The sequence below is a fragment of the Mus musculus genome, chromosome 14 (genome assembly GCF_000001635.26).
Source record: "Mus musculus strain C57BL/6J chromosome 14, GRCm38.p6 C57BL/6J".
Lineage (NCBI taxonomy): Eukaryota > Metazoa > Chordata > Mammalia > Rodentia > Muridae > Mus > Mus musculus.
The window spans coordinates 62112292-62184380 of record NC_000080.6 but is presented as its reverse complement, the minus strand read 5'-3'; the positions used below and the strand labels follow the sequence as shown (position 1 = coordinate 62184380).

General features: G+C 44.4%; 2 long non-coding RNA genes across 2 annotated transcripts; one reads left to right on the top strand and one right to left on the bottom strand.

Annotated features, from left to right (window-relative positions):
* Window positions 1–13367: 13367 nt before the first annotated feature.
* Gm35419 lies at window positions 13368–65073 on the top strand. Its single transcript, XR_383483.2, has 3 exons — window positions 13368–13477; window positions 41998–42073; window positions 63931–65073. It is a non-coding gene; the product is annotated as a predicted gene, 35419 (long non-coding RNA).
* Window positions 36842–37570, bottom strand: Gm35361. Its single transcript, XR_383482.1, has 2 exons — window positions 37487–37570; window positions 36842–37346 (listed from the first exon to the last, which is right to left on the bottom strand). It is a non-coding gene; the product is annotated as a predicted gene, 35361 (long non-coding RNA).
* Window positions 65074–72089: the final 7016 nt, after the last annotated feature.

Here is a 72089-nt window from a genome sequence, read left to right as displayed (position 1 = left end):
CAGTCATCTCCGTCCTCAGAGCAAACAACAGAACTTCAAAAGATTAGTGGGAGCATCCCTAATAAGTCTATGACTTTATCATTTGAAAACCAGGCACCCATTTTGAGTACACTTAGTCTGAAGCACTTACAGACTGTTTCCAGCGATTGTCTCCAGTGCACTTACTCGGAGCTCTGTAGCAGAGCACACAGGAACCTCTCCTCCATGTGCCTACTGGCTTGCTGCTACAGCATCACCAACCAGAGCCTCATTGTTTAGTTCCTTTACAGGAACCAGAGTCATTATAAGCTCACACAAGCTGAAACAACCACTTGGCAGAACTGTAGTGTTTGAACTTAAGAACAATACTGTATGGGGGCAAGTACCAGATAATTGGAAGAATCCACCAAGACTGGAGCCAAAGTAACTGATGGCAAACCACAATTGTTCACATATTTTATAATCCTCTGAAACCAATCTGAGCTCCAGTTGTCCTGTACTGCTTACAAGGCAAGGAGAACATAAGCATAAAGTGTGTGTGTGTGTGTGTGTGTGTGTGTGTGTGTGTGTGTGTGTGTGTGTGTGCACGCTCGTGTGCTTGTGCATGTGTGTGTGTGTGAGACCATGTCACAGGAATACCCTTCAGCTCACTAAAGAGGCCACTTGAAAGATGCAGCACCCCCAAGAGTGTATGTTCTGAGGTATTTGTTTAAACAATAAATCCTCATGTGTCTATTGTAGTTTTAGACATCATGGAAACAGATGCCCCAAATGTGTGATAACAGGCTAGTAAGCTTGCACTTAGCAAGAGGCTTATAGACAGGGGGAGAGGTCAGGAGGCTCCCTGGTGAGAAAGAGGAAGTCTTCCAGAGTGTCCCGGGTTGGAGATCAACGGCATGAGGTGGCTTGAAGTGGGCAATATAGATGGAGTGCATTCTACATGATCTGGGTATCTTATTGACACTCTGAATGTGCCCCAGTCCCTAACCTATATTACTGACCAGATCTTAGTTATTCTAGTTCACTTTCTGCAGATAGTGAAGCTCAGAGATCTTCAGTATATCTGCTGTTATTGTTTTAAGTGTTGTGTGTCCTGAAAATTCATGTTTTGAAAAATCTGTCCCTTAGCTTGGTGTAGCCTTTATGGGATGGAACCCAGATGGAAATCCTTGAGTCCCTGGATGTGTTGACTTCAAAAAGGAAAGCTGGAGTAAGATATCATGAGAAAGAGTTCTTACAGGAGCAGACATAACCTTGACTGGCTCTCGGCTCCCCTTTGGCTATATGGCCTCTTCCACACAAGGACAGAAAACAAAGGACTCTCACCGGAGATAAACTGATGTCAGACCTTCCCAATGAAAACAAGATAAACGTTATTTCATCATAAAGTTAGACTGCCTCAGAAGTGCGGTTAGTAAGGAGAAGAGACTGCCATGTAGGTTGGCCCATTGTCTGTTTGTATGTTTCCCTAGGCTTGGGCAGGTCCTCAAGACTGGTATTGGGGGTCTGCAGAATCAGTTTTTTTCTTGCACCAAGTCATCCATTCAAGACCAAGGCAATGGGAAGCAGATATACGTCTTTCTGAGGACACCCAAGGTCCAGTGATTTTCTCCAGGTCTCAGTTAGACCTTTCGTTCTACTACTTTCCTCCTGCGTTGACTCTTGATTATCTGTTCTGAACTGGTCTGCTGGTGCTGCCTCCTGATTGAAATGGTAGCACCTCAGGAAATGTCATCTGATAGATCCTTGCAACCCTAACATCTCACAATACTCAGTGGCCACTCTGATCTCATCACCTAGGTTTCCCAATGTATCCTTCCAGGAGGAATATCACATAGCACGAACTTATGAATCTGAAGGAGCATCAGTTGGCAACCTGAGTTAGTACTTAAGATATAGTGCATGCCTACAAATCAACTCCCAAAGTGCAGAATCCACATACTTGGTACTAGGGGCCCTAGTTTCAAAGAGGAAGAGAAAATGGGCCAGTAACTATGAGCACCCTCTTGTCATGACATAATCAGAAATACCAACTTCAATCTTGATCCTATAAGGGGAAAAATAATTATTGAGTCTTTGTTGGGAGAAACCCTTAACAGATATGTATAAGCATTCTCTCTCTCTCTCTCTCTCTCTCTCTCTCTCTCTCTCTCTCTCTCTCTCTCTCTCTCTGTGTGTGTGTGTGTGTGTATACCAAGTCTAACCACAGAATAAGATAGATGTTTTAATATATTATTTAACTAATTAGTTGAGAGTTTTACACAATCACACACACAATGTATTTTATGTTAACCATCTTCACTGACTCATTTACCCCTCCAATTCTTCCAGGATGCTCAGCCCCAAAGCTGGCCCCTCCAACTTCATATCTTCTTTCTTTCTTTCTTTCTTTCTTTCTTTCTTTCTTTCTTTCTTTCTTTCTTTCTTTCTTTCTTTCTTTCTTTCTTTCTTCCCTTCCTTCCTTCCTTCCTTCCTTCCTTCCTTCCTTCCTTCTTTCTTTCTTTCTTTCTTTCTTTCTTTCTTTCTTTCTTTCTTTCTAAATTAACCAACTGAGTTCTATTTGTGCTGCCCATATATGCATGGATGTGGGATCATCCACTGGAGCATGGTCGACCAACCAGGGACCAACTGCTAAAGAAAACTGTTTCCCTCTCCCTTAGCATCTATCAACTGTCAGCAGCTCCTCAGCTAGGGGTGGGGCCTTGTGCATCCCTCTCAAATCCATGCTGGAATGATGATTGGTTTGATCTTGTTCGACAGCCTAGGTAGCCGTGAATTCATGAACGCAGCAGTGGTGTTATCTGATGGCACCAAACCCAGACCTCCATGACCTACAAGTCTACCCCTCTTCCCTGATATTCTTAAAAGAGTCTTTGGATTTCAGCTTTAGGTGACATCTTCATCAAGGAACAGCACAGATTTAGACAAAGGAAGAGTTTCTAGTTCAGCAACTTGGGGGAGTTAACTGGTAAAGCTTGCCAAGACAGATTGCTGGGCCAGTAAGGGTTCAAAAGTGTCCTTGGTGCCGGCTGTGTCCCTCAGATTTCAAGTGTTAGACACTTAATCCCCAAAGCCACATGTTTGTGGTATTTGAGACGTAGAACTCTTGAAAAGTGACCAAACTCTCAAAGATAGAGGCCAATGGGTTAATGGGTATGCTGAGATTACATGGTGATAAAAAAAGTCTCTCTAGAAATACACATGGGGGTTTGATCATGGTATGATGGAGTAGGAAGGCCCTCCCCAGATGACAGCACAATGCTTTTAGACTTCACAGCTTGTAGATCTGTGGGCAAAATAAACCCCTGAATTTTGTAAATTCTCCCCACATGTGGTGTTTGGTTTTAAGAACAGAAAATGAAGCAAGGTGTAACATTGGGCTGTTCTACCTGTTCCCAAATTCCAAGTGGGGAGTCACAGAGTCACAGGACAGTGTGTGTACAGAGGCTAGGAAGCTTCCACAGAAGTCTGCTAAGTGATGAAAATGAGGACTGGGCACTGGTGGGGGCTGGAGGAGATGGCTCAATGTAACTGCTCACTCCTCACTCCACTACTCACAGACAGTGATAACTAAATTGTCTCTGATTGAAAGAAGAAGCAAAAGGAAGGCTCTGGGAAGGAAGGCCATGGGAAGGAAGGCCATGGGAAGGAAGGCCATGGGAAGGAAGGCCATGGGAAGGAAGGCTCTGGGAAGGAAGGCCATGGGAAGGAAGGCCATGGGAAGGAAGGCCATGGTAAGGAAGGCCATGGGAAGGAAGGCCATGGAAGGAAGGCTCTGGGAAGGAAGGCCATGGGAAGGAAGGTCATGGGGAGGAAGGCCATGGGGAGGAAGGGCATGGGAAGGAAGGCCATGGGGAGGAAGGGCATGGGAAGGAAGGCCATGGGGAGGAAGGGCATGGGAAGGAAGGCCATGGGGAGGAAGGCCATGGGGAGGAAGGGCATGGGAAGGACCATGAGGAGGAAGGCTCTGGGAAGGAAGGCCCTGGGAAGGAAGACTCTGGGAAGCTCAGCACAAAGCTGCTGGTCACTGTAAAGACCACCAACTGCTACAGCGATCAGGTGATCCTTCCGGACCATCTGCCATGTGTCCTGAAGAAGCTTTGGGGCCCTAGCTTTCGAGCTCTGGGATAGGTAACCAAATGCTCAGAAAGCATCTCCATTCTTTAGCCCTCTTTTCTAAGAAGCTGGAGCAGCAGGTGAGGGCAGTGGGACAGGGTCTCCTTCCTTCCCTCTCCTTTCTCTCTCTCTTTCTTTCTCTTTTCATGTTTGTCTTCCTTCATCCTGTTCCCTACCCTCTCCCTCCCACCACCCCATATGACTGACAGTCAAGAAGTCTGTGGACTGATCTGTCAGCCTCCCTCAGTTCTGTATTCTTTGCTCATAGCTCATCTTCCAGTTGTGCCACACACTGGTGAGCAGAGCCTTGAATCAATTATTTCACTATGGGGTGAAAATTGGTGCTTCCCGAATCCTTCCATTCCTTCAACATAATGGGCTAGCATTCTACTGCAAAGAGAAGTTCCCCTTTTGAAAAATAAAAACACACAAAACCCATCTCAACAAATGTTTATACATACCAAGTGTTCCCTGGGTAGCAGCAAGCCTCTTGATGGTCTTGCTGGCATTTGGCACTGTGGGTGGAGTAAGATGCTAGATGTGTACATTCTCCAGGCAGTATAGGTGTTTGACCATGTTGTATTCAATACTCAACACACGTATTTAGTGTCCACCGTGTGTCAGACACTCTTCTGGGAGTTTGAGATACAAGACTGAAGAGAAAAGCCATCACTCTCTTTATAAATACTTCTTCAGAGGCAGCAAGGCAGGAGGCAAGCATTGCAAAGAGACAAACAGAGCTATGCCAGAAAAGAAGGGGGAAAGACCTCAGAAAGAAGGTTGCAGTTTTGGTTGATAGGATTCCTGAGAAGGAAAGGCCAGCAAAGGCTCTCAGAGTTAGGGGTCCAGGTCACACAGATGTTGAAAGAGTGATGGTGTGCCCCCTGCGGGAGAGCTCAAGCTCAGAGTGGGAAGGCTCAGCTGGGAGGATCGGTAGCAGGCCCTGTAGTGTCTGTCCTGGGAGCCACCATCAGGATTATAACTTATACTCTGAATGGCATGGTCACCCACTGGAGGCTTCCAAACATTCTCTCCATCATCAAACCACATCACCAACCCCCCCTCTCCCTGACAATTCTCAGTAAAGGAGTGACTTTGTGTGACTTAACAGGAATTGTTTAGTGGCTGATTATTCCAGTTTCCAGGGAGTAGGTTCACATAAGAAGAAGGACCAAGGGTTTGCAGAGATTAATAAGTGGTGTGTCCCAAGTCGCTGTCTATTAAGGAGTAAAGCCTTCATCCAACTGAGCCCATTAACTATCAGTTTACAAAAGAGCAGACGCACAGACCTCGATAAGAAATGAAGTGGGGTTGGGGGTTATCTATGTTGATGGATGGTGCAGCTCCCTGGCTCCTGGCTTCAGAAGATTTCATCTCCATTTTCTCCTCTGTTTGGCAACGTAAATGCGATCATGCTTAGTGTTGGGCAAGGCTCTGCTATTAATCTTGTCTTTTCTCATTGAGGTGTCTCATCTCTCCAAAAGACGACATTTCTAAGGTTGTAAGTGCAATAAACTCAAAATCCTGGAACACGGCTCTTAAGAAGACAGTTTCACGAGCTGTAAAAAGTCGTCACAGTTTGTCAAGTCAGCAGATCTCCCTTTCGGCCATCTGACGGCACTAATGCCTTTCTTGGAGAGAACACACTATTGTTCCCGTCTTTTGCAAAGGGCTTGGTGGGAAGAACTCTTACACAGAGGACCTTGTGTAGCAACCATTTGCAATCCAGAGAAGAATTTTTTTGATAGTTTTGCATATTTGTTTGGCTTCTTTGTTGTGGGGATAGACCACCTAGAGAATTCCAATGGCAGCTAAAAAATTTTTTTAAAAAAATTTAAAAAGGTAAATTTTAGGGAATAAGGTGAGAAAAGCCAATTTTTCTTTGTTTTTTTTTTTTTTCTGGTGAAATAACTGCAGCAAAAGACAAATGATTTGTGATGTTCTCTGTGTTACACTCAATATCATAATTCATACAGGAGTAACCATGGTTCACTGTAGAAAAGATCTGGTGAAACAACGAATGAGGCCATAGCTGATGGTGTGGAGGAAACGGGAGAGTGCTTTTTGTATTTTAACCATGGGAAATTGAACAGTGTATCTACTATTAAATTCTTAATGTGGAATGCTTTGGCTGAAGTAGGACACTTTCACATACAGTGGAAAGGCCGTATTCTACTCCTAGATACAGTAGGATAGTGTGGGTCCCAGCTCCTTCCAATGGCTAAAACATCCACTTGATGAGTGGTGTGGTCAGAGTGACTTGTTATGCAGATAAGAGCCCAGATACAAACTGTAAGATTAAAGCTGAGACTCATTACAAGGCACCTGGAAAGGAGGCATTCTTTTATATAGCCTGGACTATTAATTTTAGCAAACGTGGCCAATAGTCATAGAGTGTAGCGTCTAACACCCAAGAACCGTGAGTACTTCAAAGTATTGGCTCAGTCTTGCTCCAGCTGATATCAGAAAACAACCTCATTCCACCCTGTCCTTCCCATTGATCATCTCCAGATGTCCTTTGGTCACTGAGGTTGACTAAGCACCAGCTGTACATCTGGTAGGATGCCCGATGATGTCACATGCCCTGAATAGTGTCCAGTGTTGGATCCCTCCCGCCCTGTCACACTAGTGAGTGCCAAGTGAGAGATGAGCATCATCCAGCAGTCAAGATTTCCACCAGGTCTAAGCTACTTTCTTCAAGCCTTGCACAACTCATGGGGTTCTATGGGAGGTCGAATGAGTTCCACTGCTGTGTTTACAATGCATACTACTAACTGCATTTCCATTGTCCACTATATTCATGTCTTGGAAACTCCTGACAAAACGTGGCATTTTAAAAACAATGGTGATCCATCAGCATTGAACAACAAGATTTTAATTTTGCGAAGCACACAGTTTTCAAACCTCTGGGTGCCTGCATAATCTACAGTGGTATTCCAGCTGACCCCAGCTCTGTGCTTTGGGACATTTGCCCGAGTCTCTGTAGAGCATATGCTTTCTCTGTTGCTGAGTTATACACTTACACATGAGGGATGGTGACAGAAAAAATGAAAAGGCTCTCTGTTCTGTAAGCAAACCACTATGTTCTGTAAGAGTAGAAAACTTTGTTACGTTCAGGGAAAGTCCCATAGTTCATAAAACATGGTAATCATACATCTGAACCTGGGTGTTTTGTGCAGCATCAGTTGCCAATGTGTGATAGTACTTTGATCAAAAACTAGCATACACTCTACAATACTCAAATCAGTGAACCTTACTGAATTCTTAGTTCAGAATTAGTAGCATTTTTGAGTTTGAGAGCATAGTAGGTCACTGGGTGATATAAACAGACAACATTGTAGAATCAACTTCCTGGGTCATACAGCTGGCACTAAAGGCACAGGGCTGCCTTCAAGCCCTTCTGTCTCTGAGGCTGCCTTTCACCACCCAGGGCCTTCCAGTGCCACTCCCAGGGATCAGAGAAGTCTGTGATACGAGAACCTCAGAAGTGGGATGGCCTTAGAGAGGCTGTGGTTTTGCTTCCTCATCTCTCAGGTTAGGACAGCAAAATGGCCAAGAGGTAAGTGAAGAGTTCAAGGCTCTTTAGTGCTTTTTTGGTAGTACCAAGTACTACCTATGCCAGTAGAAACCTGTATTGTGATGGTTATCGGATGCTTGTCTTGAAGATTGTGTGACTGAAGAACTGAGTATTCAACTGAAACGTAGCTAGCCAGTAGGGTGGCACTGCTGCTCATCGCATCTGAACATTCTTCCCATCCTATGTTCCGCTTTCTTCTGTTAAGAGGTGGCACATCCAAACCTCCGATATGTCTACTTGCCATAGGGTTGTGTTACATAGCATTAAACACACCAGGAAGTCCAAATAAGAAATGGAAATGCCTCCTGCATCCATGGTTATACAAGTGACATGAGATACATCATGGAAACCAAGTTGTCTGACCTATCTGACACGCTTTGTGAAACCACCATCTCCACAGTCTTTGACACGTCTTTGCATTATTTATCCCCGTGGAGGTGGCATATAGGACAACTTGAGGAAGTCAGTGTTTTCCTTCCACTACGAGGGTTCTAGGGACTGAACTCAGGTTACTGAGTTTGGTAACACGGACCTTTATCCATGGAGACTTCTCCAGGTTTTTAATTTTAAATCTAATTTTCACCTTGCTATCCTGAAATGGATTTGAGTGGCAACAGCAAAAGCCCCTGGCTGCTGAGCCACCTCACTAGCTCTGCTTTCTGTAGTCTCGGTAAGGAGGTTAAAACTGGACTGGATGGCAGCATGCAGCCCTCTGCGTCTTTCTCATTTTAAAAACAATTCCAAACGATCTATAAAATGAAAAGTCACTATTTCTTTCTAAGTCTAACACCTTCATAGTCTACAGAGGTCTGTCGTTGCTGAGGTGTGAGCAGACCTCACTGCTGTGAAACAGGCCAGGCACTGTACTCTCTGCAGGCCCTCGTCACCTCAGAAGCTCACTGAAACGTCTTGACTTGCCTCCTCTGCTCAGTTAGTTTCCACAAATTATTGGGGGGGGGGGAGCCACTGCTGAGTGGAGCTGGGTATGAAGGTGGAGATCTGCCAGCTAGTACACCATCAAGGCTTCCCAGGAAGCTAGCGTGATTCTGAAAGAGCCACTGCTCTCCAGACCACACCACCGACTCCCCACATCAGACAGTCTGCCATGAGGAAGTCAGACGAGACCTTCAGAGAAGCTATTCAAAGGGGAGGGACCGGCTGGCTTCATAGTTTGCTACTGCTCAGTGGCTTCAAAGGCCAACGGTCTCCCTTCACATGATTCGGGAGACAAATGGCCTTTCTTGTCTCTGTAATGTCTGGTCCAGAAGTCTTGTTTTTCATCCTCTGCCTCCTGGGGGTGGGGTGGGGGGGGGAAGGGAGTTTAATTAGACAAAATTATCGTCAGTGAATATCCACTCCCCCCTTTTATTGGCCAAATGACCTCTTCTTAAAATATGTTTGGTGTTCTTTTCTGAACTGAGAATCATCCACCCACAGGGTTATCTGTTCCATATTTTCATCAGAAAGTCAAGGAGGTTTGGCAGTGGAACAGTAAGGTCGGCTCCATTATCTAATTTTGTCTGAGATACTTGGCTTACCAGTGGGGAAGGTGGATGGCTGGGAATCTGTAGGGGAAGCTGTAGCCTTTCTCTCTCTCTTGGGAATCTGTGGTGGGAACGGCAGAGCCTCCAAGGAGCCCCAAGGCTTTCCCTGGGGCCAGAACAGAGAAAGCTGCTGCTCTGGGCCTTTTCTTGGATGCACATAAAAGAGGTCAAAGGAAATTATAACAAAGCTTCTTTAAAAAAAAGCTAGACACTTTGATGTAATGCATTAATTCAAAGGAATGGCAAAAACATACACAAACTGGCGGGGGGGGGGGGAGAAATTCTTGTGAATATTTTTTGATCAAGTCAGGATTACTGATATTAAAGTAAATAGTGACTGGTTTTGGTATTCGGTCTGTATTTTAAATCAGTCAGTGAATACAAATATCTAAAAGCTGGCATGTGACGCTATCCCAACCCTCACAGCAGGAAGCATTAGTTCAGAGCAGTAGGGAAAATGCATATTTGAGTCCTTTAGTGACTTGTGACTGCAGAGAGCCACATCTAGCAATCAGGCAGATAGATAATGTCATCTGGGGTCATTGTGATGCCTTGTAGAATCTTTGGACAAGCTGCTTTGAGATGAGATTACTTTTGTAGAAGTACAATCCCTTTGCACTCGGTTTTGTTGACAAACAGATCAAGCAGCTGACAGAGAAGTGGCAGCGCAATGTGTTTCTTCGAAGCAGATGCTGCACTTTAGCCAAGAAAGAAAGAAAGAAAGAAAGAAAAAATCGATTCATCAGCTTGTACGTGCACATCACGAAGCGCTTAATCAGAAAGTCATGTGGGACTTTCTTTGCCATGATCATGAGACCTGGGGTTCTCAAGGGAAATGTTCCAACACGAGAAAGAAAATACACAGCCCAGAAAGCCCATGTTTTCAATTTGCTGCCGCACGGTTTAAATGATCTAAATAGGCAGCTTAATGTAGGGAGAAGGGGTCATTCAAGGTGAGAAAAATCATGTTTAATACCCCCAGCTCACGTTGGGTTGATTGTACTTTTGAAATGCGAATGACCTCAGCTGACAGCGTTCCTCTTGATAAGAGGATCCCCTGTCTGTTTCTAAATCTGTCATCTGCCAGTGACAATGGAAGCATGTCTCAGCTCCTGGCACCAGGCCCAGCTCCTCTGGGCATCATGCAGAATTCGGGGTTTGTTGGTTACTTTCTCTGTATATTGCCAATGTGCTTGCCTCCTCTAGGTGCCACCCTTTCTGTTTCCCATATGTATGCTGCATCACTACAGAGAAAAACTCGACGGCGAGGGTGTGGACTGCATCTTTCCTGGGGAACCTGCTTCAGTTTTCTCTCTATGTGGGATGGGGGGGGGGGAGGGTAGAGTTCTACAGAAACCACAGTCCTCCGATGGAAAGGGTTGCAAAGTTGAGCACTTACTTGATGCTTGCCAGCACTACAGGCAATAGAAAAGAAGTCTGGTTAAAGGCTTGTTTTGATATTCAGTTTATTTTTAGTTCTATGTTTGGGTATGTTTGGGTATACACAACATACATGTGTGTACAGGTGCTCTTGGAGACTTTGGATCCTGGGAGCTGGAGTCACAGGCTATAGTGAGTTGCTTGATGTGTGTGCTTGAAACTGCCCTTGGGTTCTCTGTAAGAGCAGTGTGTGCTCTTAAGGGCTGAGCCATCTCTCTAGCCCAAACAGTATTTATGCTTTAGAAATGCAGCATGGACTATTTTAGATGAAATTATGTAATGCCTGTAAGAAAGACTGTGGATTTATAGTTGTTGAAAATAGTTGATAGGTACAAAGGGGTCTATTAGATTAGTGTGTTTATTTTTGTGCATAGTTTATAGTCTCTATAATACACAACTTAAAAGATGGCAGGAAAGGGAGCCTTATCCTCAAATACACAAGCCCCAGTGAGGCCAGAGATGCAGCCCTTCAGACAGTAGCCAGCAGGCAGCAGGCAGCACTGCTCAGAGCTCTCTGGTGTTTGACCTCACAGTGTGGTGTCGTGTCCCTTACAGTTCTCTGTCTGTCAGACTGCTGGGATGCACCCTCTCCTTGAATTCTTCTCCCACTGACTGGGAGTCCAGTCAGGATCTGCAGAGTTCCAGCTTCACAAAACTCAAATGCCCCGAGTCACTTCTCCAAGGCCCCTAAGTCATTTTCCAAGGCCCTTAAACACAGATAGTGCATTCTCTCATAAGTCTGACTTGGGCTGTACACATGTTTCAATTTCCACCTAGTTTTATTTTCAGCCAGATCCCTATGGCCAGCAATGGCTGGAGGTCTTTCTCTTGCTGATCCTAAAGTGGCCTTTTTTCTTCCTGTGCCTCTTTCTATCCCTTTAGTTGCCCTGTGCCACGCCCCCCCCGCCCCCGCCCCCGCCCCCGGCATACTCCCCTGTGTCTTGAAAACAGTTCCCTGTTCTGTGTGATCATTTTGACTCTTGGACTCTAATCTCTATTCTGAAGCAAGTTAGGCTGAAGTACGCAGAGACAATAGTTCCAGCCTTTGGTTACCTCATGCCTAACTTAGATGCACAAGGCTCTCTGTCTGCTGTGGAACAGCAGCTGGGATTTCAGGATCAGACAGCAAACATCTCAACCTTCATCCGAGAATTGTACGCTGCACAGTGGTCAGAACTTCTGAGAAATGTTCTTAGTCCCCTTACTCATCTTTCTCCTCTGCTGGGCTGAGACTTCTCTGCAAAGCCACCAGAGGCAGGGTTCCTTGAAGGACAAGGAAGAGTAGCATGCTCACAGCACCATTATTAAAAATTAAGGAACGGAACAAGGGGAGCAAAAAAGGATGTCATGAGAATGAGCTCACATCCCTGGTACTATCTATCATCTCACTTAATACCACTTTTCACTCTTAAACTTGAGAGAAAGCAAAGGCCATATACAAAGGAGGACAGATCTTTGAGTAAAGAAATCCAGATTTCTGCCCAGCCTCGGCAGAGAGCATCCATCAAACGCTGGGTTTACTCTTGTGGTTTTTACTTTTTTTTCAGTGTCAAGAGCCTAGGACAATCCTAGCGTGGGAGTGGATGCTGACCAGACAAGTTAAAGAGATAGGAAATGGACTCCGATTTCAGTAAGAGATCCCACAGGGAAGCAGACCCACCCACCAGGAAAATTTTAGCTGTCAAATATTGTGAGATCTAAAGTAGGGGCACCAGAATCCAGGGCCGAGTGTTACAGAAGTGAAGGTCTGCTCCGCAGGTCCATTGGAGGGCAAGACCAGCCCCCTCTGTGCGGTCAGAACAAAGGCAGACTAGAGAGCCTGTAGTAGTCATGCTGAAAGTGGGAGCCCCTGAAGTTTTAAGTAATTGGGGTCCAGAGTATATTGGTGTTGGCCATTTGCCCACAGTCCTACAAAGAGTTTGTGGCAAGGCTGAGATTCGGGAAAAGCTCCTCCCACTGGGCTCTAACAGCCTCAGTGCTGCTGAGTTGCCCTCAAACATGGCTGCTTCTTTCATCCCCAGACAGGCTTGAGAGTCACTTGCGCTTCTCAGCGGGACTCTTACTTTTTGAGCCCAGGGAAAGAAGCATTCTGCAAACACTTTTCATTCCCCTCACAGCACATGCTGAGCGAAAGGCACTCTGCAAAAGTCCCTTATGGCCAAAACAAAACAAAATGTAGCATTCATTCCAACAAACTTGCAGTCAACCCTAGCCCAGAAGCAAAATCCCACGCAGAGAATATGGTCCCTCGCCGCTCACAAATCCACTCGGGAGGGACTGTGAGCGGGGGCTTGCAGCTGTGTGGAGACCAGTCAACGTTCAGCGTGGCGCTCACTGGAAATTCTACCATAAGACTTGTTTTTAATTCCACTGACACTTTGAATGTTTTCCTTGTGTACCTATTAATGGCAAGAAGGAAAGTTAAAAAACAAATAAAACAAAATAGAAAAAGAAATGTAGTGTGGGAAGAGCAAGAGAGGGAACTGTGGTGGAGGGCCAGTGAACTTGTAGGCTAGGATGTCTCTGTTTTAGGCTCATTCTAGCTTGGCCATACTCTATTAAAAAAAAAAGAAAGAAAGAAAGAAAAAAAAACCACGCTGCATTTAAGAGTTCAATGAACCTTGATTCCTTGTCAGATTAGCAAACTCCTCACCATCGGGCTGTAAAATTTCTCAGGCTTTTGTCTCAGAGTCTCCAGGTTGAGAGAGGCCAGAGAAACTTCAGCCAGACCCAGTCTCAGTCAATTACCTTCTTAATTCTAAGACTATGGATGGAGGCTAGAGGAGCCTGTCTTCCAGCTTAGCTGAACACTCAGCCACAGGTAAGATTTATCCCCTCTTCTCTTCAGCTACGGAAACCCAGAGCCAGGCTCTGAGAGGACATGTGGCTCTTTAGGGCATTTTTTGTCGTTTAAAACAGTTGGACATATACTTCCTGGATCATGTCCCACACAAACAGGAGTAGTTGGTTACCCTGAACCTGGAAATGAAAGCCACCTGTAGCGAATGTCAATACCTCCCCCAAACCTCTGAGTTACTCACATCTAAGCAGCAAAGTGAAAGTCAGTCAGGGAGGAGAAGCTGCCCCGCGGGCTCTGTTAGGATAGCCTCACCTCTGCTTCAGTTACTGCCCAATGGTTGCTGGTCAGAGCAAGGCCAGGAGACGCATGAGTGGTTTGACAGTGACATACACAGTTAGTTATTCATCACCACAGTGATAAGAGTGGATAAAGCAGGACTATGCCAGCTTTCACAGCAGTGGCCACGTGAAGTATTTGTGCTTACATGCCTGGCCTAAGGAAATGCTGAGGTAAGAAAACACACACACACACACACACACACACACACACGATATGATATGCTTCATAAAACAAATTTCAACCTAATTTGAACAATAGAGAATTAATTAAAACATGGGCTATTCTCTCTCTCTCTCTCTGTGTGTGTGTGTGTGTGTTTGTCTTTCTTTCTGTCTTTATTTAGCACTATTTTGGTCTTTGATCATTTGATAAGATCTAGGCATCATTATTCCATGATGAACATCTGAAACTATGACTATACATTGCTGTCAGGAGGCCATCAGACACAAACAAGGCACTCGAGGCTATTATGCGAGGCTATTATGTTAGCACTGACAAAAACATCTACTCAATCCCTCTGGTTACTCCCCCCCCCCCGACTTTTTTATTTGATAGTTTTCTAAGTATTGAAAACATCTTTAGTTTCAAATTTTAGCCATGATGTTAAGAGTAACTCACTTTTGTTCTTCCTCTTTGCTTTCTTTTCTTTTGAGTGTTTGTTTTTTGTTTTTACTTGCCTATGCTGAGGATTGAACCCAGGACCTTCAAATGCTAGGCAATCACTCCCCCATTGAGATTTACCTCCAGCCTGTGATCTTTGTAGATAGTCTCAGCATGTAGACTAGCTTGGCTTAGAACTGACTCTGCAGCTGGCCCCAAACTCATAATCCTCCTGACTCTACCTCCTAAGCACTAGGATGTCAGGTGTGAGCCACCGTAGTGCAAACCCCCACGGCACCTTTCTACGTCAGCACACCAGTAATTCTATTTGGAAGTGTGACTCCAGCTATATCTAGTTTGTGGAACCTGGCCAGAACCAGTGTGGTCTGGAGATGCACTATGCATGCCTTTAAATCACGAAGATGACAATCCATTTATTTCAACCAAACTACGATCTGTGCAGCTCATGCTTCATTCTAAATAGCTATCTCACTCTCCTTCAGATATTTTTGAGAGGCTCTTGGTAGGGACTGTGGTGCAGGACAGACACCCTTGAGATGGCCCTCCTAACATCTCTACTCCCTGCCTCCAGCATGTTCCGGGTTCTATAAGAGAACACTGGAATCTTACTGCCTTAGAAAGAATGTGGTTTTTATCTTGACTCATGCTCTGGAGAACAGGCAATCTAAGAGCATGAGATGTCTGCTCAGCTTCTGGGGGGAGTGGGGGGGGGGTTGTGCTGCTTCAGCTGACAACGGTGGATACAAAAGGCAGAAGAAAACATTAGCATCAATACTGCTTTTAAAGGACCCCTTTCCTACAGGAACTTATCCATTCCCAAAAGAACCAACCAGCTCTGTAGGGAAGGCTCCACTCGCAATGATCTCACTGTGTTCCACCATAGGCTGCTTAGTTTTTGCAAACTTGACAAAAGGTCAGGTCATTCAGGGAGAGGGGACCTCGACTGAGAAAACGTCTCTACCACATACATTGGCTTGTAGGTAAGTCCATAGGACATTTTCCTGATTAATGACTGATGTGGGAGGGACACGTGGTCCTGTTGCATGATAAGGCAGGCTGAGCAAGCCATGTGGAGCAAGCCAGTAATCAGCTCTCCTCCACGACCTCTGTCTCAGTTTCTGCTTACATATAGGTTGTCTCCTTGAGCTCCTGCCCTGACTTCCTTGGATGATGGGCTGTACGCTGAAAGATGAAAGAAACACTTTCCATCCAGGCTGCTTTTGGTCATAATGTTTATCACAGCAAACTAGGGCAGAAAGCAGCACCAGGGAATGGGCTGTGGCTGTGACAGACTGGACCGTGTTATTTTGGTAGGACTGTGGAGGTCTTTGGAACTTTGGGCTAGAAGAGCTGTACTTAGAGTGTAATGGGCTGTTCTGTAGGATCTGGGAAGATAATGCTGAGAGCAATACAGATGATGGAGGCTGAGTTCGTGATGTTCTGGTGGGAAGCAAAGGCGCTCTCAGGGCTGTTTACATGATGGTCGTAAATGGGAGTCTGTGGCGCTCATCAGCTGGGGCTGAAGGACAGCTCTGATTAACAAGAGAGCAGCACCACTGGACAGAAACCTTTGCTCTACTGGACAGTTGATGCTGGTTAGCTGGAGGCAGGTGGCATTGCGAGTCTGTAATTGGTTCTACCTAAGATGAAGTCACGTGCTCAAACCGGTCACCACAATTCTATGTTTTCCTCAATAAAGTTCTGCTCATTTGGTGTTTTGCTGTTCAGAGAGTATTTCCTCTAGGAGAATGTTTGACAGTGCTTGTGAGGCATTGGTGAGGGGCGGTCCAATTGTCTCAGCCTCCCCATTGCCACAGTGTCATGTTTCAGTCTTAAAGATCATAGGCAATAGGCTTCTGTAGCCTCCACATGTGTCTGCTTGGTCCATTCTGGGTATCTAAGGTATCCAGTGTGAGCCGGATAAACGCCAGCTCTAGAGGAAGCAAAGCCAGCAGGGATAATGCTATGGTTTGAGTATAGGTTGTTTCCTTGAAAACTCACAATGAAGTTTGAGTGAACTCTGGCAAGACTGGGAGGAGACGGGGGACTTTGAAAGATTTTTAGGTAGTCAAGAGAGAGCAGTGCCTTTCTTTGGGACTGAGGTTCGTTCCTCTGAACCTTCCCCAGTGGCTGATGTTGATCATGCAGGACCCCACCTGTCTTATTCAAGCCATCTTAACTCTGACCTGGTGATGTCTCACCTCCGTGTGAGCTCCCGCTGCCTGTCCAGCACCATGCCTCCCTCCCTGGCACCATACACCCCACCATGATAATAATAGGCTAACTGGAAGCAAGCCCCTCAATTAAATGTTTTCCTTATAAGTTGCCTTGGCTATAGTCTCTCCTCAGAGCTATAGACCAGTAACCAAGACTTTAAATAAGCAGGAATCTAGATATTTGTAGAGCTGAATGAACAAATTTCTGCGTTGTCTGTAGATTCTTGTCTCCTAGATGATTCCATTTCCCTGGGCTTATAACCTTGTCTTTTATTCATTAAAGGGGACAACCACACCAACACTCTTGCAATACTCAATGAACCTCACCTGCCCCTGGCTGGTTGAGGAGTCACCAAAGACATCAGCTGTGGGAACTAAAAAGGGGCCGGGGAAGAGGGGGAAGGGAGGATAGCCCACGTCCGGCCAGAGTTCCTCCTATGCTCTGGGCAGGCGGATGTGGGAGGGCTGCCAGAAGCTTTCCACTTGGCCCTGGGTGAGCATCTAAGCCTCTGACTCCACTCTACTGGGGGTGGACAAGGGGCAGCCCCCCGAAACCAAGGGGGCCCAGGGCAACACCCTGTGCCCCGGGGTTATGGGAGGGAGGGCTTAGGGAGAGAAGTTCCCACACAGGTGAGAGTCTGTGCAGCAGGCCTTGATGAGCAGCGACTGTCTATGATTTTAGACCTTTGTTATAGAAAGGCAGGGGGAAAGAGAAGGTAGAAAGAGAGAGACCAGCCATGGCCAAGAGGAAAGAAGGGGGAAAGGAGAGAGAAAAAAGAAAGGCTAGAGAATAAGAGGGAGAAAGAGGAAGAGAGAGGAGAGGAGAAGACAAAGAGAGCGAGAGAGTGAGAGGAGGGGCCAAACAGCCCCTTTTAAAGTATGCTGCTATCTTTTCTGTTGCTAGGTAACTGGGAAGGAATCTAGCCTGAAGGTCAGAAGCTTGAGGCATTGCCTACGTGACTGCTAGCCATGCTTCTTTTGTGGAGGTTCAGGGGGGCAGTAACTTCGACAAGAGCCAGAGTTTCAGGAGCATGAGGTAACGCCTACCATGCCATGTAGGTGAATTATCACCATTCCGGGGTTCAGACCTCAGCTTAACTGGAGACCAGACTGTCTGTGCATAGACCAATGCCCCACAGTCAGCCACTGTTCACAACGCCTAGGCTGCCAGAATTTGAAGGTACCTCACCGTGTCTCATGTCCCTTGACTCTAGATGCAAGAAGGGGAACATATCCCAGACATGGGGGTAGCAGAGGGCTGAGGCTCTTGTGCCAGAAGTCTCTCTTTCTGCCACTCACTGCATTCAGTGTGGGCACTCACTGTTCCCAGTCATGAGGGGACTGTCCTACTCAGTCACCAATCATTGTAGCTGCCTAGCTATGTTTCCACACAAACCATTCCAACTGACAGAATAAAAAATACCACTGGTGGTTGTCATGACAGTTGTCTCCATAGCATATTGGTTTCAAGGTAGTCGTGGGTTTTACATAAAAGCAAAACAAAATGTAAGTGAGCAATTTTAGCAAAACTTTTTGGCATCATAGTTGGCAGTCTGTGCAAGGGACATTCACTCTAAAACTAGCAAACAGGCCAGAGGAAAACCAGGACAGTATGAGTGGGGGTGTGAGCTCTCTGCACAAGGCCATATGACTTTGAAGAGACACAGAGAAAGTAGTAACACTCAGTGCTCAACTCTGTCCACTTTAGAGCCCCACTCCCTACTCTGCTGGCCTCATTGCCTTATCCCAAGCAATCATCGTTGAAATTGATTACGATCTTTTGCCTAAACATATTCCTTCCTCCTTCTCTTCTCCCTCCTCCCTCCTCTCTTCTCCTCCTTCATTCCATCCTTCCCATTCTATCCTTTCCACACCCTCCTCTATCCTTCCCACTCCATCCTCCCCACTCCATCCTCCCCATTTCATCCTCTCCATACCCTGCTCCACCATCCCCACTCCACCCTCCCCACTCTATCCTCTCCATATCCTCCTCCATCATCTCCACTCCATCTTCCCTATTCCATCCTCCCCACTCCATCTTTTCTATATCCTCCCCCATCTTCCACAATCCATCTTCCCCACTCCATCCTCTTCTTATTCTCCTCCATCATCTCCACTCCACCCTCCCCACTCCACCCTCCCCACTCCACCCTCTTCATATCCTCCTCCACCCTCCCCACTCCATCCTCTCCATATCCTCCTCCATCATCCCCACTCCATCTTCCCTACTCCATCCTCCCCACTCCATCCTCCCTATTCCATCCTCTCCATGTCCTCCTCCATCATCCCCACTCCATCCATCCACCCCTACCCCACATCCTTCCACCATCCCCACTCCTTCTACCATCCCTACTCTCTCCTGTTCCCCTTTCTCTATTCCCTTATCCTTTTTCTCCCTTTCTTCTCCTCGCTCTCCTTTCTGCTCCTCTCCACCCATTCCATCTCCCTCTCCTGGTTTCACACCTTTTTCCCTCCCCCATTCCTTCACTCCCTGAGTACAGAACACAAGACTGGTTCCTCGTTCTGAGCTAGATGCAGGAAGCCCCAAGAAAGGCACGCCTGTCTCTGGAGGAACTAGAGGATGATGGGAGCTGGAAGGAAGGAGAAGACACAAATATACAGTAAAGTATACAAATCAGATCCAAATCCCACGTGTCTTCACTTACATAAGCAGAGTTGAGAAGAACTTAGTCATCCTTATAGAGGACATACAAGTCTATGTAATGACTCATGGGTGAGCTTTCGAGATGGAGATTAAAACCCTTCTTCCCAGTGACTCCTTGGGGATCTGGTTGAAGTAAATCTTAAGAAAGTGTTCTAAATCCTGGTTACCAGAATCACCTGGGAGCGTCCCGGGGGCCTCCTGAATCTTCAGTGTGTCAGAGGCCTTGAGAGTCTGGTGAGAGCTAGGGAGCTTGTCTTGAAGCCAACCTGCCTAGTAGCCACACCAGCCTGCTGAGTCTGCACTGACTCCAGAGCTGAATGAAAGAGCAGGGCCAGCTTCTCTTCCCACCACTGTGACAGGAGGATGTCTCTTCAGGCCTTCACACTCTGGTGACAAGCGTCTGTTCCTTCCAGAGGACTTGATAAAGAGAAGACTCCATCTACAGCCACCCAGAGTGGTGGAACCACTCAGGCATCCAGACCAGGCCAAGGAGTCCCAGAACTGGAAGAAGCCATGGGGCTTTTATCTCATTTAGCAACACACGGCTGCAGGCAGCCTCATCTTCAGAGGTAGCTGTCTATTAGCCTTTGACAGTTGATGCCACACAAAAGGAAGAAAATGGAAGAAAGGATACTTGAGACTTCTGGGGGTACCCTCACCCTTCTTGTTCTGGTAGGAATACATCCTCTTTTCCCTTTCAATACTTGAGATCCTTTATCAACATCTGAAGTCTTTGCTCTCTAGTAAATTCTCTGGCCTCTATCAAACATCAAGCATAAAAATCTTTCCCAAGCTGCATAACTGTTACAGAGCTTTTGATCACAATGTGGTGATTCTTGTCACCACACCAAAGCCAACCCCCCCCCCCACACACATACAACATAACACACACGCACATGTACATGCACACACACACTTCATTAGGCTTTTCTAGGCTATAAACAGCTCATGGTGACAAAGACAAGGAACCCCTCAGGGCCACCTGAACTGTACAGTGGTCTCTTAGAAAGCAAAGTCTGGGGTCCTATCCTCCATTCTCAGAGCCATGAGGATACTTTGAGGAACATGGCTGCTTGTTGTCCCAATCCTAGTATTTATTAACCTTCCGACAGAAGGTCAGCTGCCTCCTTGGAACCTTGGTTAGAATTCCTGGACAGTCATTATAAAAGGAATCACCGAGTAATGAGTCCAGGAATGTTTTCCCAGCATATGCTCTGGTGGACATCTGTGTATAGGCCCCTTCCAGTAGTACATTCTGCCTCGGGTGGGCTGTCCTCCCTATGTTGTCCCAAGCTGGAAGTGGGGCCCAGCAGTAAGCAGGCTATCTGTCTTTGAGTTTGAATTAGATGGTGAGATGGTGACCAGGAGTATAAGGAAAGAAACGGTCCCAGCATAAGCCACACTCACTGTCCTGAAGCTGATAAAACAGCCTTTTTCCCTCCCCTCTCTTCAGTCTTCTAACCACAATGCAGAAACAGCTCACACAACCCCAAACAGTTTGTCACACGGGGAACTTATGTGGTTCTAGGAGCAGCGACTCCATTTGACTGTTCATTGCTGTCACCCTTTCTCCTATATTGAACCTTCTGCTCGAGGTGTCAAGCCAAAAGGACCCCTAATCAGAGGGCTGAGTGTCAGGATCATGGTGGGGAGACATCTGGAAACATCCTGAGGCCGAGGAAGGAGAGTATCTGCTCCAGAGATGCCCTGGGCTCTCTATGTGTTACTGTGGGAGCGGGAAGGTTGCCACATCTCCCAGCTCGCTCAGGCTTGTTGAGAAACACTGGTTTAGGCAAGGCAAAGAGCCAAGTGTAAACTTAACTGTCCCTCACGGGTGTCAAGGCGCACAATAAAAGTCTCCCATCACGAAGCTACCAAAGCTGGCAGCGAGGCCTTCCTGACAGCTGGAAGCAAGGACTTTAAAGGCTGTTGGGAGGGAGGATCTATCTCCCTTACCTCGTGGGGCTTTCTAGACATTTGCATCAGACTTTTGGGCATGGCTACTTCCCTAAGCTGGAAACATGACTCTTGAAGCTCTAAAGTGGAGCCTTTGCCATTTCAGACTGAACACTTCTCACAGGGACAGTTCCATCTCTGGCTGGAGGGTGAGCAGTGGCCCACACCAGTCCTTCTCCCTTTCATCCGTACCAATGAAACCTTGTTTTTATTTTTGGTATTTGTTTTGTGAATTCGAAAGGCAGCATGCAAGGAAGCAGGTTTCTCCCCAGCACTTCCACATCTGAGTCATTGGGCTGTTCTAGTTCATACCTGACCCCCCCACCCTTCCATACCCCCCCAATCCCCCCCCCACAGCTGATTCTCTCCCTTTCCTTAAACAGGCATCTCATCTACTTTCATGCCGCATGAATTCTACTACCAATCCACCCAGCCTCCCCGCTCCTCACCACCCTCACCCCTCCATACCACCCACTTCCCCCCCCGCCCCCCCAGCTGATTCTCTCCCTTCCCTTAAACAGGCATCTCAGCTACCTTCATGCTGCATGAATTCTACGACCCCCACCCCCACCCCGTCTCTTTCTGTGTAAGAGGTGTTTGATGTTGCAATTCCATGTGGCTATGTGACAAAGTTATAGTTAACAATGTATACGCAGAGTTTCTGGGAACAATTTGCTGCCATTTCCTAGTTCCCATTTTATTTTCTTCCTGCTTTCTGAGCATAATGTGTTGAGGGGGTGCAGCAACCACTTTGCCGGCATGAGGGGAAGGAACAGACCAGACCTCAACTAAAGATGGTGAGATGGGAAGACGGAAACTTTCATTGTACGGCAGAGCCTTCACTACCAAATTGAATCGTGTCATCTTTCCACTTTCCTCTTCAAAACCTGTACTCAGCATTCTGTCTCATTTCAGTTTAGTCATTTATCCTGGAAAGGATGAAAACTAAACCTTTTTATTGAGTATTTACCTCATGCTAGGTAGCTTTCTAGATGAGATCTAAGAGTCATCGTATGGGGCTTACTTTCTAGCAGAAGAGGACTGTCTAAAGCATCAAGCATGTGGGATCTCAGAAAGTCACTGTGCCAGTCAAGAAAATAAGAGAATTAACCAAGAATGCAGTTCTGAAGGTTCAGGAGGGTAGGGGTCAGGGGATACTAAAGCAATCTAGGGGAGTTACAACCAAAAGAACAACATCTGAATTCAGACTGAGGGAGATGAGGGAGCCAACTTGGAGAGGAATCCAGGAAGAGATCTTCGTGGGAATGAGAATGGCAGATTCAATGGCCTTGGGGCAAGAGGGCACCTGGAATATTTAAGGAATGGGGGAGAGGAAGACAGAGAGGGAGAGGAAAACAGGTCTGAAATTCAATGGAGAGAAAGTCAATAGATAGAGGATAGTTTAGTTTGGTTGAGATTTCACAACGAAGTTATATTTCACAAAGCAAACAAAAACCTTTAAAACCAGTATATGGACCCTCTGGTTTTCCCATGGACCTGCTGGCTTTCCACGGAGACAGGTATGGATGGCTGCTGTGCTCACTGGCCACTGTACTCACTGGCCACTGTGTTCACTGGCCGCTGTGCTCACTGGCCACTGTGCTCACTGACCACTGTACTCACTGGCCGCTGTGCTCACTGGCCACTGTACTCACTGGCCACTGTACTCACTGGCCGCTGTGCTCACTGGCCACTGTGCTCACTGGCCACTGTACTCACTGGCCACTGTGCTCACTGGCCACTGTACTCACTGGCCACTGTGTTCACTGGCCGCTGTGTTCACTGGTCACTGTGCTCACTGACCACTGTACTCACTGGCCGCTGTGCTCACTGGCCACTGTGCTCACTGACCACTGTACTCACTGGCCGCTGTGCTCACTGGCCACTGTACTCACTGGCCACTGTACTCACTGGCTGCTGTGCTCACTGGCCACTGTACTCACTGGCCACTGTACTCACTGGCCGCTGTGCTCACTGGCCACTGTACTCACTGGCCACTGTACTCACTGGCCGCTGTGTTCACTGGCCACTGTACTCACTGGCCACTGTGCTCACTGACCACTGTGTTCACTGACTGCTGTGCTCGCTGGCTGCTGTGCTCACAGGCTCACTCAGCATGCTGGCTGTGCTTTCCAGGGTCCTCATCTGACTCCTCTTCCTTACAGGGTTCTTCTCACTACCCAGTGGAGTGAGAAAGACTGCAGTGTTGGAGTCTTTCAGCTCTACCTTCTCATCTAAAAGTACCAGCACTGCCTATATCCCTGGGGACCTGAATTAGGTCAGATTTGTGGATGAGCAACAAAGCTTAAGGAGAAACTTGGTATAGCTCACTGTGGCTTATGCCAGCGGCATCTCTAATTTCTCTGTGACCACCGCAGCCTACCACAGTGATTACAACCTACTTGCTGCAAAAGAATTCAAATTAATTTGACTGACTCAAAAGCAAATTAAAGGACCACTGGGAGGCCTCAGCATACACTTGATGAAGATGCATAGCATGAAGGGCTCTCTCGGATTCCCTTGCAGTCCATTCCACCAGAGAACAAATACCCACCTAAGACTTGCCCCCTGCCCTCCCTACAGCACCAGAATGCAGGAGTTCTTATCCCAGACCACCTTGGAAGGGTTGCAGTTTTATCTGTCCATTTTAACTCTGTCTCAAAACACCTTAATAGTTGACAGAGTGTGGAAGGAATAAAAGCCAGACTCTTGCCTTTGTCCCCACCAAACCTTGTAAAACTCTCTCCCTCTACAAATGGCCTGTTTCAGTCTTTCATTATTCCCAAGATTGTGAAATCTCACTTTGGGGAAAAGCTCACATGTGGCCTCAGGCTACACTCTGGCCTGTGGGTGCTTATGCCCCTCTGGGGGCAGTGGAGGGGGAGTTGTGGGTGTTTATGCCCCTCTGAGGGGCAGTGGGGGTGTCTGTAGGTGCTTATGCCCATCTGGAGGGCAGTGAGGGGGCCTGTAGGTGCTTATGCCCCTCTGGGAGGGGAGGGGAAGGTGTCAGCCCTCATCAACCCTATGGCTCTGCCCAGGCCTTGTGAGGTATTCTTTTAGTAAAGAGTATTTTGCTCCAAGTGTACTGGGAGTGTTTAAAAAACAATGAGGTTTAGAAATAACAAAAGGCAGATGTTGACTTGTTTTGCGAGAAATGGAATCAGAGAATGAGGCATCCAGGGCCCCTGCAGATGTAATTTGAGGCAGAAATACTTTATGTTGGCTCCCAGCCCTGCTGGTACCCAAGATACTCCTTGGAATTGAGTTAGGAGTACTGCAATGTGCCATGCAAAACACTGAGCCCTTCGTTCCATTTCAGGATGTGTGTGTGTGTGTGTGTGTGTGTGTGTGTGTGTGTGTGTGTGTAGTGTGTATGTATGCTCACATGTGAGTGCAATGGATTTTCTTTTTCTCCAACTTTACCTCCAAATACTCACAAGTGCATGAATTCCAGGTGGCAGGAATGGGGTCATCTCAAAGATGGCTTTAGCAATGTGCAAATGCAGCAAATGTGTGCCTTGTCTACAGCTTGGAGATGCCAGGAACTAAGCTCACAGTTTCCCTCTTTACTGGGGGATCTGTACTGTCGAATGGCATGTCACAGTGGGTATTTCCAAGCTCCTCCGCTCTCTGTCCCTGACTTGACCATTGTAGGGGGAAAGCTTTCCTCCAGTGACAACAGAATGAGCTGAGTTGGCAGGAACAGCAGGATGGGTGGACCCCACCTCCTTTTACTCTATCCTCTGCCCAAAGGACCATGGGAAGTTATCTAGTAAGCGCTGCCCTTCTGCCAGCACCCCACATGGTTAAGGTTTAATATTCTCCCGAGTTGGAATCTTTATGGTACAAGACACCTTTATGGAGAGGCAGCCACAGATGTGTTAGGAGAGAGTGGGAGAAAATGCATGTCTGTGTGTGAGAAGACAAGGGCTGAGTGTGAGCTTTGTGTGTGCAGGGGTCAGTGCTGGGTGGATTCCCTGGAGTAACTATTCACATCTTATTTAAGAGCCCTGACTGAGAAGTCCATGTATCATCTGCAAACACATCCACTCCAGTGGAGCTGCCTCAAGGCTATCTCCTAAGAGAGAGGAGACAAGTGCAACTTAGCAAGGGAGATCTGAGGAAACGGGAGCCCACGGATGATGACACCAGCAGAGTGGCCTTGTCATTTTCTTCTCCCCAGAAATAGGTGTGACTAAGTGTGAGCTTTAGGAAGGGTGGACTAGGTTAGAAATCCAGCTGTGGTATCCCTCACCATGAAGACGTGTGATTGACTAAATGTCTCCCAATCCCAATTTCTTCATTCATAAATACTACCTAGCAATGCCCAGGGAGACATGGAGAATTCATCCATAGCAATGCCTGGCGAATAAATACAGCTCTCTGACCAGATTAAACCAAGATGGGAAAAATTCATTCCATATGTTCAGGTAAATAATTGACAAGTTTCAAATTGCCTTCTAATTTGCCAACAGAGATTTCAGCCTCACGTCCTTAGGCACGATGAGGTCACTTAAGATGCTACAGCTGTAGGTCCAAACCTTCAGCTCCTACTCACAGGGAGCCTGGGAGGGCTGGACACTCCTTACAGGCATTTAGCAGGCCTGAACCATCAAGATGTCTACTTGGGGACAGTGATGGAGTTGCTTCAGCCTCACAAGGTCTGTCTGTTTGGGACCCACCGTACCCAAAGACATATAGTCAACTGCCACCAGTGGTGGGTCTCGGGTGGCATGCCAACAGAAGATAGAAGCATCTTTGTGAAAAGGGAGGAGGAGGAGGAGGAGGAGGAGGAGGAGGAGGAGGAGGAGGAGGAGAATTGTGTTATGACTTCCTTTCCACATTATAATTCCATTCTGGAATACTTTCCAGATTCTACACAGCTAAGCACTCTTATTTCCCAGGCCCCGAGAGTTAGCATTGCACCTGTAACAGCAATCAGAGATACTATTTAAGAATTAGATTTAAGCCAGGTGGTGGTGGCGCACACCTTTAATCCCAGCACTTGGGAGGCAGAGGCAGGTGGATTTCTGAGTTTGAGGCCAGGCTGGTCTACAAAGTGAGTTCCAGGATAGCCTGGACTACACAGAGAAACCGTGTCTCAAAAAAAAAAAAAAATTAGATTCAAACTCAGTTACATGGAACCTGAGGTTAAGTTCTTTAGAAAAAGATTTCTCTGTAGACATTCACACATGGAAGGTTTAGGAAGGACTGCCTTAAACAACAGAAAGGAACGAGGGAAGCAAGCTGAAGTCTGTGGAGGAGTCAGTTGGCTTCCGATGTAGTTGTAGTAAAAAAACAAAACAAAAACAAACAAACAAACAAAATCCTCCATCTTTTCCCATGGGGTTCTCTGGAGAGGAGAGGGAGAGCCACCCAATCGAGGTGAGGGGTGCTCGCTCCCATTACTGCTTCTAGAGAGAAGCCATGCTGTGGATGTGGCAAATCCTGTCCATCAAAGGCAATTTGCAAATACAGAAGCAGCTGTCCTGGAAGCTGGGAGAAAAGTCAGGGTCTTGGATGGTCAGTGTGGATGGTTTGCCACAGATCCCAGAGCTACAGTGGAGCACTATCTGCATACAGCTTTGCTCCCCCCCCATCTCTCCCCCTCCCTCCCTCTCCCTTCTTTCTTTTTTTCCTGGTAATATATTTACAAAAGAAACTCTGCCGAGTGGAACTTGGCCTCTGCTGTTGCTCTGACCTTAATTCTACAGACTCTGGTTTGGCTCCACCCCCCCACCTCAGTTTCCCTTCGTCTTAGTTTAGGTGACCCAGTGGTGGGGGCTGAGGTCACCGGGCTTTCCTCAGTGTGTCACCACACTCCTGTGCTTGTCCATGTATCATCAGGATTACTCAGCCGCACTATAGGATGTCAACACAGGCATGTGGTTGCACCTTTTATGTAACGAGTCCTTGTCTCCTCCTGCTGATCAGGGACGATTGTTATTACCTAGATTGGCAACTCCTTTCCTTGAATTCTGGTCTCTTTATTGCTCCTCTGGATGAGCAATAAAGAAATAAGGAAGAAGAAAAGCAAATCTCCAGAAGCAGTTCACCGGGAACTAGGAACTCAGACTACTCTTCCATCTTACTCGTGCCCTTTATGTATGTGCTATACCGAGACCACAGCGCCACATGATGCTGGTTGGTTTCCAAGGTACAGTGTCCTGGAGGATGTGGTTGTCTGTCTAAGAATGAAGGCACATGTATCTTCTTCTCTGTCAGCTAGTAGTTAGGGGCTCACTGTGTAGCTACATAAGTGCATGGACTGCCAGAGCGCCAATGAGGTACAGGCCACTGGGGTCACATATCATTGGTGCCAGAGCCAGCCACACTACTTCTTTCTGTTAACAGATGCTGCTGGGCCACCAAATATCTTACCTGAAGGATTGTACAGACTTCACAGTCAGGCCAGCCATGTTCGAGGCCCTTACTTTCAAATGGAGTTTAAGGATACATTGCATCAAATAAAATAGCATTTAAAAAAGATTTACTTCTTTGCATTATGTTAGGTGTAAAAGCATCTACCTGCATGTGTGCATGTAGGTTACCAGATGCATGTGTAATGCTCATAGAAACCAGAAGAGGGTGTCAGGTTCCCTGGTACTAAAGTAAAAGACGGTTGTGAGCTGCTATGTGGGTGCTGAGAATCAAACCAAATCCTCTGTAAGAGTAGCCAGTGATCTTAACTACTGAGACACCTCTCTGGTCTCATAAAGTAACGTTTATTAAGTCTATATGTATTAGTCAGGATTCTCTAGATTCACAGAACTTATAGAATGAATCTCTCTGTCTCTCTCTGTCTTTCTCTCTGTCTCTCTCTCTCTCTGTCTCTGTCTCTCTCTGTCTCTCTCTGGCTGTCTCTCTCTCTCTCTCTCTCTCTCTCTCTCTCTGTATAGGGACTGTAGGGAATTTATTGGAATGGCTTGCAGGCTGTAGTCCAACTAATCAAACAATGGATAGCTGTGAATGGAAAGTCCAAGAATCTAGTATTTGCTAAGTCCCACAAGGCTGGGTCTCAGCTGGTCTTCAGTATATTCTGGAATCCCAAAAAAGTAGGCTCCAATGCCAGTGAAGGAATGGATGTGCTAGCAAGGTAAGGGCAAGTGGGCAAAGAGCAAAAGCATCCTTCTTCTATGTCCTTATATAGGCTTTCAGCAGAAGGTGTGGCCCAGATTAAAGGTGTGTCTTCCCACCTCAAGATTAGGATCAAAAGTCTGTGTCCTCTTACCTCAAGATCTGGACCAAAGGCATGTTGTCTTCCAACCTTAAGGTCCGGATCAGAGGTGTGTCTTCCTACCTCAAAGGTCTGGACTAGAAGTCAATTCACCCACTTCAAACCAAGAAGAAAATCTCTTACAGGTGTATCCTCCATTTTTAGATTGTAGTTCATTCTGGATATAGTCAAGTTGACAACCAACAATAGCCATCCCACTATGTAACCTTTATAACAATTTCCCAGATTATCTAGAGATAATTTTGAAAAAGCTGCCTGGAATTCTTGCCAAAGTCCAGTCTGCCCAGGCCTACTGGGGTAGGGTGGGATAGGATGGAGAGCTGGGCTCTTCACAAATACTCAGGGTCATTCTCTTCAGAGAAAATAGAAAAACCAAGCCCTTTGCTGCAGTCCCTCTCTGGCCAGTACTATAAGACCTTACCAGTGGTGTCAGGACACCTACAGCAGCTGCCCAGAAGACCTCCCAGGCCTGTGATAGATTGGATATCCAGGAAGTGGCAGTCAAATGGACATCACTACCATTGAAACTGGTCATAGCAGAGTTTTGAGTCATTGTTGTTGTTTTAATCAAAATGGTAAGAGAAAGCTAGGTGAAAAGTCAGGAAACAAGGAGCCAAACTCCTCCAGGTTCTGAGTGCCATATTGGCCAATGCTAGTGTGTTTTTCTTCCCTTTAGTTTGGGATTCTTAGAAATCCCTCTGGCTTTCTGTGCTCCTGAGAAATTCTACGGAGCATGTACTCTGATGAACTATTTCCTTTGTCTCGGAGACAGAGGGAAGTATGGCTTGACAGTAATAAATGACTATACTGTACAATTACTTAAATATGAGTCTTCGGCAAAAGTGAAATGACTTGAGGCTTCTTAACAAATACCAGCTTTAAGCTCAGTAAATAATGGCTTGTGTCAAATTTGTTTATTAGTACGGGTAATTTGTTCTTAACTAGACATATTTTATACTCGAAGTCATGTTTTACTAGAACTACATAAAGCAATTGTGCAATTGATGATAAATATGTCACTACTGGTAAGTCATTAATTCAGATGATGCTAATTAAAACCACACTCACTGCCTAGAGCACAGAAAAAAAAGAAAAGAAAAGAAAAAAAAGAATGCATCCGTAAATAAAGTAGACACAGTCAAATAGCAGATGATGTGAAAAGGCAACTCTGAGAACAAGGACATGGTGAGTGGGTGGGTGGGTGGCTGTGGGTATGCATGTGGGTGTGCACATGTACCTGTATGGGTGTGTATGGATATTTGTGAGTGCACATGTTCCTGTGTGTGTGCATGTGTGTGCGTGTGCACATGTATGCACATACATGCATGTGTGTGTCAGACAGTCATCAATCAGCTATAATTCACAAGACATCCTATTGGACACTCTAGTCAGAACTTCTTGGAGAGCATTAAGTTATCATAGATGAGGAAATGGAGAATCTTAGCAGTTAAGTATATGAGAGAACTTGCTATGAAAGCACACAGGCCATCAGCCTGGTTCTAGGTTCAATGAGAGACCCTGCCTCAGAAAAAGGCAGCAAGTGATAGAACACGATACCCAAGGTCTTATTCTGGCCTCCACATGTGTGTACAGGGCCATGCACATTGGCATATACACAGATGAGCATCCAGCACACACACTCATTCACACAGGCAAACACAAAATAATAAACATATTTGAAAGTTTTTATGAAAAGGAAAGATAAAGAGTCAGTGGGTGTGGCAAGCAGAGAACTGTATCAGAATGAGGTGTCAGAGAGAGGAGGACCTTGTAGCCTGCCACATCACAAGTGGGAAGGAGCTTCTATATCAATTGCTTCCTGTTACTGAGCTAAAATGCCATGATGAAAAGTGATTCACAGAAGAACGAGCTGATTTTACAGTCCCAGGGAGACGAGAGTCCATGACTCCGTGAAGGCATGGCAGCAAGATGCAGGCACCATGGTAGGAGCAGGAAACAGACAAGCACAGAGCAGAGCAAGCCAGCCAGCAATGGCCCAAGACTTTCAAGCTCAAAGCCCATCTCCAGTGTTGTACTTCTTGAGCAAGGCTGTACCACCTACATCTCCCTCAAATAACTAAAAACAAGCATCCAAATACTGGAGTCATGGGGAATATTGCTCTTTTAAATTCCTACTAATGCTCTAAGTCTGGAAGCAGATGGGCTTTGCTAGCAAGTATGGGGGAAAGAACTGGGAACTGCTCCCACTTCCATTAAAATTGTCCATGAAGCTGCACCAAAAGACTTGTCCAGACCAGTGGTTGTCAACCTGAGGGTCACGACCCCTTTGGGGGTTGTACAAACTTTTCACAGGCATTGCCTAAGATGATTGGAAAACACAGATATTTCTATCATGATTTATAACAGCAGCAAGAGCAAGTGTTATTCTTTTATATTAGTTATGAAGGAGCTTATATGTATAGGTATATGTTTACGTATCATAACACATATATCAGTTATGAAATAGCAACAAAATAATTGTATGGTTGGGGGTCACCACAACATGAGGAACTGTATTAAAGGGTTGTAGCATTAGGAATGTTGAGAACCACTGCTCCAGATAATTTTGGGTCCATCTTCCTACTGAGAAGACAGACAGTGGATCAAAATGTCTGTTGGCAGGTATATGGGAGCTATGCGTTAAGTGAGAGTTCTGACAGCCAAGGAGAAATCAGGCAGACTGGGTGACAATCTTCTGTCGAGAGGCTGACTGCCACTTTCATAATTTTTGACTATGGACTGAGAAGCCCAAGAATATCCAGTGATTTCATAGAACTAGGCAAAAAAAAAAATGTGAGGAAACAGGAGTCCTAGCCCACCAAGGGGGAAAGGATCCTAAGAAATATTCCCTGGGTATCCTTATCCTCTGATATTGCAGGAGCCACACACCAGGAAGATGAATTACTTAGAAACCAAATGGGTCTCACAAGAACTGAAGTTTACACTTGAGCATCTTGTTCCATGATTGGGTTAAGAGAATCTGATTCTAAGATTAAACTGTCTGGCTTTATAACATTATAACATTAGGCAGAGAGGTGAATCCTTTCTCTATAAATGTCTCTACACAATGTTCAACATGTAATCAGATCTAATAAGGCATGCCAAAAACATCTTGATTGAAAACCCGGAGGAGAGCAGAAATCAGAAGATAATTTATAGATCCATAAAATGGTTATCACATAAAATCCACATCCAGAACCATCAGACAGACATTTAATTCCGGTGCTAATGTGCCCGAGGAGTCACTTGACAAAAGGGAGGAAGAATAGAGTGATTACAAGTAGGCAAATGGGAAGAGCAGAGTGAGAATCAGCAACCAAGCTGACAAGGGGCCAAAACCAAAACTGTCTCTCGATGGAGGCATAGGGAATCAGAGTGAATAACGTAGACAAACCGGACAGAAATAGCTGATGGAGCTGGCAAGATGGCTCAGTGCACTTGCCTCCAAACCTGGTGACTTGAGTCTGATTCCTGGAGCCCTTGTGGTAGGAGACAATGATTGCCTGGAGTTGTCCTCCGACCTCCAGGTGAGCCACTGTAGGCACATGCCCCTTCCACCAACAATTAAAATTTGAAACTATAAAAATAGTAGCAAATGATTTCATAAGACCTCTGTAATGAGATTTCAAAGTAAGTTAGGGCATGTGAGTGAAAGTAATCTTTGAAGATTAAGTGGAGATTTTTTTTTAATAATGAAAAACTCATTGATACAAGTAATTCCATGAACCCCTAAACAGAATAAACATAAAGGATATCATACATGGGATAAAGAATTGACTCCTTGGGGGGTATGAACAACAGTTTAGCAATTCTATAGATAACTTTCTGGCTTGTAGCACTGCTAATTAACACATTGTAGTGTTCCCACCATGACCAATCTCAAGCTACTTCTGTGATGACATGGAGCAAAGCTACCACAGTGGCACCAACTTACAGACATTCTACAGAGCAGGCAGGCACAAGCAGCTCATGTCCATAGAGGTCAGGGAGGAGTCATTGGGAAGCAGCAAATTGTCAGTATTAGGTACTTTCGTGCAGAATATGTGCCTGTATAATCACCTATGCGATTTAATTTTAATGAAGCTGTTATTGCCAACAGACTTGGAAATATCTGAAAAGTCCAACAATCTTCAAAGTCCTGTTAGTTCCCTGTTAGGGAGGAACATTGGTCTGGGACAATGGAGATGTGTGGTGATTGTGGTGGGTTTTATAAGTGCTTGCTGTTTGGTCTACCAATCTCAACACTCACAAAGGTAAATTTCATGGTTTGCACATTACAGTCACTAATCTTTAGCTGTAAAATACCTGTGGCTATCCAGTGACCCACCCATGTTAACTCTGGAGAATCTATCCTGTATATTCATTCTGACATGTTCATCACTGACTTTAATGATAGCATGAGACATGACTGAGATTCACAAATAGGAGAATGGTCAGAAGACTTGCTGTCTATCACACGATGCTTCCCTGTTCAGCAATTAGAAAACTGAATGCGTGGTTGCTCCAGGCAGGCATGCAGAGGTATCCAGGTTAAGAGCTTTTACATCACACGCATATACGCACACACTGCCTACATTTTGAAAATTCACATGTACAAATACATTTTCTATTCCAATGATAAGCGAACATAAAACCAATTTTCAATCCAAATAAGAGAAAGACAATTTCAAACCAAAAAAACAAACAAAAAACTGTTAGAGCAGTTGGGGGCCAGCACACCTTCATGACAGTTCAAGGCCTTGGGTTCTAGCCTATGAATCACTCACCACTCTGAATGAAAAAGGAGGCCAACCCTCCGTGCCCAAAGGTTCACAGCATGGTGTGCAGCTCAGAGCCCTGAGGCTTTGCCTGTCTTGTGCTGATTGATCAGCCAGGGCTTGCATACACCAGGCCAGCAAGGGCCACTGGGATGGCCCCTCAGCACCCACATCACACACTCCTCTGTAGCGTTCCTAGACTAGCTTTCTGCGGGGAGGGAGATGAGCTCAGTGGAGCAGCAGTTTCCAAAGGCAAGTAAAGGACATGAGACAAGTAAGGTGAGGCCTCTGGAGGTCTGTGTCCTTGGGGTTGGAAGAAGAAGGCTGAAAAGGAAAAGTCAGAGAAACTATAGCTCGGAGTGATCTGCTGCTTGAAACTGGAGAGAATATATAATCAGCCGCATTCCCTGTTGTTCAAACTGCTATTCAGACTCCATCTTCATACTTTTTGAGAAAGCTTCATCACCATAGCTACATACACATGCGTGTTGAAGTGGGAGGGGTCCAACACCAAGTCTAGGAGCCTGGCTTTTCTGAAGCCCTAGTGTTAAGAGTGAGGCACAAGTTGTGTGTATGGGAACTGGATACCAGAGTAAATTTAAATAACTCCATTCTTGTAGACCTAACTTCCCAGGACAACCCAGAGTGCAGATGTGAACAAATAAAAGACTTTAACTCAGCGCTTCTTGATTATGATTTTGCATTTTCGTTGTGGGGAAGAGAGAGGGATGGCATCCCCCTGCTCTATGAATAAAGCCAAATGCTCTTGTGCTGTGCAGAAGGAAATCAAAGCAGGGAACCCAGGAACAGCAGGACCCAAAAGGTGTTCCTTTCTAATGGACCGTGGGTTCCACTCAAGAGGAAGGCAATTGCCCACACCAGCTTGGCAAACTCTGGGCTCATCATGGAGAACCTAGGCATCTGAGGGTGTTTAGTGGTCCACGTGCTAATGCGGTCCTCAATGCCTGTGCTCCAGACAGCATCTGGCTGCAGAAGCAGGAGGCGCTTGCCAGACACTGAGGTGGCTGGGGGAGCTCAGAGACAGAAAGAGAAATGACTTTCCTGGTTGGGAACACTTGTTTTCTGCTTAGGTTATTGTTTCTTCCCACGTATCAGTACACATTTATCAATAACATCAGGAAAGTCTGTGATGTGTTCAGAACATGGGTTTTCACCTCTGAAACTCCAGGTGAAGTTTGGCGACCTTTGGGATGGTGTCGGCAGATGGGAGCCTTAAAACTGGGTCGTTGGAGGGGCTGGTGCTTTATTCATGGAGTTGATTAGTTATCACTATGCACGCTATGGAAAGGGGCACTGCCTTAATTCTGGTTTATGCTCAGTTCATTCACATGTATTTCCGTCATGCTATAATGCAGCAACCAAGACCAAATGGCACATGTGTGCTCGCGATGTGCATTCCCAGCTTCCAGAGCCCTGAGCCAGCTGCACCTCTTTGCTGACTTGTCCAGCATCTGGCTCTGTCGTTATAGCAACAGAAGATGGATTATATAGAAGTTGCACTCAACCTTTTCATCCCAGGCATCTACTCCCTGGTTAATTGATTTTTCTTTTTTATTTCTAAATAAATGTGAGATGACTTGGCATAAATGCATCCCAGCCTACTGACAGTTGACACTCTCAGAACGTTCTTCTCCAGGACCGAAGCAGATGCTTAAAGCAAGATGTATAGGCTGAGAGGAGAGAAAACACCTGACTCAAACTCCTCTGAGTGGGCTTGTTCCCTCTGTTTACCTCATATTAAGAATGGATCTCCCACTGGAAGCATCCCTGAACCACTTTTGTGCACATGTTCTCTCGATAATTGCTTGGCCTTCTCCACTTGAGACCGACAGAGCCAATACTGATGAGTGGAAAGGCCAAAAATGAGGCAGCGACTTGGCAAGTAGCTAACAAGCACTAGAAAATAAATGTAGGTCTTCAGGTAATCAGGGCAGGGGAGATTGCTTTAGAACAGGGGAAAATATGAGGCTCCTGCCTTAAACATAAATCCATGGTCATGTACGGTATGCTTGCCGCAGAGATGAGAGCTCCCATTTGTGTATGTGTACAGCAGGCATGGAGGCTACAGATCCACCTCATCCCAGAAACAACCACAGAGCCCTGCCCATTGGAGCTGTGATCTATCTGGGTCTAACCAATCAGGTTGGCAACCTGTCAGTCTTAGAGAGGAGTCATAGAGTCACTGTTGAGGGAGAAAGAAGACCCTGTCTGGGCTGGTCAAGGATAGATATGAAAGAGCAAGGAGTGATTTTCCACCTCATGACTTTCTCCAGCACATTCTTGGACCCATCACTTTGCTCATGCATGACTTAATTTTACTCAAGCCAACTGCTTAATTTCTCCCTGGAAGCCAAGCCATGAGTAAAAACACCACTTTCTTAAAAAAAAAAAAAAAAAACCAAAAACATAATAAGATAAAACAAAAAACCACCGTGTCAAAGTTGGGCAAGGAAACGTAAGAAGGAAAGGAGTCCCAAGAGCAAGCATGAGAACTAGAGACCCATTTGTTCACACGCCCATGAGTCCCACAAAAATACTAAGTTAAAAGCTGTAGCATGCATGCAGAGGACCAGGTGCAAACCTGAAAACACAACTTACCTCAGTCACACAGCAAACAAATTACCCTACTCAATCACCGTTCCTGAAGCTTCCAAAATCTCGAACCAAACCAAAGCAAACCAAATCTAACAAACAACCAACAGCAGCAAAAACAAACAAATGAACAAAGCCCCAATAAACTTCGGTGACTTGTCCTCTACCTAAGTACTTTTCACAAGCGGAAAGTGTCTCGTGCCACATTTGGTAAGAGTTATACACAAAGCACAAGACAAGGATCATGTCAGTTACAACAGTCAGATTGAGGACAACTGGGTACAAATCTTCAAAATATAGACATTTCAATCAGGATTACCAGAAAGTAAATTAATAGCTCATAATTGTGTTTCTGTTGGCTGTTACTGTTGACTTTAACAGTGTTTGTTAATATGCTTCATGTTCTTTATATCTATTAGGTCATCAAACATTTATCATCTTTATTACAAAGTGCTCTTATGCTGTTCACAAGCTCCCTGGCGAATTATAGTGCCAGGTAGCGAGTGTTTCTTGGCAGGACGTTAGATGCATGCTGCCCTGTCTCAGACTCGTGCATTGTTTGCCTGAAGAGTAGGTACCAAGAGAATCAGTACCCTCTCCTCCAGCTGAGAAGACTGACTGATGGACTCACAGGAAACACTGATAATTTAGAACAGGAAAGTTTTCCCTAATGTTGGGGTTTACTCCATAGAAGTTTTTATAATCAATGAGAACACAAATCCATACATAAACACACATAAATTCACTGTGGCATTTCTGAGCACATACAGAATGTATTTTGACCACATTCACCCCTATTACTGAAATCCCTTCCTACTTCTAATGATCCCTTCCTGATCCCTACTGGATCTACTGCTAACCCCACACATTCTGGGGGTAAACAGAGAGAAAGGGGTGGGGGGAGAAAGAGAGGGAGACTGAATCCAACCATCCAATCTTTCTTGCTCTCACTGGACAAACAGTAATATTAGGAGACAGGAGAATGGTTCTTTTGCCAATTTCTTAGAAATATAATAATTTCTCTCCAAATTTAAAATTGCACTTGGAATTAAATGTTGATCCTTAGAGTCTTGATATGGAACAATGCACCCAGAAAGCATCTGCACATGGCTTTGAGTAGAGGAGCAGCCCTTGTCTTCTGAACTCAGGTTTTTCTCTCAGTCTTTTGCTTTCTTCCTTGGCCACACTTCTTGCCTTTAAACGGCTTCTCAGAGCCATCTCTGTAAATCCCCATCTCAGACCTGCCCAGGTCTCTTCTTCTTTTGTAGACAATTCCTGGATCTAGAGTCCAGTTCAAACAGACCCATAAGTCCTGCTCCCCTTGAGCAGGTCCAGCTCTGGGCCTGGAAGAGTCCCCACACAGAGTTCTGTAGCTGGCCTGGGACTCTGTAGGAGTCTGAACAGAGAATGGTAGACAATATGGAATGCTAGTACATTTTAAATCTTTCTTTTCAAATGCTCTCTTCACTGGAATAATTTCCTTTCCCTTTAAAGGAGAAAATAGTACAATAAATATTCTCAGTACAGTAAAAATTAATTTAAAAATTTACCCCAAACCAGTGCCCACTGTACCTTGGTAGAAACAAAGAGTGTCCCCAAATCAAACTTCAGATTCTACATGCTTACCTGGAGACAGGTACAAGCCATGATTCTCCATGGACAAAGGTGGCTAATGGAGAGTTTCAGATACACAGGAAGCCTGTGCTATGGAGTCCACTAGAAACAAAACAAACAACTGACAAAGAATCATTTAATCAAAATCAAATATAGCAAGGTCAGCATGATAGTGTGTGCTGAGATGCTGAGCCTGGGGCTGCAGAATCTAGCTTGCAGCAGCTAGATTCAAACTGAGACCATTTCCCAAGACCCTGTCTGAGCCTCCCTCATATTTCCCTTGCTGATCCATTGATTCTTCCAGGCTCTGGATCTGCCCAGAGGCAAGACTGCCTCTGCCTGGGTAGACTTGTTGTTAGAAGCACTGGGAAAAGCCTCCATCAGGCTGTGCTTTGCTCCATGCAGAAAATGTTCATACCAACAAGATGTTATCACTAACAGGATGACACAGACACTTTGAGGTCATAGGATCTAGAAGTGTATAAGTGTGTTCCAGTATGAGTATATCCCTATAGTTAGTTCACTTACATTCTGGCATCAGAAGAGAGATCAGTGGAAATTTAGGCAGTGCCCACACAACCTCACATCATTCATTGTTTGCTCCATGCAGCAGCCCAGCAGTCTAAGCCACCTGTGTGTGAGTCTGAGCACTATGCTGACAAGACCTTTCCCCACCCACCAGAGGGTTGCCCTCTCTCTACACAGGTTCCTATTTTGTATGCTACCAGAGGAGCTCACATATGTGCTCAGGAGTATCTGAAACCCAGGGCAACTTTACCCATCCCCATCACTGAATTCTCCAAGAGATGTGTGTGTGTGTGAAAATTTAGTAGAACTAAGTTGAGATTCCAAGGGAAACTATTGGTGACCACACTCCCAAGCGAGAACTCATATACCTTTTCCAGGCAGACCTGAACTTGAACCTGCAACTCCTCATTTGAATAAAGAAGTCACAGTGCAGCCCTGGCACTGCCATGGTCAGTCTTTGGATACTGTCCTAGCCTTCAGTGCTTAGGAATTTGGAATTTCACACATTTTATTGGTTTAAAAGACGGTTTCTCTATTTTGTCAACCAGTGGTAAAGTCTGTGATCTACTTAACATTTTGTGTAAAAAAATTATCTTTTTTTTTTCTCTGTTTAGTGAGATGAGTGTAGAGAGGCTGAAATCAGCATGGAATTGGAGAAACATAGATAACTCATGAATCATCTCTATCATCTTGATGGAATTACACTCACCCAGGAGGAGCAGCACCTCTGTACAGATGTATAAGGACATTTCTAGAGAGGTCTAACTGAACATGAAAAACCCACCCCAGTGTGAGGGCTCCATCCCATGGGCTGCATCCCAGACTCAATTAAAGGGAAACGGCAACTGAAGAACCAGCATTCATATTGCTGCTTCTTGTCCTCAGATGTCAGGTGGCCAGCCACCTTCTACCATACCTTCCCATTAGGATTGTCTGTGCCCTCAGACCATGAGCCAAAACCAGTCCTTCCACTCTCTTCTTGCTCTTGTCACACAGCCTGGGAGACTTCTTGCAGGCTTTGTGCAGTGGCGAACTGGGAGGCTGGGGACGAAGCAATCTCACTGATGTCAATGCCGAGTATTAGCACCTCCAACAGCACGTCTACAGAAGCAAAATCAATACAGAGAAGGTTCCGATTCTACCTCCATCAATCTCTGTCTGTCTGTCTGTCTGTCTGTCTCCTTTCCCTCTCTCCATTTCCCTCCCTATCTTCTCTCTCCCCTCCTCCTTGCCATTGCAGCTGTTTCTCTCTGGTGGTCATAGAAGCTTCCACAAACACACGGGAATGTACTAGCCAGCATTTTGTCCTTCAGGGTATAGCTAAGTCCTCTTGTGGCTGCCGGGCCCCAGGATATACTTCTTGGGCAGGAAGATGGATCATGAGGTAGTTTATTTAGTCAAAGGATCACTTGTGAGCCAGGAGACATGGAAACTCAGAAAGCACAGTCGAAACCGAGTGCCTGCCGAAGAGGAAACCATCTGCACCTGGCAGGCAGCTCCCAAATCAGAACGGGCTGTAATGGAAAATCCACCTCCGTTCCCCACCCGGCAGGGCTGCCGCCCTCATCACGGGGAGTCTGGGTATTAAGTTTGGCAGTTCTCGTAGAGCCTGCCATGCCAGGGAGGTTATTAAAACTGAACTGGAATGGTTTCATAACTCAAACTGGAAACAAGACCGAGGAGAGCGCTAACAAGGAAGTGACAGAGCAGAACGAGGTAAAGCTAGACCTGTGTGCTGTCCGGGTCGGGTTTCAGAAGCTCCCACATGTTAAAACAGGCTGAAAAGTTAGTTAAATAAATCCAAACGCCAAGTCAGACATTCAACACCCTGGGATGGCTGACCAATGAGGAGTCTCTGGTTCACTTTGTTTACTAAGCATTACTGTGAAGAGTCTGTAGCTATAGCTCCATCTATTAAACATCTGTCCCAGTCAAGGGAGTCTCGGTCTCCGATGTCTGCCATTGCATCAAAGAACTGCAAGGGAGTTTCCTAGGAGAAGGGCACTCTGGGAGAAAAGAACCAGAGATGGGAAGAACATAGGAGGGGTACGTTGATATGGTTATTTGATAGGTCAAATCCTTGCTGGGAAGATGTCCAATAACACAACTCAAAATGCTGGCTAACATTTTGGAGGGTCTGACTTTTCTTCCCCCTGCCCCAGTAGCCTGCATAGCATCTTCTGTGCTAGGAAGGTAGATCAGTGCAGCTTCTCCAAGCCCTGAGACCGAACTGTGTGCTGTCTTCAGAGATAGGGTCTTACAATTAGATCCTGGTAGGGAACCAAGAGCAACGGCAAGAACCTAAATTGGGGGATCAGACTGTGGAGGTCATGTACCTGACTCTTGGCCCTGAGTTTTATGTGTGTCAGTCATGCTTCTGAGAAGACCATTATTCTCTGTGTCATAGGGTAACTGCATTTAAGCATGTATATGTCTGTGTTTGTGTGTGTATGTTAGATAGTATATAAAACAGTAGGTTTCCATATAGCTTTGTCAAATACCCTAAATAGTAGCTATCCCTCCCTCTCCCTTCTGTTTCCTACCCTCCCATATAGTTGCATGAATGCTATGGGGGTGGGTAACCAATCACTTTCTGATTGGATTTAAGAGCTGCTCCATAGGAGGGAACCCTTGCCTGCTGCTGTCAATCTGTCTAAGAACCCATGGCTGCAGCACTCACAGGCCCCAAGAGTGAAGCTATTACAATCATTCAGCTGAAAGCACATAGCATCTATTCCCTAAAACATCGTACGACCTTCTAAACTTGTAGCTCTCTATCCATAGATTGGTGCAGACTGCAGAATTCATCAGAGATGTCGTGTTGTGCAGTGGATGGTGCTTAGCACAGAAACTTACCAACTACTCAAAATCCAAAGAGCAAGCATCTATGACATACCTGGCCACAGATGGAACTTTTAGAGCACAGCCTCCTCAGCTCAAAGCTCAGGGAACATCATGGGGAAAATGGACGGAAAGAGTTTAAGGTCCAGAGGTCATGGAGGAGCAGGTTGAAACAGTGTCTTCTGGATATGACATGTGGTCATCATAAACCAGCAGTAGCTGTGGTTTCCTGCCCACACAAGATCATGCCAGGCAACATCCCGGCATAGACCAGGGAGGAGGCACACAAACCCCCAACCCTTAACTCAGGAGCTATTGACAGTTGGTGGGAAGGGGACTTAGTTTCATATAGTGGTATGGTCCATGGTAGGTTGACCATGCTCTGGTGGGTGGTCCCCCCCACCACTCACATATGATACACATGTGTACATGCAGGCAAAACACCCATTCACATAAAAAACAAAATTATGTTAAAAAAAAACCAACCTGAGTGGTGGGTAAACTGATATCTAGACTACCAATGTCTCTCCACCCATTGCCTTCCTAGGCTTAGCTCTCTACGAGCCCGGAGAGATGCCATGAGTATCCAAGAGTCAGAGTAGCCATGTGGGAAATCTTGTTTCCCAAACTGCCGATAGCTTACCATGTACAAGCCCAAAAGGGTGGCTCTCATCCCAAAGGGCGTCAAAACCATGCAGGGAATTTTGGATAACATACTTGTCTAGGCTCTACCACCATTAGTTAGCCTTGGGTTGAATTAGGATGGGGTTCATCAGGGTCTGGGGTCTGTCTCTGTCACCTGCTACTATCCCATCACACTTTAATCAGCGACCTGAGTGGTGGGTAAACCGATATCTAGACTACCATGTCTCTCCACCCATTGCCTTCCTAGGCTTAGCCTCATTTCCATGGAAGGTTCTTGCCAAGAACCTTCTACTTAGGTTCAGTCTCCCTCAGATGCCTCCTCTGCTGTCCCTCTCTTCCCTACATGATTATACCCACTGCATACAGTTAGAATTAGCCCAGGTAACACAGCGTGGGGGAAGAGAATGGCCGATTCCTGGGTTTTGACCTAATGGAGTAAGCTCATTAGGATGCATGACTTCAGTTCTTTTTAAAAGAGACTTTCAAGTGCTCTTTTTCATATTTTACAGCTCCTGAGAGGCAACTGGGGAGAGTGCAGTGACGACAGGATCCATCTTGGTAGGATGCTTCTGGTCAGCAAACATGGTAAGTAGAGAAGATGAAGTGTTCGCTGTGAAAGCCCACCAGGTCTAGCAGTTCGGGGGTCTTCTGTCTCAGTTTTATCCCTATGGAGTTTTCCCCGGATGCCACAAACATGCCTACAAAGATTTAAAGACTTTTTTGCACTTACCTATTCACTTACTACTTTAACTACTATACTGTTGGCAAATATGCTCACAATCTTTCAGAATCAAAAAGAGTAAAAGTTTTTTTTTTTTTAAATGCAGGTATATGCCCATGTTTTAAAAATAAAAAGATAGTGGTATCCAAAGAAAAGCAGTTTCAATGTGGAAACTCATTTCACATTTTTAAAGAAATAGTATCATTGATACCCTAAGAAACTCCTAAATATTCTTTGTACCACAGTTATAATATAAAGCTTCAATATTCCGAATAGGCTCACGGCATTTTAGAAATTGCAAGACCCAACCCATCATAGGTTCCAGGGTGTAAAATCTGAGAAGCCATTTGAAAGATTTCCCTTTTAAAAGACAGTGCTCCCAGGGCTGCAAAGGACTTCCAAGCGAGTGTTTTCCAAGTTCAGTAGGCCAGAAACTGAGAAGCCATTGCAGCCTCAGGAGATCAGGCAGCCTGCAGCAGGTTCACCCTCCCATTGATTACTGAATAAATAGTAATGAAATCCAGGTTGGCATCATGACTCCAGGACACTAGAGACATCAGGAATGCAGAACATCTTTTGAGACAACCTAATGACCGTGAGTGGAACCATGTATTCTGCCAAAGTCAGACTCCTAAGGCCAGGGCTGCCCAAGCGTAGTAGATACTTTTGAAAGAGTTCAGTTTAGCTTAGTGTTCCAGAGGGATACAACTTCATCATGACAGAGACACATGGGAACAATTGGCAGGCATGGCAGCCCGAGCAGAAAACTCAAAGATTTCATCTCCAACCACAAGCATGAAGCAGAGAGCAAACTGGCAACGAGATGAAGCTGTAAACCTTCAAAGTCTCCCTCAGTGATGCTCTTCAGCAAGCCAGTCTCTCTCCTTAATGTCTACAGTCAGTGCCATCCTAACTAGGGACCAAGGGTGCAAATGTCTGAGCCTGTGGGGTGGAGGCACCTCATTCAAACCACACCACCAAGTCTGTCAGAGCTATGGAGACACATTCATGTTCCCCAGATGATCAAGATTTCACTCCGGAACGGAGTGTTTCCTAGGCTGGGTTTCAGTGTTGTTTTCTTTTTCTTTCCTTAGGATGCCCACATTCTTTGCTTTTGAATTAGGAACATCTTCTTTTTTTTGATTTTTTTTAATTGGGTATTTATTTCATTTACATTTCCAATGCTATCTCAAAAGTCCCCCACATGCTCCCCCACCTACTCCCACTTCTTGGCCCTGGCATTCCCCTGTACTGAGGCATATAGAGTTTGTACGACCAATGGGCCTCTCTTTCCACTGATGGCAAACTAGGCCATCTTCTGATTCATATGCAGCTAGAGATACAAGCTCGGGGGCGGGGGGTATTGGTTAGTTCATATTGTTGTTCCACCTATAGCATTGCAGATCCCTTCAGCTCCTTGGGTACTTTCTCTAGCTCCTCCACTGGGGGCCCTGTGATCCATCCAATAGCTGACTGTGAGCATCCACTTCTGTGTTTGCTAGGCCCCGGCATAGTCTCACAAGAGACAGCTATATCTGGGTCCTTTCAGCAAAATCTTGCTAGTGTATGCAATGACATCTTCTATGTGCAGTTCTGTATTCAATGTTCATGGAAAGTGCATAACTTTCATAATTGACTTTATACAACACTAGAGGTCAGGGGTTTCTTTGTTTATAAACTATCAGTTTCTTTTAATCTTAAATTACGAGAGATATTTAAAAGGCTGAAAAAGAAAATTCAAAATGACCTGAGATCCTGGAGCAGACTTAAGGAGCTATTCAGACAGTAGGCACCAGTTACTCCACAGGAACACCTGTCTGCCTCTTGACCTCATTTTAGGGCTTTTAAAATTGAGAACTTCAGACACTCATAGAATGAGTTTTTGATCAAGTCTACCTTTGCCCCTCACTCCCCTGCCACCTCTATTTCCTCTCAAGTTCATGAGCTGTTTCTAAAATCCCACTGAGTATACTTAGCACTATCTGGGTCTGCCTGGGTCTAGAACCATCCTCCAGGGTATGGGTAGCCTTGCAGGAGCCTCATTACTAAACAGACCCGACTCTCTCTCCCCCAGCAGTTATCGACGGCCACTAGGTCCTCAGCTAGGAGTTAGATTTTATCATCATCTCCCAACTCCAGGTTAGGATTTTGTCTAGCTTGATCTTTTACAGGCAGGTTTGTGCGTTCTGTCATAATTGCTGTGGGTTCATGGGTGCAAGTGCTCTCCTGTGCCCAGGAAACAGTATTTTGCTGTAGTCATCCACTATCTATGGCTTTATAGTTTTTCTCTTCCATGATGATATCTTGAAAGAGAGATTGATACAGATGTCTCATTTAGGGCTGAGTGTTCACTCCATACAATCCTATTCTTTGCACATTAACCAGTTGTGGGTCTGTGTTATTCAACACTTACTGCAAGCAGAAGCTTCTCTGATGAGGACTGGGAAATGCGCTAACCAAGAATAGCCATTTTAGATGTATTCAAGAGAAGACTGCTATTGGTTAAAATACATCAAAAGGTTTATGTAATTTTTTTATACCTAGCATTGCTTTAAAAATTCTTTAGTTCTTAAAATCCCCCATTCTTCATCTTCGGAGACTGTTTCTAGAATCTGAGGAATGAAGAGAGAGAATCAAACCTCTACCCTGCTTTTCCAGTAGGAGGTCAAAATCTAAATAAGAAGAGAATTGAACAAGAGTCTGGTTATCACCATTTGAAAATCTGAGATGAAGTAGTAAACATCTAAGCCGATTCTACAAAGAGACAGAAAAATCGAAATTATAGGACATCACAACACAGACACAATCCACCCAGACATAGACATTCAAAAGTTGCATGAAAGTAGAGCTTAGACATTAAGAAGGCCAGTGTTGCAGAGCTCTTCATCACAGTGTGTAGCCGGTACTAGATTCCCAGCCCAAGCAAACCAAACTCTGAAAGTCCATCTATAAGACCATTGCAAACTTGGAGGCTGAAATCTTGGTCCACTCAGTATAAATGGGTGCTACAAATAGCTCTGTGCATGTAGCCCAGAAGGAAGTTGCAGAAAGCATGGGATGGGTGGGACTTCCTATGATGCATGGAAGGGTGATGAACTTCTGAGTTCCCTCACTCACGATTCCTAACACACATATCAGCCATCTGTCATCACCATAGGTGACTGTAGGACTGATCTGACAAAGCAGGGACTCTGCGCTTCAGAGGACTAGGCTGCACCCTGACCCTGTCATCCCACATTGTAACTCAGAAACAGCACTTGGTTTGAAAGGTCCCTCAATTCCCATATTGGTTGACAGAGAGCTGTGTCTGATTTTAAGCAAGACTATGATTCTCTAATGTATGATTGGAACTGGATGACCAGCAGAGAGTGGTCTGGAACCCACAGAGATGTTTTCTTTTACACAAGCATCTCCAGAGAGTTAGGCTACTGCCAAAACAGACAGGGAGACTGAAGTCTCACCTGCAGTACTTCACCTCACTTCCTGTTGCTTTTTGGTTTTAAGGGACCAGGGTTCCTTGCAGTGTGTGAGAAGAAGAAGAACAATATTTTGGATTCATCTTTACATTGCTGAAGTTAGTTTCTAACTGTTTAGGGTTTTTGTTTTGTTTTGTTTATTTGTTTTGTTTTACTTTGTTTTTCTCTTTTGGAAAATGTCAGTGGAGGCCTGTGGGAAATGGAATATTCCTTGAGGATACTTGGGAGATATTCTCACCCTGGGCAAAGTATCTGTGGCCCGATGGGAGCGTTTAGCCGCTCCTTTTAGGAGACATGGGGTTCTCGGTCTCTGCTACCTCATTGGCAGGCAACCTAGAGTGCTCCACCAGCCCAGGCCATGCACGTGTTCATTCTGCTTTCTCCAAATCTGATAATTCACTTGAAAAAGCTTGCCATTCATTCAAAGAATAAAATGGTTTTAATTTCTAGCATGAGAGAGGAACCAGATATAGAGCAACGAGCAGTCCAGATGGCTCATGCAAGTCTCTTTCAGACTATGACGTCACCTGAGAGTCTAAAATTTCCTACCAATCCCACCAAGCATTCTCTAATGCTTTGCCCTGAAAAATACACAAGTATGGATTCTTCATCTTACTTCATTTTAGCTCTCTCCGTTTATGTCTCTTCTGCAAAAGTAGCAGGAGGAAACTGACAGACTCCAGGGATCTTTGCCGAGTGGAGGGCTTTGCATCTGCCTGTTAGAACTCTCACCCTGAAAGAGAAGACCCCTGGAAAGGAGTTCTGGCTGGAAAAAAAGTTGATCCCAGAAGGAGAGCCCTAGAAGACAAAGGGGAATGTGTTTGCTCTGACCTTTTCCCGTTGCTTCTGAGGCAGCTCCTGAAGGGGTGGTGTTAGCCTGGAGCTCTGATCCCAGACAAGCCAAGAGTTAGGAGTAGAATCGAAGGCAGCCAAGTTTTAGTGCATGGGGCTAGCACACAAGTGTTTCATGACAATGTGGTGTCTGAAAGCTGACCAGGTCCTAAGCCCTTGGAGCACCTGAGACAGGAGCAGATATTATTTTTTCGAAAGTGGACCCTAGTTTGTATGTATGATACATACCTCATGCATACGCCAACACATAGATATAAACACATACAGACAGACAGACACACATACACACAGAGAGACATACATACATACATACATACATACATACATACATACATACATACAGAGAGACAGAGTCAGAGAGACAGAGTCAGAGAGACAGGGGGAGAAGAGATTCTCCTTGGGAATTAAATTCTGAACGTGCTCCCAGCCCATGACAGTTCTGGTAATAGGTAGCATTTATATTATTTCTGTCAAGTTAAGCAGCACATGTACTTATATTCTCTGGATTAAAACCATGGCATTCCTAAGCTTTGAGGCCATATATCCTGTTAGAGTTAATTCCAAACCTCCCTGATGCTTTCTAGAACATACATACAAAACTCCCTGATGTGATAACTATCTCTCCTGAACAGCTTTCCCAGACTTTGGTCTCAGAGAAGGGCTGGGAATGCAGGATCTTTTTCTTCCTAGGACTGCAGAACTCTTGCAAGCTGAGCCCCTGCTTCTAAGGGTTGTGAGGACTTAAGAAAGCCCCAAGCAGGTAACATTTGAAAAGGCCAATCGGTGGGTAGATACATATTCAATGAAGAGGACTTCATGAAGAACACAATGTAACTCTTCTGCCTCAGGAGACTTCCATCTTTCCTAGACTGACTGCTTTCATACTAAAATGTGAATTTTGGCAGACTCACTCATCGAGACGGTCACACACCCTGGGTCCTGAGGCACATTGAATGAGGTTGCTGTTAGTGGCTGGGAATGGAGAAGGTGCAGAGGGTGCTGGCCCAGGCTTGAGCATAGGGCAGACAGACATCCTTGTGGTTTTCTTGTGGAGGTTCCGAACCTCCGTTTAAGTAAGGGGCTACTTTCTGCTGTTGATGTCTCTCTTTAGAAATACAAGGAGAGTGTTCATTTGCTTCCTATATTTTTACAGAATCTCTGTTTTCCTTTTAAGATTAGTGGACTTCAAAGTATTCACCTGGCTAAGTTGGCAGCTGAAGATGCAAAGATTTTTCTTAGAAAATAAATGTGCGCCTCAGCTTGTAGCATAACAATGTCCCAGTAGACTCGTCACGAGTTGCAACTTGTCTAAGTAGAAATCACATGCCTAACTCTATGTGCAGCCTAGTTCAGGCTACTTAAACATGTGCAGAACACTTACTTCAGTCTGCACATGACTGTACTCAAGGCCAGCTTTAAAAAATGTTTTTGTTTATTTTTATATGAGTAGGTATTTGGCTTGCATATATGTATATGTTCCATGTACATGCAGTGCCTGAGCAGGCCAGAAGAGGGCACTAGATCCCTTATTATTGAAGCTACAGAAGGTTGTTAGTGGCCATGTTGGTGCTGGGAACTGAACCCAGGTCTTCTGTCTGTTCTTAATCTTGAGCCACCTCTCCAGCTCCACCCAAGGCCCAGGATATAATGAGCTGTTGCTTACCTGTGTAGCTTCCTGGACAATGTACTGAAGGTGGAAGCTGAATGTGTGTGAGTGTGCCTCGGCCCCACTGTAAATGTGAGATGTTCTATTGATCCTCAGGAGGAAAGTGTGCTTATTTTTACACCAGGAATAAGTTGCTCCAAATTCTCATTTCCAGACACATTTTTCCCAGTCTATCTTTCATTGGAATGTTTTAATTAGCCAGTAGAGACTCATTGTAAGTTCTTAGGCCAGGCAGTGGACAGTGAAGACCTGAATCATTTTGAGGGATACATTTAATATACCACATCTTTGAGGCTAATAGTTTACAGTGTAACTGGACAGGAGAAAGACCTCTAAGCTGGGAATGGGGGCCATAGCTCTTGTCAGGTGGCCCTGAAAAAATATTTTATACTTGAAGTGGACATTTCTGGTTTCTTTGGAAACCCAGTTGTGTCGTGTGTGATGTTTTTCTTGAAGCTGTCTTGTGAGAGGATGTTTTGCTGAAGCAGACATGTGAGAGGGCATGTGATGTTTTGCTGGCATAGTAGCTTGAGAGGAAGTGTGATGTTTGGAAAGAGTTTAAGTAGAACTCCAAAAATGGTGACAGGATGTTCTTGCGTTGCTATACCATGTAACACTTTGCTGGTCTTCACTGGTCTTCATATCATAGAGAGAAATGTGCCAAAGACCTTCCTATGGTATTCTGGCTGATTCTTGCCACTTCCACTGACTAGTGCCAATTCAACAGAGCCTTGTAGTTTCTGCTGGATTGGGCTGCTGCTACTGATTCGTGTTTGGTGTTTACTTCTGAACTAGACTGCTGGTATGGCAACAACAAAGAGTTGCATGGCATGAAAGAACTATTTATAAACAGGTCCACAACACCCTTTTCCTATAAACTGTCTTTTTCCTCTACCTCTGGTCAGTGGGCTATAAGAGAGATTTGAAGCATCTAAGAACCCTACATAAAATAGGCTTTAAAAAAAATCTACAAATGCTCTTTTTCTGATTGCTTATCTCTACACTGGGGTAGTGACATCAAATTGACTAAACAGACATGTCTATATTTTTCCAGTCATTAATCAAAGGTGGGGAAGAGAAAGGAAGTGTGTGTGGATGCACCACAACTTTAGGAGATAGGCAAGATGCTCATAAAGCAGAAAGGGAAGTGGTGTGGTCAATATGTGCTGCTGTGATGAAAACTAGCCACCTGAGGAGGTAAGTGTAATCTCATGCAAAACAAAGTACAAAGGGTCTCCCTGCATGAGCTTCTCTCCTATGGACCCAAAAAACCTCCCTGGGGATAACCATTGGCTTCTGTTGGGGGAATCCTTCAAGAATGCTCTAATGCTGTTAGAATGGTCTATGAACACAGATGTCTACATAAACATTTAAAAACTTTATGACAGGATGCTAAATTTTACAAATAAATGACTTGTAACTTGTGAATATGTTTTATCTGATGAAACTTTGGCCTCTGAGAACTCTGTGTGCATCTTTTATCTGCCCCTTACAAAATCCTATCTTTGTGTGTTGAAATTCATCAGGATTTTCTTCCTCTGTTCATACTTGGCATTAATATAGTGGTTCCCAACCTCCGTGAATATAGTCACTGCATCCCTAGTCCAGGTCAGCTTAAGACACACAGAGGAACTAGCCACTCTACTAGGTCTTTCATCTGGGTGCCATGACTGTCTTTGTACATCAGCACTTCCTCTGAGAGTCCCGAGTAAATAATACTTTTGGAGGAGCCTTCACACTGCTAAGGTGGGAACTGAGGTGTGAAGTGGAAACTTCGAGTCTCTTTAGAAAGTTAGTTATGACAAATGATGTTTTGCTAGGGCACACAGGTGGAAGGGGTATCTTGCTGAAGCAAACACATGAAAGTGTTTTCCTGAAGCAGACACAGGTGAAAGGATATTTTGATATAGGGAACTTGTGAAAGGACACGGGATAAAGGAGTATAAATATGACCCCACAGACAGTGGGAGACAAGCATTGGACATTCTCTGCCTCTCTATTCTATGCTATCAACATGCATGTACTGGTTTGCCTTGCATAGCGTTGTTGAGCTCAACTTGTGATAACTCTGAAATTGAGAGGAACTCGTTCAAGAACCGCTCATGAGGTTGCTGTGGTAGCTTACCACTTCTGTAGCCTTGCCTTAGGCTGGTTGGCGAGCCTGGTGGTTTCTTCAGGATTGAACTATGGCTGCCTGGTGTCTGCTTGCTGAAAGGACTGGACTGTAGCTGCTGGTTCGTGCCTGGTGTCTGCCTGCCTAGAGGACTGGTCTGCAGCTGCTGGGTTGTATTTGGTGTTTGCTACAGGACTAAACTGCTGCCAAAGAAGAACTAAAGAACTATTGCTGAACAGGGCCATTTCCCCCATATCCTAAGATCTTTTCTCTTCCACCACCTCTGCTGAGCGGTGGGCTACAGGAGAGGTTGAACCCTTACTAAAGTGGGTTACAACAAATTTATGCCTACAGAGGTGGAACTAGGCATATTAAATGCAAGGCTGGATAGATGGCTGAGCAAGTAAAGGTGCTTGCAGCCCAGCTTGGTGACCTGAAATTGTTCTTTGGAGTACATATGGTGAAAGGAAAGTCTATCCCCAAGAGAAAGTTGCCCTCTGATCTCACGAGCACACCATGGTACACGCCCATACACACGCAGAAAATTAAAATTTAAAACCAATGTTGGAGATGTGTAAAAGAGGGTCACTTGCATGGCTGTGCTTGGCTTGTGTTCAGTTGTCAGCACAAAAAGAAGAAGAAGAAGAAGAAGGAGGAGGAGGAGGAGGAGGAGGAGGAGGAGGAGGAGGCAGAGAAGAAGAAGAAGAAGAAGAAGAAGAAGAAGAAGAAGAAGAAGAAGAAGAAGAAGAAGAAGAAGAAGAGAAACAAAGTTGTATGTATCGTTTCACAAATTTAATTTGTTTATTGGATAAAATTTTTGTTAAGAAGTTAAAAAAAAACCATGATTTTTGAGACAGCAACTCACTACACAGCTCAGATTGTCCTCAAACTCCTTGTCACATTGCTCCAGCCACAACAATGCTGAGACTCCAGCCAAGTGCCATTGTGCAGTGTGACTTCTACAGAGAGAACCACAAACTGCCTCTCCTCTGTAACCGTTCCTCACTTTCCACCCCTCTCCAGTACCTCTTACCCCTTTCCAAAAAGTCAGAGATCTAGATAGAAATGTTAAGGGACAGTGACAAACTGCTTTCTCTTTGGACTGAAATTCTTATGATTTCACCACTAAAACAAAGGCTCTGGGCTGGATAGTTTCTGCTTAGTTGTTTCAGGAACAGTAGGCTCATTCTTCTACCTCCATATCTCTCTCTCTCTCTCTCTCTCTCTCTCTCTCTCTAAAAGGCACCATTCTAAAGTGCCCAACCCTGTGTTGAGGCCTGCTTACTCCCTCTGAGGTGACAGCCAAAAGCCGTCCCTATCCACTGGACGTAATGTGTCCACATTCTTTCCATCTCTGTGTCTTTACAGACATTCTAACTGCTGAACACTCCCTGTTCTTCCACAGGCTCGATACCATAGAATGACCTTGGCATGACCTCAGAGCGATTTACCCTTAGCCCTCTGTTACATCAGAGCTTTGCAGCCTGACCTTTTCTCCCACAAAAGCAAGAGTTGCGTTTTGTTCAATAAACAAATGAATACATAGCTCTCTTTACAAGCAGTCAATGGGAAGACTGAGAGAGAGGGGTTGCATTATGATTAATGAACTGTTTGTATTTGAGTCGAGATAAATTACGCAATTTGTATATATTGAGGATCTGCAACTTTACACTGAGCAGCCCACGGGAGCACTGTGAAACTGGGACATCTTCTGTCCCTAACCAGACGGTACAGATGACATTTCTGGGAACCAAATATTGTTTTGAATCTAATATGTTGTATTATATATTCTTGTTTCCTCTTCAGTGCTCCAGCATATTAAGAAAGGGATCAGTCTCATTTGCAAATTACACATGGGCTTGCTTGCACAACTGGCCACTTAGAAAGTAAAAGGGTTGCTTGATAAGCTCTCTTCTTATATAGCATACAACAGGCTTTTGTCACTTAACCTTTCTTGGAGATACTCCATGCTAATAATTTAATTTTAGATTCATAGAAAACTTGAGCAGAAAATGGAGAGTATCCACAGGCTTCCTGTGTCCCCAGTAGAAACAACTCCTTCCACAAAGCCGCACAGTAGACTGGTTCACTTGTTACAATACTGTCACATAGAGTCCATGGTTTGCATCAAGGTTCATGCTGTGGCTTTGTATGGATGTGTAGTCGGTACCCACCATTATAGAAATATGGGCGTAGTCTCCCTGCCTGTCATAGTTGGGTATAGGTGACCTCTGAGGGCTGGGGTTAAAGGCTTGGTCTTTAAAGCTTGGTCTGTAGGAGAAGCTGTTGGGAGGTAGTGAAATTTGGCTGGAGGAAGGTAGGTCATTGCTTGGTTTGTAGCTTTGAGATGTATATTATGATAGCAGCTACTTCCTGACAGCCATGAGGTGAATATAACTCCTCTGTCATGTGCCTCTATCATGAGACACCATGCATCATAGCCTCAAAGGAATATGGCCAAGTGACTACAAACCTACAAGATTTCTTTTCTCTCCTTTCCTTTCCTCTCCTCTCCTCTCCTCTCCTCTCCTCTCCTCTCCTCTCCTCTCCTCTCCTCAACTCCCCTCCCCTCCCCTCTCCTCCCCTCCCCTCCCCTCTCCTCTCCTCTCCCCTCTCCTCTCTCCTCTCCTTTCCTCCCCTCCCCTCCCCTCTGCCCTCCCCTCCCCTTGCTTCCCTTCTCTTCCCTTCTCTTCTCTTCTCTTCTCTTCTCTTCTCTTCTCTTCTCTTCTCTTCTCTTCTCTTCTCTTCTCTTCTCTCCTCTCCTCTCCTCTCCTCTCCTCTCCTCTCCTCTCCTCTCCTCTCCTCTCCTCTCCTCTCCTCTCCTCTCCTCTCCTCTCCTCTTCTCTTCTCTTCTCTTCTTCTCTCCTTTATTATTATTATTATCGTTGTTGTTGTTGTTGTTGTTGTTGTGTGTTATGTATATGTAGGCAAGTGTTCCATGGTGTGCCTGTAGAGGACAGAGACTTTGTGAAGTTAATTTTCTCCTTTCACCTTTACATGGGTCTCAGGGATCAAATTCAGGGCACCAGGCATATGTGGCTAGCGCCTCTACCCACTGAGATTTCTTGCTGTCCCTGAACCTAGATTTCTGACTCCATATAACCCAAATAAGCTTTTCTTTATTTTAGTTTGATTATCTTGGGTATTTTGTTAAAATGATGAAAATCTGACTGATAGTTGCTTTCCCTCAAATCGGGCACTTCTTTCATTCCTTCTTGCCCCTGAACACCCTTCACTATCACTTCAGTTTCACTTTCTCTAAAATACTGCATAGTAGTGGTCACACAAGGCAGAACATTTCCAGACTGGCATCTTTCATTTACTAATGAGCATTAAATTCCCTTCCATGTTTCATGTTTTTTTCTTGGTTTGATCAGTCTTTTTTTTTTTTTTTTTTTTTATATCACTAAGTAGCCTGCATAATCTATCTGGTTGTAGATTATCTACTGAAGAACATCACATGCCATCTGATGATCAGCAGTTATGGATAATGAGGCTGGAACATCCCTGTGTAGAATTCTATGTAGACAGCTTCATGCTCTTTGTTTGTTTTTACAGTATCATTTCACATTATGAAGAAGTCAAACATTTTCTGCCTTTAATGAACATTTAGGCTATTCCCAAGCTTTTGAAACCACGAATGATGTTCTAATGCATAGCCTTAGTAAATGCATGCTTAAGATAAATTTCTATAATTTGAATTTCCAGGTCAAAGGGCATAGGCAAGCCATCATTTTGATGTATATTTCTACATTGACCCTCACAGAGGTTGTAAAAATGTACCCTCCTCAACAGTGTGTGGGAGTCCTGATGTTCCATGGTTTTTGTTATTCTTTCCTAATGAAACCTTTCTCCATTCATATCTTCCCACGGCCCTTCAGAAAGGGCATGTCTCTATTGGCCCTATACAAAACAGCTATGGGGAGGGGTTCTCTTCTTTTGTGCTTTGATGCTCTTGGTCATGGATTCAATAACATTGGAGAACATACATTCTTTCCAAAGCACCTTCCATTAAGGGTCTTCCAAAAGGCATATGTACCACTGTAGATCTAGGTCATGGAGACCATAAACTTTAAAAGACAGGACCAACTGTCAAATATTTCCTAAGAAGTTCCCAGTGATTCATATATGGCTACTCACAGCATGAAAGTTCTTTGAATGTTTTCATGACAGTTGCTTTTCTGAGATCATGGGTAGACTCTACAGACATACACCGCCTTTGATTTTTAGAGTGAAGTATGTTTTGTTGTGATTACATGAAATGTACTTTGTGACCAGAATCTGTCCTGCCTTCTAAAGAGAACCCTGCAGAAACAGTGAGGAGACGCAGACAGCCACTAATTCTGTATGATTCTTAATAAACCACAAACCACCTTTAAAACTTTTTCAATTCAAGAGAGATGACAACACAAAGTACAGGTTTTCAGACACCAGGGAATTGTGGGGAAAAGTGATAAGACTTATCTTCAGTCCCTGAGTTCCCAACTTCAAGCAAGAGTCTCTCTTCTACTGTTTTGTTGTTGTTGTTGTTGTTTTGTTTTGTTTTTCAGCACTTTTTGGTAGATGAATGAACAGCAATTTCTCAGTAAGTGCCTAATAACAATCAATAATAACAATTCTTGAGCTTTTTGGAAACTCCTACATCTAGTAAGACTATCTTGGAGCCACTGACGAGGGTGCACAGTGCTAACACATGAGTCAAGCAATCCTCATCAGTCAACAAGGAATTCTGAACATGTTGGGTTGCTGTTTCTGGTGCTCTGGGAGCCATGTCTAGAAGCTTTAGAACTGCATTTCACTGACTCTTCTGAGTTTTATGAGTTAGATATTATAGTACCTATCGGGTGCATATAGGCCCCAGAAGAAGGATACCGTTACCTAAGTAATAGGAATTTGATATAAAAAACAGAAGAGAGCATGAGGTCGTGTGAAAGTTAACACTGTCAGCTGCATAAAGCCACCTTAGATTCCCAGCTCCCCATACCGCACTGCAGAGTGGCAGACACAGTTTCCAAAGCGCTGCTCAGCGTTCTCTGTGATTCCTACCAGAGCTTAAGGAAGTCTCCTCCCTTGAATCTTCTGGCAATCATTAAACACAAAGGGAAGATTGAATTGGGTCTTTTTGAGCCCATCCACTTAGGTGCACTCATTGTTCAACTGTCTTGCCCAACTTCCTTAGAGGCAGCTTCCCTCTGGTGGAAATGCTAAGAGGTAGCCTGTGTCCTGTAAATGGTTTTTTGATCTAATCATCTGTAACTAGCCCAGAAGGCTTATTTTCACTTAAAAGTAAAATGGCGTAAATCATAAGAACTTCTATTGGGAGGAAGTTCATTGGAACTGCTTTCTTTCAATAATAGTTGCCTAAGAGAAACCATACTAAGTTTTATGGACTTCTGCAGGCCATCCTGTACAATTACTACCCCCACATGGCACAGGCATGGCTTACCATGTCAGCAGCTAGTGTCTTCTTTCATACACTTGCTGTTAATCCATGGCCCACTGCCTCATTAGCCGGTGAGATCCGGAAACACTATTGCCCGCAGGAATAATTGTAGAGAACAAAAAGAAAACATTAATCCTTGGCCTTTGAGCTGCGAAATCTGAAGTCCAGATGTGAAACACAAGACTCCGAAGAATCTATGATCCACAAGAGTCAGTTTTCTGACCACCAGCCACTAGATAAAAATGATTTGAGTTTGAAGAAGAGAGTAAAAGTTAACCCTGCTCAGGGAGTCTGAGAAGGCAGGCTGAGTGCTCTGTTCCTTCTCTGAAGTTTAGATTCACAAGGAAGGAGTGTGCTGAGAATGGAAGGCAAATGGGCTCAGCCTGGAAATGCCATGGGGTGGTGGTGCATAGATCTCTCCCTCCTCAGGCAAATAAGACAGCTCTAGACTAGAGCAGACAGTGGAGTGGACCCTGGCAAGGGCTGGAGACAGCTACAGAGAAGACTATAGAGAAGATGACCCGCAGGGAGCCGTCAGCAGGTCACTGTGTGCCCCAGAGGGATGCAGAAGGACCCCCCAACCTGTTGGGGTCCTGCAGACCATCTGGGGAAACAGAGCTCTATGAACTCTGATAATGAATATTTGAGCATCCACATAGCTGGGAGTCCTTTAACAGATACTCTGTGCACAGAAGGCAATGAAAGTTGACAAATTCACTCTGTGAAGGCATAAAAATTTCTTGAGTAAATGTCAAAGCTGTGTAATGGCTAAAGTTAAGTTTCATCTCTAGGGAAAGTAGAGGCGGATATTTATTTTATTTTATTTTCCAATGTTTTTCCCTACATTTTTTATTAGATATTTTCTTCATTTACATTTCAAATGCTATCCCAAAAATCCCCTATGCCCTCCCCTCACCCTGCTCTCCTACCTACTCACTCCCACTTCTTGGCCCTGGCGTTCCCCTGTCCTGGGGCATATAAAGTTTGTTAGACCAAGGGGCTTCTCTTCCCAATGATGGCCAACTAGGCCATCTTCTGCTACATATGCAGCTAAAGACACGAGCTCTGGGGGTACTGATTAGTTCATATTGTTGTTCTACCTATAGGGTTGCAGACCCTTTCAGCTCTTGGGTACTTTCTCTAGTACCTATATTGGGGGCTCTGTGTTCCATCCTATAGAAGAATGTGAGCATCCACTTCTGTATTTGCTAGGCACTGGCAAAGCCTCACAGGAGACAGCTATATCAGGGTCCCTTCAGCAAAATCTTGCTGGCATATGCAATAGTATCTGCAGTTGGTGGCTGATTATGGGATGGACCCCCAGGTTGGGCAGTCTCTGGAAAGTCCATCCTTTCATCTTAGCTCCAAACTTTGTCTCTGCAAGTCCTTCCATGGATATTTTATTCCATATTCTAGGGAGGAATGAAGTACCCACACGTTGGTCTTCCTTCTTTATTTTCTTGTGTTTTGGAAGTTGTACATTGGGTATTCTAGGTTTCTGGGCTAATATTCAATTATTAGTGAGTGCATATCGAGTGATATTTAAAAGGCATCCACAGATGAAGTCTTCTGGGAGCTTTACCAGGAATGTATGCACCCCATAAAGGGTGAGATGCCTTTTCTTGGAGAGGGAAATGGCAGGGAATTGAATAAAGAAGTGTACCTATAACTGACTATAATACACACACACACACACACACACACACACACAAACACACACACACACACACACACACACACACACACACACACACACACACAGAGAGAGAGAGAGAGAGAGAGAGAGAGAGAGAGAGAGAGAGAATTAAGGAGCTGTTTCTTTTGACTCATCTCACAATGTCCCACTGTCTTGGGCTCCTGTGTAACCCGCACTGGGCAGATGAATACTAAATTGCTTAGAGTTCTGCCATACCTAATAGCCACATTTTAAGCCCCTTGCCTTGCCTTGCCTTGCCTTGCCTTGCCTTGCCTTGCCTTGCCTTGCCTTGCCTTGCCTTGCCTTGCCTTGCCTTGCCTTGCCTTGCCTTGCCTTGCCTTTTCTCTTTCTTTCTATAAGACAACTTAAGAAAATCAAATCTAGACCCAAACTAGTATTAAAATCTTACCTGGATCCCCCTTACCCCCTCACTTACAACGCCTTCAAAGATAGAGTTATAGACTCTACCACATACCTAGCCCTCAACTTCAACAGTTATTATTAACTCAGTCAACCTTGTTTCATCCTATTACAACCTATTTCCTGTATTAATCTGAAGCACATCCCTGAAAGTAAACCACACACTTGCACTTATAACATCTTTGCACTATGTTTAAAACACAATTCTTTGAAACAAATAAAACCACAATGCTGTCATTACATTTAAAAATTAAAACTAGGTGTGTATCCAAAGTTTCTGCAAGGCAAAAGACACTGTCTATAAGACAAAAAGACCACCAACAGACTGGGAAAGGATCTTTACCTATCCTAAATCAGATAGGGGACTAATATCCAACATATATAAAGAACTCAAGAAGGTGGACCTCAGAAAATCAAATAACCCCCTTAAAAAATGGGGCTCAGAACTGAACAAAGAATTCTCACCTGAGGAATACCGAATGGCAGAGAAGCACCTGAAAAAATGTTCAACATCCTTAATCATCAGGGAAATGCAAATCAAAACAACCCTGAGATTCCACCTCACACCAGTGAGAATGGCTAAGATCAAAAATTCAGGTGACAGCAGATGCTGGCGAGGATGTGGAGAAAGAGGAACACTCCTCCATTGTTGGTGGGATTGCAGGCTTGTACAACCACTCTGGAAATCAGTCTGGCGGTTCCTCAGAAAATTGGACATAGTACTACCGGAGGATCCAGCAATACCTCTCCTGGGCATATATCCAGAAGAAGCCCCAACTGGTAAGAAGGACACATGCTCCACTATGTTCATAGCAGCCTTATTTATAATAGCCAGAAACTGGAAAGAACCCAGATGCCCCTCAACAGAGGAATGGATACAGAAAATGTGGTACATCTACACAATGGAGTACTACTCAGCTATTAAAAAGAATGAATTTATGAAATTCCTAGCCAAATGGATGGACCTGGAGAGCATCATCCTGAGTGAGGTAACACAATCACAAAGGAACTCACACAATATGTACTCACTGATAAGTGGATATTAGCCCAAAACCTAGGATACCCACGATATAAGATACAATTTCCTAAACACATGAAACTCAAGAAAAATGAAGACTGAAGTGTGGACACTATGCCCCTCCTTAGAAGTGGGAACAAAACACCCATGGAAGGAGTTACAGAAACAAAGTTTGGAGCTGAGATGAAAGGATGGACCATGTAGAGACTGCCATATCCAGGGATCCACCCCATAATCAGCATCCAAACGCTGACACCATTGCATATACTAGCAAGATTTTATCGAAAGGACCCAGATGTAGCTGTCTCTTGTGAGACTATGCCGGGGCCTAGCAAACACAGAAGTGGATGCTCACAGTCAGCTAATGGATGGATCACAGGGCTCCCAATGGAGGAGCTAGAGAAAGTACCCAAGGAGCTAAAGGGATCTTCAACCCTATAGGTGGAACAACATTATGAACTAACCAGTACCCCTGAGCTCTTGACTCTAGCTGCATATGTATCAAAAGATGGCCTAGTCGGCCATCACTGGAAAGAGAGGCCCATTGGACACGCAGACTTTGTGTGCCCCGGTACAGGGGAACGCCAGGGCCAAAGGGGGGGAGTGGGTGGGTAGGGGAGTGGGGGTGGGTGGGTAAGGGGGACTTTTGGTATAGCATTGGAAATGTAAATGAGCTAAATACCTAATAAAAAATGGAAAAAAAAAAAAAAAACTAGGTGTGTGACAACCACTCGTAATCCTAGCACTGTAGGCAGAGGCAGTAAGAGCGTGGGTTTGAGACTAGCCTGGGCTATCTAATGAGATCCTGTCTCAGAAAGGGAACAGGATAGTAAACCAATTCTTTAACATCATTAAATATGCAAATACTGATTAAGTTTACAAACACCCCAACTTTTCCAACTTTATAATTCTTATTTCCCAAAGAATGACATTCACTGAAGGGGGTTGACAGAGCTGTCCTGTTCCACTGTGCATACATTCCGCCTCCTCTCCTCACACCCCCCCCTCATATAATTATTGCTTAAATAACCCTGACCCTGTGTCTTGTAGAACTTCCCACAGTCTGCGCTGTCTGATTGCCTCCCTGGGGCTTTGCTGCTCTGTCCTCTGGGTTTCCTGCCTTTAGATCTAAAATTCTTAGCCAGATGTTGATTCACATCTTTGTTTTGTTTTGATTTTTTTTTGGTGGGGGAAAGGGCAAGAAATATTTATGTGTACTGGTAGCTTTCCCCACAGGTAGATACTTGGTTGTTTCTCTTTTAGTATAATTAGCAACTCTATATGATTGTTCGAGATAACAACAAGAGTCTTATTTTCATGTGTCGCCTTCATGTTTTGGCCACAGTAATCTATATAAAAGGAATTCCATTCCTGCCATCAATAGTTAGATTCCTGCTGGTACTATTTATTTTAGGAAGGTCAGGCAAATCATTGATTTTCAAAATAAGAATTCTCTCTAACGATAACTAATTAGATTTTATAGCATCATTATGGAACTCATTTTTATTCATATTCAATGCATTTCAGCTCATTGTAGCTCTTTATGCATGCTCAATGTCTCCTGTCTTTGCCCTATGGTAGGCTAGCAACACTATACCATCCCCAAAGCACCCGTACATTTAGGGGTAAGCTTTGGTAAAGACACACAGATGGGGGCAAGGACTTGGGTAAAGACATATGCTCTACGGTGCCTGTGAGCTGTGATGTATTCTGTGCACTTCGTTATTTTTAAACCTTAAATTCAAACCATCAGCGCGCCAAACCTTACAACAAAACAAGTCTGTGAAGTTGGACCTGAGACCATTTGTAAAAGATGTTTGGTTTTGACATGTGAGAAGACCATGTTTTTAGTGAGTTTCTTAGCCTGTTACTGATTTGGAAGGTGAGAGAAAGAAGTTTGATACACAATAGGTGGAAAATTGTATATTAATCGAGATTCCAAAAGGCTAGTATCAGAGACAGAGGCAGAAAATAAGCATTCTATATAAAAGGCAGAAAATGAGTGCACCCTTTGAAAAATGGTGGGATTCACTGTAGATTCATCAGCTGTAAGTTACACTGGCTTTACATGAAGGTCCCTTCCACACGGATATTCGTCTGAGCCAATCTTGGCTGCTAGTTGTGGAAGGCCCTGTGTTTGTGATGTGCATAAAGAAGAAACAGATCAAAGGATTCTTGTTCTGTGAACCATTGCAGACAACTACAAAGGGTCAGATGTGCTCAGCCCTGTCATGAGCGCCTCTCAAAAGCATAAGTTAATGCTTGACATATGTGAGTCCATTTGCACTGATGCTGCCCCTGATATCCTAGGGAAAAGTCAAGGTCGATTGTATTCACAAGAAGCAGGCCCTCTTATCATCAGCCCACAAATCCTGCAGCAGGACGCCTTAGCCAGTAAGCACTTCCCTCAAATGCCAAAGACCTGCTTCAGTACTGTGATATCACAGAACATTTTATCAGAGGGGGTTTAATGTAGGAATTGAAAGCAAGGACATTACTGAGAAATAATGATTTCAGTAAGCATAGGCCAACTTGATACTTTTCTCATTTGGGTCTTGTCTTCTGAACAATGCTTTGAACCCTCATGGTGGGGATGCCTTCCATGTTCTTCCCATGGGACTCTCTGGCCTTTTTCCTTTTCTTTAATTTCAAGTTTTTGATTATCTCTTTTTATTACCACTTATAGTTTCTTTTCCTAAAGTTCAATTTGAAATCTATTGGTGGTTTCTTTATTATAGTTTTGTTTGGTTGTTTGTTTTTACGATTTAAGGTGGCATAATTTAGAAGAGATTATTTAAATGAATTAATATTTATTCAGCGCTCGTGTGTGTGCCATGGAGGTAAAAGGACAACTTTGTGGAGTCAGTTCCCTCTGTGCACCTTTACATGGGTCTTAGGGATCAAACTCAGGTTGCTAGGCTTGAGCAGCAAGCCCTTACTCTCTAAGCCATCACACAGACCCATGAAGAATACAGTCTTCATCTTGGGGATACATCATTAAGTCAAAACTTAGATGCCTGTATGCATTTCTTTTAGATATGTGTATCATTTTTTTTCCTTTTTTCAAGACAGGGTTTCTCTGTGTAGCCCTGGCTGTCCTGGAACTCACTATGTAGACCAGGTTGGCCTCGAACTCAGAAATCTGCCTGCCTCTGCCTCCCAAGAGCTGGGATTAGCCTGGATTATCCTCATTTTTTTTTCTTATGGGATAAGAGAAGTGAACAGAAGACTGCCTAATTTGCTTCACATTCCATGACTTTTGCTGTATGAATGTCAACGCTTTGATATTTGAGGAACATTTCCATTAAAATTAGAGCTTCCTTACACAGGTCCCTTCCCTTTTGAAACATCCTTTAATTTTTAGTATTTTTGTCTTTATTTCTCCATAAACTAATGTCTTGATCCATTCTGCTTGCTATTACAAAATCTTTTAGCCCAGATATAATTTATAAACAATGGACGTTGCTGCTTGTATAGTTGTCAGTATCTGGGGTTCTGTCTTAGTTACCCCAGATACTGACAACTATCTGAGCAGCAATGGTGGATAGTCCTTAGTTACATCTGCCCTCCATAATGTTATGCACATGAATTAAAGACATATGCTTGCTTATTTTCTATGTCATCTCTGGTTTATTATTGCATGTGTATTTTTGTTCTGATATTACTTAAGGCTTGAAGTGTGTTCTGAGTCCCTTTCATCATGACCTTGAACCTTTATGACCATTTTGCTATGTTTTGCTGTGTGTGTGTGTGTGTGTGTGTGTGTGTATAAAGTCTCTGATGACTCAGCACAATGAGAAGAGAGCTCACCCCCCTCCAATGGATCTCACTCACCTAACTTGTACCACACGGTCATGGCTCGTTATAGCTCCCTATGCTGTACCCTCAATCATGGCTCTTCATGTCCTTGTGTTCCTAGTTGCTGGGTAATTGTTTAAGTGGTTGAAGAACCATGTTACCAAAGAAGCTCCTGCTTACACGGCCTTTTCCCTTTGCCCCTCCCACATCTGGCCTGCATCACCATCACTAATTTTAAGTTATGTGCTATTCTGTAGCCATAGCTCCTCTCAACAGCTCCATCCTATTTCTGTTTGGGGCAGATGCAGGGCTTTCTCTCACTATAGCCATAGCTACTCCCTTTGTCTCTTGATTGGCATCTCCATTTTGTTTCTTAAGAAAAGATATATAGTTATTTTTTTTCTGATCTTCTTGCATCCATAGAAATGTTAAACAACAATTTGTCTAGGCAGAACATTCTTAAGCCATGGGTGATTTTGTTTTTGTTTTTGGTTGTTTTGGTTGAAGACTTGACTCACCCTACTGTGATCTAGAAGTGACTGTTGCTATGTTCACCTATGATGCCCCACTAAGTTTTCCTGGAACATGCTTGAAGGCATTTTTATGCCTGGACCCTTACTCTGTCCTTGAAGCACAGCAGCGTTAGTAAGACACAGCTATCGTTGATGTTTCTGACACCCCCCACCCTACCCCAGCCATGAAGTAGCTGAGTTCTTTTCAAACTATGGCTGTAGGACTTATTTATCCTATTACATCAAAAAGTCTGTTCTGTTTCCTTTAACAGGGACGCCCACTTATGGGGAAGTTGAGATTCCTCCTTGCTTCTTCTCTTCCCTTCTCACTCACACTCAAATACTCCCTTCTTTATATCCTTTTCAAGCAGGTTATTTTATCCCCTCTGTATTCCAAGAACAACCTTGTTTATGCCCATCGCTTGTTTTCACTTTTTTCCAGAGCCCTACACATTGTTTCCAATGAGAAAGTTCAGTCACTCCCAGCTATTTGACTGTCTCTAACTGGAGCCATCTAACTGATCTTTGAATTCTTTTCTCTGTGCTGGGTCATATCTGTGCTGTGCTGGAATGTTAGTCAACCGTTTGTCATGCTTTTCTTGCAGTATATTCTCGTGATGTTCTATATGAACTCTTTTGGAAGACTTCCCCTTCTTTGTAGGAGAGAAGTTCTTATTTTATGTTGACTGCGTCTTATTGATAAATTGCTGTTCTTCCTTTCTTGAAGGATGATATGGCAGAGAGGCCAGCCAAGGGAACTGGGTCAACTGCCACTGCAGTTTGTCCCTTTGCACCACACCATCTTAACACCAGCCTCAGCAGGGACGTCACTCACTCGGCCAGATGTGATGATTTCATTTCAGCTGCAAGGACAGATGTCCCCTTCCCATGCTCTTCTTTAGCAAACATGGCACGGTATGCTTTTTTTTTTTTTTTAAATTCAGCTTGGCATCTTTTCAGAAGACAGATGCCTGTAGTCCTCCTCTGTCACTGCTGCTCACAGATGCTGTAGTCCTCCTGAGTCACTGCTGCTCTATAAGGCCAAGAGGTTTGCACTGGGCATCAGGCAGGCTCTGTACCTCCTGGGCTCCATTTTCATGAAAGGGGGTCTAGGCTCCTCATTTAACCAAATCGAACCTGATTGCACTGATCAGTCAAGTTCATGTTAGCTTTCTTTTACAACTCTGTTTTAGTTAGTTAGTTAGTTAGTTAGTTAGTTAGCTAAAAGGAAGAAAGATGAGGTATGGTGCTTCTGTAGCTCTTAGGAGCCTTCACACACCCAGAGAGGATTCTGGGCTTACTTCTCAAACTGAATCTCATGAACAATATGATCTGAGGAAGGAAGAGCTCACGGGACAATGTGAACAGGACTTCAGACAATAGCTTGAGCATCATCATCTATAGCTGATGGCTCTCTCAGACCTTGAGCATCATTGTCTACACAGCAGATGGCTGTCCTAGAGGACCCTGAGGTGGGAACAGCCTGTTAGAGTATAAAATAGTGTCTCTATTATACCTTCTCGTTGAACCTTAAAGTGTGGCCTATAATTCCTTTGGAAAAAGTTCCTCATGGGCATCACTGAACAAATAGAATTTAAAACAAGGGATACAGTCCAAGGAAGCCAACTGTAGAAAATCATCTGAGGCTGTGGGTAGAGGGAAAATGGATCATAAACCCTACTAACTTAGTATTCATCTCCTAGGTAAGAAGAAGAATTGTGTGGATATTTAAAAAGATTTGATCTGTCTGTATATGCCACAAACTTATCTGTAATTAAAAGTGGTGTATACCTGAGATGTCTTTTAATTTGTTAATTAAAAAGCAGTATGTAGAAATTGGGAGAAAAATAAAAAAATAAAATCATAAAAAGATTTATTTGGTGTATGAAACAAAGAATATGATGAAACATTTCACAGCATGGATATATTTGAGGAAAGTTCTAGAAGGTCTCTAAAGTCAATGTAAGGGCATTGCACTATGTAGCTTGTGCCTGGACGTGCTGTCTGCATTGGCATACAATGCTTTTAAGACATTAATAGTAACTTTAAACTTTAGATTTTAACAAAGGAAGCAGAAAGGAAGGAGCAGATGTTTATCAAGCACTTAATGTATGCCATTCTCGTATTGTCAGAACTTTTCCACAACCTGATTGGACAGATATTCTGTCTCCTCTCCATGTCTCTATAACTGTAACTTGCTGGATAGGAAGATTAATCACCCTGTATTCGCAGTCACTCACACTTCCCACCAGAGTCATTGCAAAGTAAGTTCAGAAGGTCCCCCAGTCAACCCTCAGGAAGCCATGTAGGCTGGCTCTAGAATTCATGCTGTATGAGGAACAAACTCGGATGTTTTCTCATTGTTGAACTAAGAGGCTTCAAAGTCAGCCAGAAAGATGTCACACAAGATAAAATTTCCTTTGAAATGAGAATCTCCATTACTAGCCACATTTTGAAAAGTTCACAAGGGCATGTCCCAGTCATAACAAAATCAGACACTAAGGGCTTGTGGTCTGGGCTGACTGCCAGCTCTGCCTTACCAGAAAGACAGTGACTTGTCATTTCTGTATGTCCTCATGTCTATTTGTATACTGTGGAGAGCCAGTCCCCTCTCCACAGGTGGTTTCAGGTTATAAATCTGCTCACACATGGACTGGGTTCCCTACATGTTGCACCAGGAAGCTTTCCTCAATACTACACACTTGGGGTAGCTGCATTCTAACTTAGAGCTTTCCTTTTCTCTAAATTTAAAATGAAATCATGGTTTGGAAAAAATTATTTGATTACTAGCAACATTGTTCTAACAAAATGTGTCATGTAAAATTTTCTAGTACATACCATAAAATGTAAGAATAGCTGACATGAATTTTAATATTTCACTTTCTCCAATACATCAGGTTAACAAGCTATGTTATACTTGCTGACTATACTAAGTCTTGGAAACACTGTTTATTTGCTCATGTAGCTCATTTCAACTTGGACCACACATTTTGAGTCCAGAATTGTCTCATGCAGATGGTGGCTGTTGTGTTAGTTCAGGGAGAAAGTCTCTGCCCTCGATTCACAAAGCAGCAGGAAGTGTTTGGAAAGAGGACTACAGAAGACAGGTAGAGTTGGATAAATGTGACACTTGGGTAGTATAATCCCATCAGGTAAAGTCTCAAGAACCAGCCCCAGGTCTGTGCTAAGTGACATCTTAAAGTCACACCATATCTATAAACCTCACCACCTTCCAGAAAACCAAAGACAAGAGAATTGAATGTTCCATCAGCAGATACTTTAAACAAAGTAGCCTGAGTTTCAAATTTGCTCAAGGATCTAAATATGACATCTTGTTTATAAGCCAAGGAAATACCTCCCCAATCAGTAAACAGACTGCCTGGGTCTGTGTTTGTTACTCTTCCCATGCCGACTGTCAGATATTTGTTCTGAGCCAGGGTCTGGGGGTGGGGGATTACATATGATAAAAGCTTGACCTGCCTTCTGTTTGTTATGATCTTCTGAGGAAGGCCTGCATGGGAGTGTTGTACTCAGAGTTTACACTCCTTCTGTGGTTGGGATGCTCCTCCTTAATTTGTGTTGAAATGGACTTGCCACTGAACAATTGCCGACAGGCGGAACCTTTAGGATGCACTAGAGTTCTGCCTTCACAAGTAGATGAAGGAAACAGGCCAGCAGTGGAAAGGGGCTCTCCATAACAAGGCAAGGTCAGCCCATGCCCTCTCTCAGGACCTTGCTCATTTTCCCTTCTATCCTCTTTGATGAAGCATAAAAGCCCTTTCCAGGTGCTGGCACCGCGCTCCTGATCTTCCTCAGCGCTGTGAGTTTGATACATTTCTATCTTTCATTGATTACCTACTCTGCGGTATGCTGTTACTACAGAAAACAAAGTAAACAGATCTCATATTACCCAATGGGAAGACAGAGTAGGAACAAAAGCTACGCTATAGAACCAGAGAACAAGTCACTCGTGGCTCATCTTCCAGTGTGGTTTGTAAAGGAGGAAAGGGAGGTTGAAGACCCACCACCATAAGATGGACAAGGGTAGAGAAGAGCGTTATGGGTAAAAGGATAAAAGGAGAACTATGGACCATAATCTAAGGCTCAGGGGAAGGAGGCGAATTCTAGGCCTAATTCATAGTGATGGGGTCATTTCTCAGGCTTTGGATGCATGTTGGTGATTGATGGAGAGAGAGCCTGTTTTACTCTGCTGATGGATATTAGGGCATACTCACACACTGGCCATTAGAAGAGTTAGAGACAGTCCCTTACACTCCCCTCTCCCTGACCTGTCCATTCCCTCAAGGCCAAGTGCATGGATCCAGTCCTGAAGGAGACCCCTTGAACTTCCCTAGCATCTTTGGTTACTAGCTCCTTGCTGGTGCTAACCCAGCTGTGACCATCCTGTGTGTAGCTGTCCTGAGACCAGAAGCTCACTGAAGGGTTTCTGTCCCAAGTACTAGAAGTATTTTAACCAATGGAAATAGCCAATAAATATTCTCTAGATGACTTTGCAAATTCAAAAACATATGTTGATCATGAAATTCACATGAATAGCCAATGTACGGTCAGTATATTTGTGTTTAGTTTAATTTATCCACACAGCACATAGGATAAGATTTTCCACAGGGTGAGTTGAGCACCCAGGGTCATCTCAGCATCTGTAAGAATATTTTTCTTGACTCCCAGGAAGGCTGTGATGTCAAGGTAAAGCCATTCGCCTCACATGTGTGCACAGGCAGCCTTACAAACAGCAATAATAGTGACTACTTCACTTCCACAGCACATCTACTGTGGAAATGATGCTTTGTTTGCTAGTATAAAATGCTTGCTGCTGCAGCCGAGGGGATACTTACTAGTATTTCTGTCGGAAGAAAAAAATCCCCTCCAGGCCTTCCTGGGAAATGATATAATACAAGAGTCAAGGTGGAGATCTGGAGGCTGACCTGTCACAGGCCTCTCTAAGCTTTGGTGGTGGAGAAGTGAGCCTCTCCTCCTTGGGCTTCTTTGAGGTTAAATGAGCTCAAGTATGCCCACAGCATGGAGCAAGCACTCAGCTGATATCAACTGGAATCAAAGGTTGCTGAACAACTGCCAACCTTCCCTAACGAGGGGCTTCTCTACCACCTCAGCTTCCTCCTCATTTCCTTTCCCTAAAACTCCAACCACAGTCCACAGAGCTTGTCTCTGTTCTTTTCCATTTTGGCAGTGACAGAAGGTCAACATTTTTTTAAAAGCAACAGCTTATAACAATGTGCAAGAGTTTGCCTGCTGTGTCATATATTAGCCATATTGAATTGTTTCCCCCCCCCATTAAAATGTAAAAATTTTAGGCATTATTTTACTGGACAGAAAAAATGTGTTTTCCTGTTCACTTCATCAGTCACCTTGGTGCTGAGCTAATGAGATCTCAGTAGAGTGGCTGAACTATAATTTACTTCACACCAGTGCATCTGTTTCTGTCTTAAATATATTGACTCAAGACATGCAGGTCAGTTGATGTGGGAAAGGCTCTCAGCTTAATGTTTAGGGAATTGTTGTCTATAAGAAACTGAACTAGCAGAATAACAACTTGAATGCAGAGGAGGTATAAGAATTCTAAAGAACAAAACAAAACAAAACAAAACATTTTGGGCAACACAGCTAAGCAGGCATTGGATATTGACTCCCAGGAAATTAAAGAGCCACATTTCAGACTGAGATAAGACCTTCTGTAATGGACACTATCCCCTTTATACAGAGAAAACATGGAGATACAAGAGAGAAATAGCTCTAGAAAAAGCTCCAGTGAAATCCAGACGGATTGGAGAAGCCTACCTGGGCCAGTACTGCTTGGAGTGGAGAGGGCCTGTCTCAAGCTCTGCACTAGAAAATGGGAGAAGTTGGTAGCAATGGTGGGTGAATGTACTTAAGACAGAGTAGGGGAGAGGAGAGGAATCTAAGAAGCATGGCAGTATTCAAGCCAGTCAGTGCCCCTAGCTCAGCAAAGGCTGATATAAACAATTTATTCCATATAAATTTGGAAAGAAATTCTGGATGGACTATTTTCCATCGCAAAGAAGAACAAAAGACAGCAGCCTTGAAATAGTGGAGGACAACAGGCAATGAACACTGGAAAGCGAGTCAAATGTGACTACAACATTGTAGGAACCTTCAGCATGTGTGGATATCATGGTATAGGTGTCAGCTTCACACTACAAAGCAATGCCAAAGGTAACTTAACAAATTCACAGTTTGGAGACTCTAAAGTCATGGCCCAATGCCAGCTCAGCCTGGAAGAAGGTTTCTTAGCTACTGTCATCAGGGTGGAGATGCCTGTGTCCAGTAGGGCTTGCATGGACCAACTAAGGTAAAGACAATGGGACTGGGTGACACAGCCCCTGAAGGTTCATGTCCACAGTGACTCAGTACCTCCAGTAGGTCCTACTTCCCACAGCCTAAGCCTTCAATCATAACAGACTATGGAGAGAGGGATAATTTACATTTTCCAAAGCATGAACTCCACAAGGTTTTGATAGGTGAGAGCCCACCTGAGGGACAACATGTCACCAAATACTTAACTTATACCATAGACACAACCTTCCCTCTGAAAACTCCATTGACTCTTTGGCATTCATAAAGTGATTTCTGGATGTTATTGGTCTTTGTCCCTGCTTCCTATTGGTCGCCTAAGCCAGCTTACCCTTTTTCAAACAAACAAACAAACAAAAACACTTCATTTACCCAGGAGCAGTTGGAGAACCACAGCAAGCAGAGGGAGTGTTTAGACAATTACCACGATTCTGGCACAGTTGACTTTGCCACTAGGTCCTCTTAATCAAAAATTAAATCAAGATAGAAAAAAAAAAAGACAAATTTCCTCTGAAGAAAACTCACAGGTATTTAAACAAAAAAGGAACATTGAGACATTTGTAATCAGCCTCAGACTCTTGAAGAACAGACTTCAAGATCCTCAGGGATTGTCCAGATAATATGAGTCCTATGTGGGGACCAGTCAAGGGCAATTTTGTTACAGCCAGCCATGACTAGTTTTGACAGCTGCCAGCAAAGGCAAAGACTGCTATAGGCCACTTAGAACAACCTACCTGCTGCTATAGGCCAGTTAGAGCATCTGCATCCACCTGCTGCTGTAGGCCAGTTAGAGCATAAGAACCCGCCTGCTGCCATGGCCCCTTTAGGAATGTAGATAAGCATGCCTGTAGGAACCTTGAACATCAAAGGCATGAAAAGGCTTAGGTCTCTTTTCTCAACACTTGAGGCTGACTGTGGTGTAGAGATAATGGATAGAATAATTTCATTTTTCTGTAACCAACAAATAAGAAATTTAAGCCCACAGAAATAAAAATATCTGTATGAATCCCAAGTATTCCCTTAAGAGAATGTTTATGATAACTTGGTGTTATTTTCCATATGGTACTCTTACTAATAAAACAAGTCTGGAAAAGCTGTTTTGGGTTTTCTTACACATTACATGCTTTGTGTTTTATGGCTGTGAGGTCATCACTGTGAAACAGCCCCTCTGACAACTTGGCTATGGAGTGTGCTGTTGGGTTTCAGTAGCTTGGTGATTGTTCAGCAGGTTGAGGAGTTCATCTGAAACCATCTGCATTTCCATTCTTATCCATGAAATGCAAAGGGCCAGAAAGCTGCAGACATGATGTGAGATTGGTTACAAAGAGATTTTCCACTATGCACACATGAAAATACCCTTCTCAAAATGTATTCTCCTTGGTGGGTGCCTCAGCCAACTGATAGAAGAGCCTCAGTTTTAAGGAGAAGTTGAAATGGCCTCATCTGCTATTGAAAATGCAATTGGCACCATACTCCCCACTCTTCCGAACTTTTTACTTGTTGCTATCCCCACTAGGGTCACCAAGGCTGCAGAAGTGGATGCTCACAGTCAGCTATTGGATGGATCACAGGGCTCCCAATGGAGGAGCTAGAGAAAGTACCCAAGGAGCTAAAGGGATCTGCAACCCTATAGGTGGAACAACATTATGAACTAACCAGTACCCCGGAGCTCTTGACTCTAGCTGCATATGTATCAAAAGATGGCCTAGTAGTCCATCACTGGAAAGAGAGGCCCATTGGACACACAAACTGTACATGCCCCAGTACAGGGGAACGCCAGGGCCAAAAAAAAAAAAATGAGAATGAGTGGGTAGGGAAGTGGGGGGGAGGGTATGGGGGACTTTTGGGATAGCATTGGAAATGTAATTGAGGAAAATATGTAATAAAATAAATAAATAAATAAATAAAAATAATAATAAAAGAAGTTTCACTTAGAAACTCACTAGAGTGAGCTGTTCAGAGAGAACAATGGGGAAGCATCTGGGCCACAATAGTACCTCAGGACTATGTGAGAGACAGGACTGAAGGAAGATGGCAGTTGGGCATGTCTCTCTGTCTTTTATAGTACTGACAAGGAAATACAGAGACAGGGATTGAGGAGATGTTGCAGTTACCAAAGTGCTTCCTGTACAAGCATGAGCTTCTGTGTTAGGATTCCCAGCACCCACATAGAAGAGCCAGGCATGGGCTGTGCACATCTGCAGTTCTATTATGGAGACAGAGACAGGGACATTCCCCAGAGCTTGCTGGCCAGTCACTCTAAGCAACTGGTGAGTTTCAGTGATGCTGTCTCAAAAGATAAATTGGACACTCAGTACACACACACACACACACACACACACACACACACACACACACACAGGTACAGATATATGCATGTGTGTGGATGCACACAAACATACAAACATACAACACATACATACACAAACACACATGCATACAAAAGTACACATATACATTCATATATACATACATACATACATACACACACTCACACTCACAAACACATACAACACACACAGACACACACAGACA